Below are 72,089 nucleotides of genomic sequence, written 5' to 3'. Positions count from 1 at the left end.
GCACCTGTAGTCCCAGCTACTGGGGAGGCTGAGGCAGGAGAATGGCGTAAACCCGGGAGGCAGAGCTTGCAGTGAGCTGAGATCCGGCCACTGCACTCCAGCCTGGGCGACAGAGCTAGACTCTGTCTCAAAAAAAAAAAAAAAAAAAAAGTAGTAATAACCAATACTAACTTACAGCTTTTCCGTTTTATATATTAATAGTATTTCTCTTGAAATGCTAATCCCTGTGGATATCTTGTTAAAAGCTGGGAATAGAATTATATACACAGTGCCAATTTATTTCTTATTCTATTTCATAGCGTCTCATGTGAAAATGAAATCATGCTCAAATCAAAGAACTAATTTGATTGCATGCAGACCGAATAGAACAGCCCAGACACATTTTGCTTTAATTTTAACTTCCAAAAAGTGAAAGAGAAGGAAGAATTTCACTGAAACGATTATTCCAAAGCCTCTTTCACATTCGTTCATAAATCAAAGAATATCAGGTAGGTACAGTTTTGCTAATGTGGGGTAATCTGATGAATTTTTGAATCCGTATGAAATGGGACACATCCTTCCAAAAAGTATGTTTGTTAAGACATTGTGTCCTGCTTTTGAGAGCTTGTTTCTCAAAATTATTTTACAAATGAAAGATATTATTTACTTCGTAAAGATCTTAAAAGTTGCATTTTGTTATTTTATCAACATTCACCTTTCATCTGTGTTACCATTGCACTGAATTCAAATTCATAAAGTATATTTGTAAAATAAAATATGCTGGATTAGATAACAAGAAGATCAGTGCATGCATATTTCCTTTTCCTTTTCAATTAATCATTTTAATGCTTCTTAGCATTTATCAAAAGTTAATATGAGTCATTTTAATGGTTTCACATTTTATGCACATTGACCAATACTCAGCTGAGATAGGTGATTAGCTTACCTGAGAAATATGAATAACAATACACTGTGAAACTAGAAAAGGTGAACAAAAAGTGTATCTCTTATAAATAAGTGACTAAGTTATGTATTATTTATGTTACACAAATTTTAACAATGTATAATACATGAGGAGAAATTTACTATATTTGGAGCAAAAATAACTGAACAGTCTCTCAGGACCTTTATTAATATTTCAACATCAGTATTATTCTGCTGTATAATTAATTTTTGAAGAATATTTTGCATATGTTTTCTGAAATCTAATGACTGAAACTCAAAAATGTTAGAGTATGCATAAGCTTGATATCACTTGTTTTGGGACAAGCTTCAAATTTGAGGCCATGCTGAAAGCTATTGCCAACCTGGCAGGCATTTTTACAGCTTTGAGAATCATCACTTTTCAGAGAATCTCTCCACAGGTTTATACCCTTCACCTCATGCTCACAACCAAATTCATGAATACTAAGAAAGATCATAGCCTATTACTATTCCCTGTATTCCAAACTTCATGCTTTTTTTATTTTCCTTATTTCTTTCCTTCTTTCCTTCTTTTCTCTGTTTTTTCTTTCTGCCTTTCATTTTTCTTTTATTCTTTCTGTATTTCTGTCTTTTGATTAATTATTTGACAGCAAAAAGTGAAACAGATTTCAAATGACGTAGCTTTGACTAACAATCTAGAGCACTGAATTTATAAATAATCCATAGAGACTTTTCTCCTCTTAAACCTGGATTATGATATCCCTTTTGAACTATCAAAAAGCAGGTTCCCAATGTTTGCAAAGTTAAGGTAAAATGCTTTTCTGTAAAAAGGAGCTTAATAAATATGTGTGAAAAAATATCTAAGAAAAAGAAATTACTTAACTTCTACTCAATGAGAGAGAGACATTGTGTTAGGTTTTTTTTTGTTGTTGTTTGAGTATGTTAATCTTTTTTTTATTATTATTATACTTTAAGTTCTAGGGTACATGTGCACAACGTGCAGGTTTGTTACATATGTATCCATGTGCCATGTTGGTGTGCTGCACCCATTAACTCGTCATTTACATTAGGTATATCTCCTAATACTATTCCTCCTCCCTACCCCCTCCTCACAATAGGCCCTGGTGTGTGATGTTTCTCTTCCTGTGTCCAAGTGATCTCATTGTTCAATTTCCACCTGTGAGTGAGAACATGCGGGGTATGGTTCTGTGTTCTTGCCATAGTTTGCTGAGAATGATGGTTTCCAGCTGCATCCATGTCCCTACAAAGGACACGAACTCATCCTTTTTTATGGCTGCATAGTATTCCAAGGGGTATATGTGCCACATTTTCTTAATCTAGTCTGTCACTGATGGACATTTGGGTTGATTCCAAGTCTTTACTATTGTGAATAGTGCTGCAATAAACATATGTGTGCATGTATCTTTATAGCAGCATGATTTATAATCCTTTGGGTGTATACCCAGTAATGGGATGGCTGGGTCAAATGGTATTTCTAGTTCTAGATCCTTGAGGAATCGCCACACTGTTTTCAATAATGGTTGAACTAGTTTACAGTCCCACCAACCATGTAAAAGTGTTCCTATTTCTCCACATCCTCTCCAGCACCTGCTGTTTCCTGATTTTTTAATGATTGCCATTCTAACTGGTGCGAGATGATATCTCATTGTGGTTTTGATTTGCATTTCTCTGATGGTGAGTGATGATGAGCATTTCTTCATGTGTCTGTTGGCTGCATAAATGTGTTCTTTTGAGAAGTGTCTGTCCATATCCTTTGCCCACTTTTTGATGGGGTTGTTTGTTTTAACAGACATTAAATAAAACAATTATTTGCAAGTCTTTATAATAAGACTGAGTGATAAAAGCATTAGCTAGCTCTTATTGAGCACTCATACAGCCAGACATTCTTTGTTCTGGCTTATCTCTATGAACCCTCAGAACACTTCTGTAAGATACACATTTATGTTAGTAGTAGTAGTAGTAGGTGTCTTTTATAGAGAGATGATAAGTATTAGACATAAGCTAAGTAATACATCTAAGATCTCATAATATCTAAACCTGTGTACTTGAGATTTGAACATGGGTAGTTTTGTTCTAGAAGCTATTTGTTTATCTACTGTCTTTTACTCCTTCTCATATCATAGAATAGTTATTATCTTTCCACAGATAAGGTAACATTTGAAAATTTCAGATTCTAGTTCAACATAACAAGATCATGAATAAATAGGTCAGGATTTGGAACCCAATTCTATCCTATTCCACAGAAAAATACTTTACTTCATTGGCATAAATGGAAAGACACTGAAGATAAGAAAAAAAAAAAAAAACTCTTCTAATGTATGCTCAGGTTTTAAATATTAAAGTTCTGAATCATAAATCTAATTATGAAAATTCAGACATGGTTACATCTGTCTAAAGGAATGTTTTTTTCAGAGAAAGTTGTTACGGTTTCTAAAATTACACTGTTCAAATTTGTGTCTCCTCTATATATTTATAAGTTTATGCCTGAAAAGAGTTGCTTGTGCTAGGATATTTTCAAACTAGGAGTCAAAATTAACTTACAAAACAACTTGAGATGAAGACCTAAGAGTAGCAAATAGCTTTATCTTAATTTTGTAATGGGTTTTGGAGAATACCTGTTTATAGTCTGGAAAATTCTAGCAAGATAGTACTTCCTATCTTGCTTCCTTTCAGCATTATTTATTTTGCCGTCATTTATTTATTAATATATTTATTCAATAAATACTTACTGAGTATATATTCTAGGCTAAGCCTTTTTTCAAGCGTTGGGAATTCAGGCACTAACCACAAAGAAATTTTATTTCCACTAGAAATACAAACAAATGAATCTCTTTATGTGTGAGAATAGAGCCAGGATAAGGTCAAGTTCAGAAGCACAGTGTGTTATGGGAACACAGATAAAAAGCTCACAGCCTAGATACGGGGACAGGACTAGATACAGGGACAAAAAAAAAAAAAAAAAAAAAAAAAAAAAAAAAAAACCTTCCAACAGCAGAAGTAGAAAATATTAAAAAAAAAAAAGAAAAGAAAGAAAAACCCTGAAGTTTCTAAAAGCATAAAATATTTTTAAAATGAAATGGAAGTACATGTGGCTTGAGAAAAGTTAATTTGAATATGGAAGTAAGTGAAGTTTGAGAGATGTAAAGAGAACAGACACTGTTGGTTTTTGAGATGAGCAGTGAGCTTAGCCCTGCATCTTTGAAAGCTCCTTCTGACAGTCATGTGGAACACTGGAAAGCACTAATGAGGTTAGAAGAAACTGCTTAAGAACAGGGAATGATGAAGAGTAGCATGAGCCAGCCAACAACATGTGACCCAAGGATGCCTTAGGAGCGCATATAAATGAAGAATCATGAAAATTAGACTGGTAAGCCTGGTAGATAGACTGTTCTTTGGAAAACAGTTTCAAAATGTTGGCTGTATATTTCCACAGCATGAGATACACCCTTGTGCCAAAATGACTATATATATATATATCCTCTAGAGTAATATGAACATTGTTTTGTACATTATCCAACTATGTAAGTCAATACTTTATTTGTGATTTCAAAACAACATTTTTCATAGAATAGTTAATATATCTATTTAAAAAATTTATCCTTTTGATATTAACTAGCCCTATGAGAGGATAAATACATTTTCTAGTATAGATAGAGATTTGGGGTGGAGATATGACTTTTCTGTCCTTTATTTTTCTGTTATCATAAAAGATAGTTGATCATATGTCGATAACAAGATAACCTAGATAACAAGAGTACTAATCTCATTTCTTTTTAAGTAAAATATAGAAGAAGAGAACCGAATAAATATTCCTGCTTCAGCAAAACATAGTAGTCACTGTAAGCCCCTGGCTTGAAGCCAGTGCTGATGTGCACCACATATGCACTTGTGGGTGCTGCTCTGTTTATTTAGAGTTGGTAAGCACTCCAAATGATAAGCATCTATCACAATCAGATTGTTAAATAGTTTCCATATCATCTCTATCTTTCAATTCAGAACTGCTTTTCCTTAACGTACTTGAAAACATCAGTTTTAACCTTACTCCTCTTCCCTTTTTGAAACATTTCAAAGTTCTTTATTCTAAATCTATTTTGCATGTAGAATAAGAAGCTGTGGTAGGGATATGTTTAGTGTGCCAGAGACAATAAATGCATGGCAATTTATGAATGACACTTTAAGAAAATACAAACTAATTACAAAAACATGTCCAGGCATTTCTAATAAACAGTTACTTTTTTTATAAGAAAATTAACACAGTCAATAGTTTATTTTGCTGTCTATGGGCCCTGGATGAAACCTGAAAGAAGAATAAAGTAATACCATATTTACAAATCAGAAACAGCATCTCCTGAAATCTCACATTCAAGCACTGAGAGGAATTGAGCCTACTCAGCTACTAAGACTTGGCAAGATCACAGCTCAAGATCCTAGGCCTTTAGAAAAATGATACTTTCTGACTATCCTTAGCACAAACGTCTCAGTAAAGTTCTCCAAATTTCCATTTCTCTCACTGAAGCTTCTTCATCCTCCATATGATTTTAAAGAATGAATTGTATAGATAGGCAGCCCAAGAAGTCAAAATCCTCCCTAAAAGCTACATTTTTTAGTATGCCATTCTTAACAGTTTATACTCCTGGTGTTTAATTTTTTTTTTCTGAAGACTGCTAGTTGAAATTTAAAGTATCAATAAGGGAGAAAATATGCATAAATAATATTATTTACAGACATAACCATTTGCAGAGATATTCTTAGATCCTTGCCTGAGTTTCTGTAATAGATTCCATTTCTAAAGACTCTTCAAGCTGAAGCTAGCACTAAAATACTTTAGCATGGAGGTAAATCTGCTTTATCCAGTATACTTTAGATGATTATGAGCAATTTTGAAAGGCCAAATAAAAACATGTTCTCTAGTCCTAAAGCACTGTATATAATTCAAAATATATTCCATTTTGAGTATGAACTTTGGATGATTACTATTAAACACAGTGAAAATGAATATTTGGAGATTATTTTAACATAATGTTGGAGAGATACAGTTTTAAATCCAAATTGAGGAAATGTTATATTATTTCAACACTTTTGGAATTAGTGGTGTTTCACAATTAGGAACTGTTCTCTGATTTCAGTAATCTCCAATATCATAGATAGCAACATCTCTGTGGGTTTCCTCTTTTCTCTCCAAATGGGGTCCTATTGGATCAGGAATCAGAGTAGAGAGTGGAGGCTAGCATGGTCTCCAGATCTATTGTTATATACTGGGCAAAGTCCCTTAATCCATGGTTAAATGAGGCCCTTTTAGACCAGATATTCATATTGAGTCCATCAGACTATGATTAATTACAGACTCATCTATTTGTGAAGATTTCATTCAGTTTTCTTATAAGCAAAGTTTTGACATAAGCAAGTACTTTAAATAGGAATGCAAGTATAACAGAAAAATATCTGAACATCTGACCATTTAAATTTACATGAAGAGGGAGTGATAGATCTATTGTTTTTTCCTGCCCTTCTGCTGAATCGAGAAATTTGCTTAGAATATCTATATTCTTATAAAACTTTCTGGATTCAGAAAAGTACTGGAATTAGCTTACATATAGGTTGTAAGTCCAGAATTCTTGGAAACTTTGAATGAAGAGGAGTATTAAAACACATTACCACAGTTTCTCTGCATTGGATAAAAACATAGAATGCCTGAGATTAGGTTAACTCTGGTCAGCATCATCTGTCCTAAATACTTAATTCCGGCCGGGCGCGATGGCTCAAGCCTGTAATCCCAGCACTTTGGGAGGCCGAGACGGGCGGATCACGAGGTCAGGAGATCGAGACCATCCTGGCTAACACGGTGAAACTCCGTCTCTGCTAAAAAAAAATACAAAAATCTAGTCGGGCGAGGTGGCGGGCGCCTGTAGTCCCAGCTACTGCGGAGGCTGAGGCAGGAGAATGGCGTAAACCCGGGAGGCGGAGCTTGCAATGAGCTGAGATCCGGCCACTGCACTCCAGCCCAGGCGACAGAGCTAGACTCCGTCTCAAAAAAAAAAAAAAAAACTTAATTCCTAGCTACTACCAAGTATGCCCATTTTTCAAATATATGAGATCATTGTGAATAGTTCTTTTCCCTTTTTTGAGTGACCCTTAATAATAAATAAACAAACGAAAGATAAATTACCATCTCTGCCTTCATGGTTTTGAAGGAAAATGGGCCACAGGCAGCCTACTATGATTTTATATGTATGAACGAAGTCTATAAGCAGCAGTCAAGGAATGTACCACAAAAAGCTAATTACAGAATAGAGGAGAAATAATATGTTGTTGTTTTGCTCATTCTATTTCATAAGTGTCTGAAACCCCAACAAAACCTAAAAGTTTTTGTGGGCAGCAATTTTTCCAGATTTACAATAATGCTAAACAACAACACAAGAATGTCACTAATATTGTGTTCATTGTTCGCTCTGGAACATAGGCTCATTATAGCTTTCAACTAGCAATAAGGAATAAGGAAGCATGAGTAATGGGCTTCTAATTTTTTTTGTTAGTTTGTTTTTATTAAACCATTACGTTGGCCTGTATTGTCTTCTAATGGATTAAAAAAGACAACTAAAGTAGAAGTCATTTTGTAATGACTAAAGAGAGAAAAAATTAGATGTTACTATTATTTGCTTTTATTCTCTTGGTGTCTCATAAATAGCGAATGCATGTGTGTTATAGAGGGAAGGTCAGTCTGAAATGTGAAAGTGTCTAGGGGCATAAAATGGGAGTAGTGATTTGATTTGGTTACTGAAGCTGCAGATGAGTATTTGTGGTGGTCAGAAAGAAATTAAAGGGTGGGATGGATGAAGGCTATGAAGACAGGTCAAAGATGTCTAGGGCTTAATATTTAGTAGCCAGTTTAAATCATTGTTACACCATACAAAACTAATTCAGGAAACTTTGGTGCAAAAACCATAAGAGTCATGTATACTAAAATCTCACACATCATTTTTACAAATGAATATATTACATGCCTTTTGTATCTTCATTAAGGTAATATTATTTTTCTTTAAGCATCCTTTCCTAACCAGTTGCTAATGATTCTGTATGAATAAGTAACTATTAAAAAAGTATATATACATACATACATACATACATACTCCTTGAACTGTCTTCAGGCTTCAAAACAATTGTGTATGCTTTAAAACACTGAGTAAAGAGGGTAAACCAGTATACTTGATGGTGAAACTAAAGAATTGACTGAAACTTCTAATCGCTCCTTTCTCTCATATTCTCCTCCTTTAGCTCAACATAATTAATGGCTCCATCTGAGTAGTGATTGTGCACTAGATTTCTGCTTTCTTGATTGCACAAAGCTTGAGCAAGTTTGGATTTTAGAGCACCACAAGGAATGAACATCTGATATGGTCATCACTGCTTCCTGCAGGTAGGTAGGAAACTCCCTTTCTGTTTCCCTCCTACTCTAGCTCCTATTCTTCAGAGAGCCAGCTGATCTTATCAAGTTTATTTGTTAAGTGCTCTATTACATTCTTTCAAAAACAGGCAGTAAACAAATATAGGTGGGTTTGTAAATATTTTTTTTCAAGGCCTTTAATTATTCTGATGTATATTGTGGATATCCCAAAAGGAGAAAAATCTTAGGTATTATCTCCCAAAGTATTTTCTTCTGCCACCCCAAGATTTGTATTTTAAAAATAAATCCTCCAAACATCTTTAAGGCTAATGATCCATGAAATATATTTTAGAAAACCATTGCACTGATAAATATTAGACTCTATGGCATGCCGTCTCTCTCTTATTTCTTAGTCCCTTTCCTCTCTCTTTCTCTGATATCATAGCCAACAATGTGATAATTTGAATCAGTGTAATGATCAAGATTATAACAAAATGGACATAAACTTACAACTAGAAAGAATTCAGTCACTAATTTTAACCCAGTTTCCAGAGAGGATATTGCAAAAGGTCATCATTTAGTCCTATTGCTTTGGGAAGAACCCCCAGGCAGCATTTAAAAATTTTGTAGAAACTCTGTGTGTCATCCAACTTTCCAGTATGCTTTAGTCAACTGTTTGAAATGTATGATTTATTACCAAAACTAATGTAGACATCATGCAGTAGGTTCTTGGAAATTCTTTAGAGAAGTTTAAGCATATGCACGATCCATAAATCATAGCGTTAAGACGAGAGAAAGAAGATTCTGTCATGTAGTCACTGACTCTCAAATACCATCAGATGCTTTCACTTTGTTAAAAATAAAATATTGCTTTTATTGTCTTTAAAGATGCCTTTCGACAAGCAGTATAACATAGAAATATTAAGACAGATAGGGTTCTTTTCCCCACTGATCAATAGCTCAAAAAGTTTGCACAGAAAAATTCAGAAGTATGTGAGGAAACAATTTTGTTTCTAAATGGAATTTGCTGTGATCAAGAACATGCTTTAAGAATTGCAAGAGAAAGGTAGAAAGTCAGGAGAGTGATGACCAGTGGTTTTCGATTCAACATGATTTGAGCATCAGCAGCAGCTAGCCACAAGTGTTGCATGCCCTATATGAACACTTTTTGTCAAAGTCACTTTAAACCTATTTCAACCAAGAGATGAAGTTTATTTTTCCACTCCGTATATGTGTACTTGACCATATTGCTTCCTTTGACCCATGGCATGTTACAAAATGTGACACAAGCAGAGATTTGAAAATACCTCAGAGCTCACTCTCTGTGTGCTTGAAAATCTGAGATTGCCGTGTAAACAAAGCTGACATAGCTTACTGGAAAATGAGAGACCACAGATAGCTGAGATGAGCTATCCCACCTGAGGATCCACCAGTCTGCCAGTAGCCAGTCACAAGAGTGGGGTCATGTGATATTACCCAGCACCTAGATGAGCTGCCAGCTAACCATAGATAAGTGAGAGGGCAAGACCATCAAAACTGGCCCACTGGCCAAGCGCGGTGGTTCACGCCTGTAATCCCAGCGTTTTGGGAGGCCAAGACGGGCAGATCACCTGAATCTGGGAGTTCAACACTAACTTGGCCAACATAATAAAACCCTATTGCTACTAAAAATACAAAAATTAGTTGGGTGTGGTGACGCATGCCTGTAATCCCAGCTACTTGGAAGACTGAGACAGGAGAATCTCTTGAACCCAGGAGGCGGAGGTTGTAATGAGCCACTGCACTCCAGCTTGGGCATCAGAGCAAGACTCTGTCAAAAATAAATAGATAAATAAATAAATAAACAAACCTTGCCCAAAGTGACAGAGCAGGAGCATCACCATCTTGGACAAGGACCATTATTCTAAAGTTCATCTTGATCAAAATATTCCTAAATCCAAAGGGCATCAACCTAATGGCCAAGGTCAGCATCACCATAAACCATAAATGACGTCTCCGACCAGAAACGTTCCAAACCCCTCCTTGACCAGTGACATGCCAGTCCCGAGATAACCTTCCCTCTGGCTGGAGAGATGATGTCAGCCCCAAGCTAACCTCCCATCCAACCAGAGACATTCCAACCCCACCATAAACTTCTTACCCCCAACAGAAACATTCTAAGCTTATGATAAGCTCTCTCACCCTGAAACCAATTGTCTTAGTCTGTAAGAGACAGCATTACTGACCAAAATCGGCCAGAAGCCCTTCTCAGGTTTATTCCCCAAAATAAATCAATTTTTAACTGTTAAACCACATTTTATGTTTCTTTTCTCTTTCTTTAACTTTTACACACACCACATGGAAAATCAAGATGACCTACAGAATTGAGCACTAATAAACCTCATGACTGTTTTAAGCCACTACATTAGGGATTGGTTTAATATATGGCAAAAGCTAACTGAAACACCTCCTTAGCATAATGGAGATGTCAACACATGTTTACCAAATATTATTTCCTTTTCCTTTTCCAGGATTCAGAGAGAGAGTAAATTCCCTACCCTCCTTTGTTGTTAGCTTGGTGCTGGCTAACATGTGGTGATTTCTAGCAAATGTCTTCCACCATTGCTCAAATTAATAGTTGCATTTTTTGGCCGGGCACAGTGGCTCATGCCTGTAATCCCAGCACTTTGGGAGGCCGAGGTGGGTGGATCACAAGCTCAGGAGATCGAGACCACGGTGAAACCCCATCTCTACTAAAAATACAAAAAAATTAGCCGGGCGAGGTGGCGGCGCCTGTAGTCCCAGCTACTCGGGAGGTTGAGGCAGGAGAATGGTGTGAACCCGGGAGGCAGAGCTTGCAGTGAGCCAAGACCCGGCCACTGCACTCCAGCCTGGGCGACAGAGTGAGACTCCATCTCTAAAAAAAAAAAAAAAAAAAAAAAAAAAAAAAAAGGTGCATTTTTGTGCTTATGTTTCTCAATAGTTACCTCTATTTGAAAGGAAAGTGAATTTAGGTAGCTTTCATGCTGTTGGATATACACCCTGGTATAATTTAGAGTCTATTTTAATGTGGTAATTGGCCCTTTTCACAAGTCAGTTTCTGCCAAAGGAGCACACAATTACTATCTAGGAATTCAGGCTCCAGGATCACCGGAAGGCCCAGGGATTTCTATTGACTGTGATAGTTCTTTACCCAAGGTAGATTTATTTGATCCAAATGGTTCAAAACTAATTTAGGACACTTTGCATATTCTGTTTACTTTTATGTGGAGTAAAAATACTTAACAACTTAAGGGGCAGAAGGCTTATTAAACCAATACAAGGAATCTCAAAGGATTTGGGTGGCATTTCAACATGGAAGGCTACTCCAGTGCATAGACATACTGTCCTTGGAGGGTGGAGTGACGGGGCTAAGGAAGAGTTTCAGTTTCCCTTAGGGATAATTTAGAACAGCTTCTTAACTAAAGAAATGCTAAACCTGCTCCCTGATAATTATCAAAACTTTCAATAAATTCCTTGCTAAAGTCCAAAAGAAGGGAAAAGGACTTGGATGTATAAAAAACATGAATTTAGAGAAATAATGGGGCTATAAAAATTGAAAAGTGGAATCCTTGGGGAAAAATAAAAATTGACTTTGCAAAAGATTTATTTTCGGTTCCCTCAATTCAGCCACAAAATGCACAGATCAGACACTGGTTGCAGTAAGAGTTTACAGAAAAAGATGGGGTTTTAATTGAAAATAAATACTGCTTTCCTCATCTCAGGATTTCATGTAGACAAGAAGAAAGACAGCAATTTGAGGATGGCCATGTACAAACAGCCCCTTTGTAGTCTCTTGTAGTCCTCCTTTATCAGATGATGTTGGTCTCCTCATCATTTCTTAAAGGACTAAGTTCTTAACTTCGTTTTCAATTTTTGAACTATTTCAGATCCATATTTCATTTTCTAAACAGATGTCCAGAGTTGAACATGTCCTGTGTTTTAATAAGTATTTGGAAGATCTGTAAAAAAAATTCACATAAGAAATAATAGCAATCATAAGTAACCCAAACTGCATAATAGCTTTTGCAGAAAATAATGTTTTTTTACAGTGTTTGGATCACAAAAGGCATACAGAGGGAGCTTGGAAACAATTTGAGATATATACTTTAAAATGTACATGTTTTTTATTTTAGGAATTTCCATTTTCATTATTTTTATAGATGATGTTTTGTAAGACATTAGGAGTGAATAAAAATAAAATGTATTTCACACATATATTCTGCAATTGGTAGTAGATTTATCATGGAATTAATCAAGCTTAAACTTCTGGGCCACTATTTTACATTGGCCATTTGCAAGAAAATGACCCACACTTTATATTTATTATTTTTTATTTATTTTCTCAAGGAAGATAACCAGAATTGTATGAGCCTCTGGTCTGCAAAGCCTTGATCTTCTCTGATTTATAAAGAATGACCAGTTATCAACACCTTTATCTGTTCTACCACTAATCCGCCTATTTGGATCTCTTGCCACTGCAAACTCTAGAACTCCTGTGAGTATTTTGGTGCTCTAAATATTTTGAGGTTCCAAGTCTGTAGACCGTCATCTTTTCTTTTATTTCCCCTCATAGCCACATGATACTCACCCTCATTCCCAGTCTATGATCCTGCCTCTGTCCCATTTTCCAAAAAACTAACTTTATAGCAGTTAAATACCATCCTCAAAAATGTTGTCTGCACAAGGAAAAGATTAGTTCACTAGTAGTCATAGATATATTTCTACTCAAATGCATGTTCAAATTTAGCTATTACTGAGAAACTACTCACCCTATGATATGTACTCAGTTACCTGGCTGTGGTGTTCACATAGTTAATCTGCACAACTCCTGCTGCTATTGTCATTGAGGGTATTTGATAATGTCAAAATAAGCTGCTTTGACCTCACCTTAGATATACACGCAGAGTCTAATTTCTCAATACATTGATCATGAACACCCCAATCTAAGGAACCATTACGTCTTTACAGGATTTTCACCCACTAGCACTCCTCCTTCTGCCCTGGACCATTTGTAGTCTCTTTATCCAGCAGGCAGAAATGATGAAGGTACAAACTGAATCAGATTCTGTTAGTCTTCCATTAGTAATCATGCAAAGGCTAACTAGGAGAATAGGGAAAAGGAGGAGAATGAGGAGGAGGAGGAAGAGGAGGAGGAAGAGGAGGAGGAGGAGAATGAGGATGGGGAGGAGGAGGGGAAGGAGCAGAAGGACAGGGAGGAGGAGAATGAGGAGGGGGAGGAGGAGGGAGAGGAAGAGGAGGGGAGAGAGGGAGGAGGAGGAGGGGTAGGGGGAGGTGGAGGAGGAGTGGGAGGAGGAGGAGGAGAATGAGAGAGAAAGATTAAGGGAGAAAAAGGAATATCTCCATCACTAAGAGGCAGGAAAAGAGATGTGAAAGGCAGGCTTGGACTTCGATTTAGAGTGTATGACTTCAAATCTGCTTCTGATCTTATGTTTGATTATAGTAAATCATTGAGCTTTCTATGCTTCAGTTCCCATGAAATAAAAATGGGGATAGTGTGAGTAACTGTTACATGTATTATGTATTTATTCATTCATTTATCATAATTAAAATCTTTAATACACAATGTGTCTGACATATGGTGATTACACAATAAGAGTTAGCTATTACTATCCTCAGGATGACAGTTTACAGAGCATAATAAAGAAGGGAGTCAAGCTCCTAAAAGTCAATTCAGATAAGCTTGTTCAATAGCAATGGATCAAAAACACCTCCCTCAATAACTCTTATGGATTTCCATGATAGAATTGTGTTAACAACTGTAGTAATATCTGATAATTTGTACACACACACACACAGAGTTATCTAATATGTACACATACTAATTTATTTAACCTTTATAAGAAATTTAGGAAATAATTACTAGTGTTTTCCCCAACTTTACCAATGAGAAAATTGAGCCATAAACTATTTAACTTGTCTAAGCCAGGATTCAAACCCAAATAGTGCAGTAGCATCATATGTCTACTAACTCCTTAATGACATTTAAGATTATCTGACTGGGACTGGATAGATAAAAACAGTGGATTGTCTTACAGACAATGATTGAAGATTGATTGTGTCTGTCCATGTGTAATACACCTATTCTTTCACAGATATAGTACATTCATCCAGTCTGCCCTTTTCTGTTGTCTACAACATTTCATTAGTAGAATTTTAAAAAGTCGTTGTTATCTGAATTCTGCAGAAAGACAGAAGTAGAAGTCCATTGCAAAACTGCATTTGGATAACTTCCACTTCAGATTTTACTTTCTCCTTTGTGTAGTTGTTCATATTAATTGGACCAATAATGATTCATTAGACACTCTAGTGACTACCTTATATTATAAACATATGCATATTTATTCAGAATCTTTGCACAATTGTTGCCTAAAGTTAGAATGCAATTCTGTCATCTTTTATTTCACAGTCTGGGAAAGTTTAACCTATGCATGTAGGCTTCACAAGATAGGCTACCATTATTCTTACTAGACTGGGTTGATTTGATACTCTTTTTCATCTCGTCACCTCACTGTTTCTCTTTGCTTCCTGTTGCTTAGGCTTACAAACTACAGAGTTGTGTGAATACTTGAGAAAAATTTTAATCTACATAATTTCACCAAGGCTATGTGTGTGATTCTAAAAATCTCAGACTTTATCTAAGTTCTAAGGAAACTATTTAACCCACACTACTATTTTCTGTATATATTTATTTGTATGGCAAAAGTGGAGGCATGTTTTCTCACTTTTGTGGTATTACAGAACCCCCATGTTCTACACCATGAATAATCTTAGGCAATGTATATAAAATAACTCTAATAAATAAAATAAAGTTATCAGTACCTGCATTTTTTAGTTTCAAGTATTAGCAAATTTTAGTTGTATTGACTAACTTATGTATTCTTCATATCATTATTGATGATTATTGAGTAATTATCGTGATTACTGGTTTTATGGAGCTTCCAGATGAGTTGTGGTTAAAGAAAAGCTGCTTTTAAATACAGCAGCCACCACTTATCTATGGTTTTGCCTTCTGCAGTTTCAGTTACCCATGGTCAATCAGGGTCTGATAACAAGTGAATACAGTACAATAAAATATTTTGACAGAAAGAAATAGAGAGATTATACTCAATAATTTTTGTTATAGTTTATTATTTTAATTGTTATGACTTGTTATTAGTTACTACTGTTAATCCCTGATTGTGCCTAATTTATAAATTAAACTATATCATAGGAATACATGTGTACAAAAAGCATAGCACATATAGGGTTTGGTACTATCTACGGTTTCAGGCATCCACTGAGAGTCTTGAACTGTTCCCCCACAGATAAGGGGGAACTACTATAATAGAAAATAAGATTGCTGTGAAATACACACACACACACACACACACACACACACACACACAAATTGCTCAGTTTTGTGAGATAATAAAATTTTCTGAGGGCTATAAGTTAAATAGAAATGAGCCAGACAAAGGTATATAGAAAGGTGAGGGAAGAAATTAAAATTGAGTGGGGCATGGAGGCATCTGTTTAGAAGAGAGAACAAATGCAGACAGCTGAGAAAGAGAATATCACAGTCAAGGATTAGAAGTTTATGAAATTCAAGAGTGTGAAGAAAATTCACTCACCCTACTGGTTCCTGAGACAATCCTGACAAAAGTGGAAAAAATATTAAAAGCCTAGTGCCTACATTTTGCTGCCCTAATTCTAGTTTTCAATGTGTCTAACCTGAGTATTTAGTATCCACATGACACCAAGCTGCACTTTCTTCCCCAAATACACTGTGTCCAACATTCATATTTGTCACTCAGTCATTCACATGTCTGCTCCTTTTATTCAACCATTTACTCACCTTTTTAGTAAATAAAGCAAATACTTCTTGAGTTTCTACTTTGGGCCAGGCAAGAGAGAGAAAATTTCTGCCTTCGTGTAATATTCTAGTACAGAGACTAACATAAGCATGTACACATAATATATGCATATGTGATTATATGATGCCTTTATAAATATGTATACATATATAAATGTACTCATATATTATTCTGGTCTTCCACTTCATATAGAGAACTGCCTTAAATCTCTGTCAATGAGTAGACCCATAACACCTTCTCTGCTCTTGCCATTTTCTGTTCCTAAGAGGATAGACTTTATTTTTACTGGAATAATCAGCTTCTTGAAATGAAGGGGTACCTTGAAACCATAACTGGCATTGAATAGATGGTTTTCGAGTTCGAACTTCCTTGGTTATTGACATGGGCCTGGTTCAGTTTATGATGAAGACCAAAGCTAAATATGCCCCTCTACCTTAAAATGTATCATTATAACCACCACCATCACATTTTCTTGTTGTTTTAACTACTCAGTCTTTGTGTTCCTCGAAGTCTAAACATGCTTAATATCCATATAGGATCAGGTTCATTTAGAATAATTTCTCTCTGTAATACTCAACAAAGATTTTTTTTTTTTTTTTCAGGAATAATGCTTCTGTTACTTAGGCAAAATTTGTTATGTTACAAAGCTAAGTTAACTCCTTAATTTCCATGACATAATTATCAGAATTTATTCTTCACTAAATCTACCTGTTAAATTCTGGTTAGTGAGGACTTTTCTTCACTATTGAATCAGGGATTCAGGATAACAGAGGCTTCGCCATCTTGTTACACCAGCGTCTTAACACACAAAAATATCCTCAGTAGGGAAAGAAAGAATTACATGTTGTGCCTGCTCTTAGCCAGAAATATGTGTCTTCAAAAAAGGTCTAAATTTAGGCACCCACAGTTTTATTTGAGACTCAACATCCTTGACCAATACATAATTATCAATTTGTTATATTTGCATAGTGTTTAGAAAGCATATTTCTACATTTTATTATATTTTTTCCTTACCAAAAACACTGTCACCAAATAATTATTATGCTTATTTTGAGAAGAGAAATTGCACTATCATAAGACTTAAGTTACAAATCTAAGATCACAAAGCCAGTAGGCAAGACATCTAAGTAGGCTTAAAACTCCAAACCAGGTCTTTTTCTTTTAAGTAAATATAATTCCTTCATTTATTATATCATTTATACCCTACCTGGAGTTTGGTTATTAAACATATGTAGCAACATAGATTTTATGAAACTCAATGAGACTTTTTAGATAATCTCATCCAATATATTTATTTTACAGATGAAAACATCATAGGTAAGAAAGGTTAAATGGTTCACCCAATGTATTCAGCTAACTTCAACTCATCTAACTTCAAAATCCTTGCTTTTTCTACTACTCTACAATACCAGTACGTTAAGTGTTATTAGGTACGAGACACTCAGTATATATGTAGTAAAAGGAGGTTTTAAAACTGATGTATTATGAAGCATTTTCACTAGCTTGGTTGGAGACCTTCATTCACTCCTTATGATATTTCCATCATCACTTTTGTGCAAAGGTTATGGATCAAATTAGCGTGAAAAACCTACTGTTCTTCTCTTTTTCTATCCTTAGGTACCTTAGAAACCTCTTCCCTACTGATAGCAGCTTGCCTGTACATTTCTGTTTTAAATTGCCTTCTCAGTAAGTAGTGACTTATTAATGATTGCATTCCTAGTATTTCAACTTGCCAAGATATAAGCAGTCGAGTCTTTTAGTAAGAATATTTCCAAAAGAGTCTATACCACCAGAGACAAATGAGTGTTTACAAAAGTCACATTGTAAAAAAAGTCGAACTGTCCACTCTATAGCTAGTACCAAATTGTTTTCTTCATAATTTCAGAATTACTCCGAACTCATGGTTCCTGGTACAAACAAAGGTGGAAAGATATTTGAAATCCTCTACCTAAAAATTAAAATGCTCAAATTCCAAGGTTTTCCAAATGTAACTTTGTTTCAGTCAAGGATGCTAAGGGTGACAGCTCCAGAATGTAGGTTCATTTTTTTACTTTCCTTGTTTTCTCTTTTTTTCTGTAGTTAACTCTTTTTCACTTGGAATGACTATAGAGTTCCCTTCGAGTAAGGAAGGAAACTTGGTCTGTAACTCACTGTTTTTCTCATAATGTTGTTTATCTATGACAAACTGTATTGAAGTATTTATGGTATTTATAGTATTAAGGATTTATAGTATAGGAAAATAACATGAAATTTCTACAATAATATTATTTTAAGGCGTTATTATTATTATTATTTTTTTTGAGGCAGAGTCTCGCTCTGTCACCCAGGCTGGAGTACAGTGGCCGGATCTTGGCTCACTGCAAGCTCTGCCTCCTGGGTTTACACCATTCTCCTGCCTCAGCCTCCCCAGTAGCTGGGACTACAGGCGCCCGCCACCTCGCGGGCTTCACCCGGGTTTCACCGGGTTAGCCAGGATGGTCTTGATCTCCTGACGTCGTGATCTGCCCGTCTTGGCCTCCCAAAGTGCTGGGATTACAGGCTTGAGCCACCGCGCCCGGCCTTGTATTATTATTTAAAAGGCATGCCATATGCCATTTTTTTCGAAGCAAACAGAAAAACGAACATGATAAAAAGATATATTTGAAAGCAATTGATGGTATTTATTGGGATTTTTATTTTTGTTTTTTTGAGACAGGGTCTCACTCTCTCGTCCAGGATGGAGTGCAGTGGTGCAATCTCAGTTCACTACAGTCTCCAACTCTGAGGCATAAGCAACCCTTCCTCCTCAGTCTTCTGAGTAGCTGGAATCACAGGCATGCCACCATGCCCAGTTAATTTTTGTATTTTTTTGGTAGAGACAGGGTTTTGCCCCATTGCCTGGGCTGGTCTTGAACTTTTGGACTCAAGCCATATGCCTTTCTCAGCCTCCCAAACTGCTAGGATTACAGGTGTGAGCCACCTCACCAGGCCTTATTGGGAATTTAATACTTTAAATATTCTTTGCAGGTAAAATTTGATGACTAGTCTTAAAAGAATCTTTTGAAGTTGGGTTACTCTAACTCATATATATTGGACATTATTATATAGAAACAATATATTATTGTTCCTAATGATAGCTTTTACTAGATTTTATATGTTCTCCAACATATATACAAGTTATTTTCATGAAGTAAATATGAATGTTGGAAAGTTCCTGTCTGTGTCTTCTTTAGAGACCAAATTGTAGATCTAATTATAAAGGCTGCATTAATTTAAATAGTGTACAGGACAATGTTCACTAAAATCTGGCTAGGTATGTAATTAGTTGTTACCCATCTGGCTTCACTGTAGATTGGATCTCACTATGTATTAAGTATTACATAAATAAGTGCTTATGAATAATTGTTAATTGATTTAGCTTTCATTAAAAAAAACTGTAACAACAATACTGTAGTTGTCAGTGTAGGTAAGATAATAGAATGTGTTGAGGATTCAGTGAGAGTGGAAGCCATTTCTACTCCTACACCTGAAGGAAAGTTGAGGGGAAGATAAACAAAGACTTACAGCTGTATAAGAGAGTTAATGGGTAACTTTTTAAGGTCCAACAAAGCAAGTTAGGGCAATAAATGTCTGAATCTTGCTGTCTTCCTACCTATGTTCTCCCATAATTGTCTCCTATTAGCTGAAGCCAACCAAATGCCAGAGGACAAAAGAGGTTGACTGAATTGGTCCACAGAGCTCAGCTTCCTGGAGACTGGAGGATGGAAAATGTTGAAAACAAATTAGCAATATGATCCCTATTAGCTAGAGAGGTAAAGTGAAACTATCTAGTCATTAAATTTATGATTTTAGGATATCCCGATTTGTTGTGCTTATAATAAAAAACTTTATTAACTTTAGTCAAAAGGCAAACAAAATCATTTTCTAAAAACTTTACTGAAAATTCTAGCTGTGAAATTTGAGGAAAAAAGGTGTGTTTGTGTGTACATGTGTTTATGCGTTATTTTATATTTGATAGTGGATCTATTCTCTTATTTCCTTCTTCAAATTACTTTATTATTTATGCTTGACAAATTACACATGGGAAAATCTAAACAGGGTATAGATGTTTATTTTTTTTACATAGTTACTCTCTTCTTTTTTATTATACAATTTATAGTTTATATATAAAACACTTTACTCAACTGTAGAACAGACATAATTTTCAACTACCTATGGAAGTTATAAAGATGTGTCACATAGTTTGGGTAAATATACGGACTGGTTTGCTCAGGAAAGACCTTGTTTGTACCTATTGTCCTTAGGAGGCGTCTGGTGAGCAGGTGTTTTATAAAACTCAAAAGTGTGACAGTTAAAATAATAAATAATTTTGTCATCTTACATATACTGGAATATATAATAAGTCACACAAAAAAAATCAAAGACAGAGCATGTTCTATAACCACAGCACAGTAGAAATCAATAACAAAAAGCTAATGAGAAAATCTGGGAGAGGGCAAAGCAAGATGGCTGAATAGGAACAGCTCCAGTCTCCAACTCCCAGCGCGAGTGACACAGGAGACCCGTGATTTGTGCATTTTCAATTGAGGTACTGGGGTCATCTCACTAGGGAGTGCTGGACAATCGGTGCTGGTCAGCTGCTGCAGCCCGACCAGCGAGAACTAAAGCAGGGCGAGGCATCGCCTCACCTGGGAAGTGCAAGGGGGAAGGGAATCCCTTTTCCTAGCCAGGGGAACTGAGACACACAACACCTGGAAAATCGGGTAACTCCCACCCCAATACGGCACTTTAAGCAAACGGGCACACAAGGAGACTATATACCACACCTGGCCGGGAGGTCCCACGGCCACGGAGCCTCCCTCATTGCTAGCACAGCAGTCTGCGATCTAACCGCAAGGCAGCAGCGAGGCAGGGGGAGGGGCGCCCGCCATTGCTGAGGCTTAAGTAGGTAAACAAAGCCGCTGGGAAGCTCGAACTGGGTGGAGCTCACAGCAGCTCAAGGAAACCTGCCTCTCTCTGTAGACTCCACCTCTGGGGACAGGGCACAGCTAAACAACAACAACAAAAAAAGCAGCAGGAACCTGTGCAGACGCAAACGACTCTGTCTGACAGCTTTGGAGAGAGCAGTGGATCTCCCCACATGGAGGTTGAGATCTGAGAAGGGACAGACTGCCTGCTCAAGTGGGTCCCTGACCCCTGAGTAGCCTAACTGGGAGACATCCCCCACAAAGGCCAGTCTGACACCCCACACCTCACAGGGTGGAGTACACTCCTGAGAGGAAGCTTCCAAAGTAAGAATCAGACAGGTACACTCGCTGTTCAGCAATATTCTATCTTCTGCAACCACTGCTGCTGATACCCAGGCAAACTGGGTCTGGAGAGAACCTCAAGCAATCTCCAACAGACCTACAGCTGAGGGTCCTGACGATTAGAAGGAAAACTATCAAACAGGAAGAACACCTATACCAAAACCCCATCAGTATGTCACCATCATCAAAGACCAGAGGCAGATAAAACCACAAAGATGGGGAAAAAGCAGGGCAGAAAAGCTGGAAATTCAAAAAATAAGAGCGCATCTCCCCCTGCAAAGGAGTGCAGCTCATCGCCAGCAATGGATGAAAACTGGTCAGAGAATGACTTTGACGAGATGAGAGAAGAAGGCTTCAGTCCATCAAACTTCTCAGAGCTAAAGGAGGAATTACGTACCCAGTGCAAAGAAACTAAAAATCTTGAAAAAAAGATTGGAAGAATTGATCGCTAGAATAATTAATGCAGAGAAGGTCACAAACGAAATGACAGAGATGAAAACCATGACGTGAGAAATATGTGACAAATCCACAAGCTTCAGTAACCGACTCGATCAACTGGAAGAAAGAGTATCAGCGATTGAGGATCAAATGAATGAAATGAAGCGAGAAGAGAAACCAAAAGAAAAAAGAAGAAAAAGAAATGAACAAAGCCTGCAAGAAGTATGGGATTATGTAAAAAGACCAAATCTACGTCTGACTGGGGTGCCTGAGAGTGAGGGGGAAAATGGAACCAAGTTGGAAAACACTCTTCAGGATATCATCCAGGAGAACTTCCCCAACCTAGTAGGGCAGGCCAACATTCAAATTCAGGAAATACAGAGAACACCACAAAGATACTCCTCCAGAAGAGCAACTCCAAGACACATAATTGCCAGATTCACCAAAGTTGAAATGAAAGAAAAAATCTTAAGGGCAGCCAGAGAGAAAGGATGGGTCACCCACAAAGGGAAGCCCATCAGACTAACAGCAGACCTCTCGGCAGAAACTCTACAAGCCAGAAGAGAGTGGGGGCCAATATTCAACATTCTTAAAGAAAATAATTTTAAACCAGAATTTCATATGCAGCCAAACTAAGTTTCATCAGTGAAGGAGAAATAAAATCCTTTACAGATAAGCAAATGCTTAGAGATTTTGTCACTACCAGGCCTGCCTTACAAGAGACCCTGAAGGAAGCCCTAAACATGGAAAGGAACAACCGGTACCAGCCATTGCAAAAAACATGCCAAAATGTAAAGACCATCGAGGCTAGGAAGAAACTGCATCAACTAACGAGCAAAATAACCAGTTAATATCATAATGGCAGGATCAAGTTCACACATAACAATATTAACCTTAAATGTAAATGGACTAAATGCTCCAATTAAAAGACACAGACTGGCAAACTGGATAAAGAGTCAAGACCCATCAGTCTGCTGTATTCAGGAGACCCATCTCACATGCGGAGACATACATAGGCTCAAAATAAAGGGATGGAGGAAGATCTACCAAGCAAATGGAGAACAAAAACAAAGCAGGGGTTGCAATCCTAGTCTCTGATAAAATAGACTTTAAACCATCAAAGATCAAAAGAGACAAAGAAGGCCATTACATAATGGTAAAGGGATCAATTCAACAGGAAGAGCTAACTATCCTAAATATATATGTACCCAATACAGGAGCACCCAGATTCATAAAGCAAGTCCTTAGAGACTTACAAAGAGACTTAGACTCCCCAACAATAATAATGGGAGACTTCAGCACTCCACTGTCAACATTAGACAGATCAACGAGACAGAAAGTTAACAAGGATATCCAGGAATTGAACTCATCTCTGCACCAAGTGGACCTAATAGACATCTATAGAACTCTCCACCCCAAATCAACAGAATATACATTCTTCTCAGCACCACATCACACTTATTCCAAAATTGACCACATAATTGGAAGTAAAGCACTCCTTAGCAAATGTAAAAGAACAGAAATTATCACAAACTGTCTCTCAGACCACAGTGCAATCAAACTAGAACTCAGGACTAGGAAACTCAATCAAAACCGCTCAACTACATGGAAACTGAACAACCTGCTCCTGAATGACTACTGGGTACAGAATGAAATGAAGGCAGAAATAAAGATGTTCTTTGAAACCAATGAGAGCAAAGATACAACATACTGGAATCTCTGGGACACATTTAAAGCAGTGTGTAGAGGGAAATTTATAGCACTAAATGCCCACAAGAGAAAGCTGGAAAGATCTAAAATGGACACTCTAACATCACAATTAAAAGAACTGGAGAAGCAAGAGCAAACACATTCAAAAGCTAGCAGAAGGCAAGAAATAACTAAGATCAGAGCAGAACTGAAGGAGATAGAGACACAAAAAACCCTCCAAAAAATCAATGAATCTAGGAGTTGGTTTTTTGAAAAGATCAACAAAATTGACAGACCGCTAGCAAGATTAACAAAGAAGAAAAGAGAGAAGAATCAAATAGATGCAATAAAAAATGATAAAGGAGATATCACCACCGACCCCACAGAAGTACAATCTACCATCAGAGAATACTATAAACACCTCTACGCAAATAAACTAGAAAACCTAGAAGAAATGGATAATTTCCTGAACACTTACACTCTCCCATGACTAAACCAGGAAGAAGTTGAATCCCTGAATAGACCAATAGCAGGCTCTGAAATTGAGGCAATAATTAATAGCCTACCAACCAAAAAAATCCAGGACCAGATGCATTCACAGCTGAATTCTACCAGAAGTACAAGAAGGAGCTACTACCATTCCTTCGGAAACTATTCCAATCAATAGAAAAAGAAGGAATCCTCCCTAACTCATTTTATGAGGCCAACATCATCCTGATACCAAAGCCTGGCAGAGACACAACAAAAAAAGAGAATTTTAGACCAATATCCCTGATGAACATCGATGCAAAAATCCTCAACAAAATACTGGCAAACCGGATTCAGCAGCACATCAAAAAGCTTATCCACCATGATCAAGTGGGCTTCATCCCTGGGATGCAAGGCTGGTTCAACATTCACAAATCAATAAATGTAATCCAGCATATAAACAGAACCAAAGACAAGAACCACATGATTATCTCAATAGATGCAGAAAAGGCTTTTGACAAAATTCAACAGCCCTTCATGCTAAAAACGCTCAATAAATTCGGTATTGATGGAACGTACCTCAAAATAATAAGAGCTATTTATGACAAACCCACAGCCAATATCATACTGAATGGGCAAAAACTGGAAGCATTCCTTTAGAAAACTGGCACAACACAGGGATGCCCTGTCTCTCCGCTCCTATTCAACATAGTGTTGTAAGTTCTGTCTAGGGCAATCAGGCAAGAGAAAGAAATCAAGGGTATCCAGTTAGGAAAAGAAGAATTCAAATTGTCCCTGTTTGCAGATGACATGATTGTATATTTAGAAAACCCCATTGTCTCAGCCCAAAATCTCCTTAAGCTGATAAGCAACTTCAGCAAAGTCTCAGGATACAAAATTAATGTGCAATAATCACAAGCATTCTTATACACCAGCAACACACAAACAGAGAGCCAAATCATGAATGAACTTCCATTCACAATTGCTTCAAAGAGAATAAAATACCTAGGAATCCAACTTACAAGGGATGTCAAGGACCTCTTCAAGGAGAACTACAAACCACTGCTCAGTGAAATCAAAGAGGACACAAACAAATGGAAGAACATACCATGCTCATGGATAGGAAGAATCAATATCGTGAAAATGGCCATACTGCCCAAGGTTATTTATAGATTCAATGCCATCCCCATCAAGCTACCAATGACTTTCTTCACAGAATTGGAAAAAACTGCTTTAAAGTTCATATGGAACCAAAAAAGAGCCCGCATTGCCAAGACAATCCTAAATCAAAAGAACAAAGCTGGAGGCATCATGCTACCTGATTTCAAACTATACTACAAGGCTACAGTAACCAAAACAGCATGGTACTGGTACCAAAACAGAGATATAGACCAATGGAACAGAACAGAGTCCTCAGAAATAATACCACACATCTACCGCCATCTGATCTTTGACAAACCTGAGAGAAACAAGAAATGGGGAAAGGATTCCCTATTTAACAAATGGTGCTGGGAAAATTGGCTAGCCATAAGTAGAAAGATGAAACTGGATCCTTTCCTTACTCCTTATACAAATTTAATTCAAGATGGATTAGAGACTTAAATGTTAGACCTAATACCATAAAAACCCTAGAAGAAAACCTAGGTAGTACCATTCAGGACATAGGCATGGGCAATGACTTCATGTCTAAAACACCAAAAGCATCGGCAGCAAAAGCCAAAATTGACAAATGGGATCTAATTAAACTAAAGAGCTTCTGCACAGCAAAAGAAACTACCATCAGAGTGAACAGGCAACCTACAGAATGGGAGAAAATTTTTGCAATCTACTCATCTGACAAAGGGCTGATATCTAGAACCTACAAAGAACTCAAACAAATTTACAAGAAAAAAAAAAAACCCCATCAAAAAGTGGGCAAAGGATATGAACAGACATTTCTCAAAAGAAGACATTTATACAGCCAACAGACACATGAAAAAATGCTCATCATCACTGGCCATCAGAGAAATGCAAATCAGAACCCCAATGAGATACCATCTCACACCAGTTAGAATGGCAATCATTAAAAAGTCAGGAAACAACAGGTGCTGGAGAGGATGTGGAGAAATAGGAACACTTTTACACTGTTGGTGGGATTGTAAACTAGTTCAACCATTGTGGAAAACAGTATGGCAATTCCTCAAGGATCTAGAACTAGATGTGCCATACGATCCAGCCATCCCACTACTGGGTATATACCCACAGGATTTTAAATCATGCTGCTATAAAGACACATGCACACGTATATTTATTGTGGCACTATTCACAATAGCAAAGACTTGGAATCAACCCAAATGTCCATCTGTGACAGACTGGATTAAGAAAATGTGGCACATATACACCATGGAATACTATGCAGCCATAAAAAAGGATGAGTTTGCATCCTTTGTAGGGACATGGATGCAGCTGGAAACCATCATTCTTAGCAAACTATCACAAGAACAGAAAACCAAAGACCGCATGTTCTCACTCATAGGTGGGAACTGAACAATGACATCACTTGGACTCGGGAAGGGGAACATCACACACCGGGGCCTATAATTGGGTGGGGGGTGAGGGGGGAGGGATTGCACTGGGAGTTATACCTGATATAAATGACGAATTGATGGGTGCTGACGAGTTGATGGGTACAGCACATCAACATGGCACAAGTATACATATGTAACAAACCTGCACGTTATGCACATGTACCCTAGAACTTAAAGTATAATAAAAAGAAAAAAGAAAAAAAAAAAGAAAATCTGCATTTCTGAAACTGAATATTAACTCTTCTAATACATTAGTTTGGGGGAAAAAATCACAATAAAACTTAACAAATGATAATAATACATGATTATTAATTGATTTAGCACAGATTTGAATGTTATGGTCTAGAGATAAGATAGAAGTAAAGGAAAACTGAGTCCTGAAGCTTACATTAGAAAGCTTAAAATCAATGTGCTAAACGTTCATTCAAGAGGGTGAAGAAGGCTAAAAGACTATAAAATCAATGTACTAAACATTCATTCAAGAAGGTGAAGAAGACTATTACCAAAAAGATAGTAGAAGAAAAAAAATAAAGAATACAAAGCAAATAATGGAAAAAAGAATTGGACAAAATGTAGTTAAAAAAACGAAAAAGAAAAAAAAATCAGAAATCTCAAACATTAAAAATGTTTAAAAACTAAAAGATTATAAAAAGATAAACACTTTGAATATTTAAATGAAATACACAAATTACAAAAGCCAACTGACTCAATAAACAGAAAACCTAAAATGTATACATTTATCAAAAATTAAATTAGAACATATACATCTTTTCCCAAAATTACATCTGGCTGAGAGATCTTCACCACCAAGTTTACCCAAACTTTCAAGAAAAAATTTTAAAAAGAAAACCTGAAGGGACATTTTTCAACTCATTTTAAGATAGTACAAGTTGATATCAAAACTTGAAAAAGACAAAGAAAGAAAGAAAAGTTTTACTCCTATCTTAATCATAAATCATGATGCAAAAAAGCCAAAATAATGTAGTAATAAGCCAAATCCAGCAATGTATATAAGGTTAATACATCGTAATTAACTGTATGTTATCTGTGGTGTGAAAAGTTAATTAATCATTAGAAAATTAATGAAAGTTTAACCACTTGAAACATTAATGAATAAAGAAAGAACGGGTTCTTTGAATAAATGCAACAAAAGCATTCATTAAAGTAAACAGCTATTCATGTTTTTCTAAAAGGCAGAAATCTGAGTGACCTTTCCAAATGATAGACAATATCTTTAAAATTTATAGCAAACATAGCTTAATTATAAAATATGCAAATAAAGCTTCCCTTTTATATTCAGTTTATAACCAAATTGTCTGCTATTATCATTTCATTTCAACATGTTACTTTAGAACATAGCCTACGTGATAAAGCAAGTAATTAAGAAAATTGTTATAAAAATTTGAGAAAAAGAAATACAACAATGTTCACAAATGATACAGCTTTGCACATAAAAGTTCCAAAGCAATTAACAGATAAATTTAGTAAAAATTCATGAATACATTGCTGAAAAAAAACAAAGAAACTTACAAATGAATGCTACCTTCTACCAATTAAAAGTTTAGAAAATAAATTTTTATGACACCATTATAAACATTGCAAAAATGTCAAGTAGTGATGAATAAACTTATATTAAAAATATAAGACTTTTATTAAGAAAATTATAAAACATTTTAGAGAAATTCAAAACCAAAATAATTTTTGTATGAATTAAAGAAATGCTAAACTCATTATTGGAAAAAAATTCTGTCCTAATGCATGTGTAATTTCAATACAATATAAAGTTAAACTATTATTTCATGAAAATTAGTATGCTGATTTTACACTTATTTGGAGAACAAGGGGGCAAGAATAACCAAAACACACTTTAAAAAGATAAAGTGGAAAGACTTGACATTACAGGACAAGAATAACCAAGACACGTCATACATTGAGTGCTGAAATTTCTGAGATAGAGCTATAAACTTTTTAGATGTTAATATTTCATAGGAGAATATTTTCATAACTTTACCTTGTGACTAATTTTTTTCTTTTTCTTTTGTTCTTTTGTTTCGTGTGTGTGTGTGTGTGTGTGTGTGTGTGTATGTGTGTGTATGTGTATATATATATATATTTGAGGCTTTTGCCCAAGCTGGAGTGCAGTGGCATGAACAAGGCTCATCGTAGCCTCTATCTCTTGGGCTCAAGCAATCCTCCCACTTCAGCCTCCTGAGTAGGTGAGACTACAGGCATGTGCCAGCATGCTTGGCTAGCTTTTTAATTTTTTGTCTCTACAAGACCCTCTACGTGGTCTTGCTCTGTTTCACAGGCTGATCTCAAACTCTTGGGCTTTAGTGATCCTCCTGCCTTGATCTCCTGAAGTGTTGGGATTATAGGTGTAAATCATCATGCCCAGCCCATAACTTCACTGTGAAAAAGAACTTCTTGAGTAAGACCAAAAAGTACTAACCATATATTAACAAATATATTTGATTACTTTAAAGATTAGAACTCCTTTCATAAGTATTATAAAGAATGTAAAAAGATATGCTACTTGGTAAAAATATACATGGGAAACAAAAGACACATAACAAAATATACAAAATGACTTCCAAGCAAGAGAAATAGACAATCCTTTAAAAATCAAAACCAAAAAAAGTGACTGAAAACTTACCTGGACACTTCACATAAGGGGAAGCTTCAAATAATGAATGAACACATAAAAATATGCCCAGCCTCCTTGGCAATCAGGTAAATTTGGTAATATTGCAGACACAATAAAACATCATTACACATCATTTAAGAAATGTGAAAATAGCAAATATTGAAGAGAATACAGACCTATGACAAAACACTGGCCCTAATTACGTGTCCCTCCCTATTTCCGCACCCTTTGTTACATAGTCAGGTAATATCTCCCACTAAAGGTAAAATACATTTGCTAACTTCTGACTTTGGGATTATCCACGTGGTTTGCTTTAGCCAGTAGGATGTTAGAAGATACAATGTTAGCAGAAGCTTCAAAAGCATGTGTGCCATTTGTCTTGCTCTCTGCTCTCTCTACTATTACCATAGGAAGAACATGTCTCTGTCATATGGTTTGGCTGTGTCCCCAGCTAAATGTCATTTTGAATTATGGTTCCCATAATCCCCATGTGTTGTGGGAGGGACCTGGTGGGAGGTGATTGAATCATGGGGGCGGTTACTCCCCATGCTGCTGTTCTCATGATAGTGAGTGAGTTCTCACAAGATGTGATGCTTTTAAAAGGGGCTTCCCTCATTGCTTGGTTCTCATTCATCTCTTTCCTGCCACCACGTGAAGAAGGACATGTTTGCTTCACTTTCCACCATGAGTGTAAGTTCCCAGAGGCCCTCCCAGCAATGCCGAACTGTGAGTCAATTAACCTTCTTTTCTTTATAAATTACTGAGTCTCAGGTACGTCCTTATAGCAGCATGAGAAACTCTGCTACTCTCCTGTTCTAAGTGGAATGAGGGACTCACCTCGTAGACTCAGACCTACATACCTGCAGCGTGAAGCAGTGACAATCCAGAGATTGATGGGAATAAACAATTGCTGTGCTAATCCACTGAATTTGGATGGTTTGTTGAGCAACATTATGATAATAATTTACCAATCCAGGTGTAATGAGAATTCTTACACACTGGTGGTGGAAGTACAAATTGGTACAAACTTTTTGAAAAATAGTTGTTCCTTACTTATAAATATCTATACAGTTCCCTACAAACCATAAATTCCACCAGTAAGTAAATAACCTGGAAGAAATCAGGATAAATATAAAATAATATGCATAAAATGGTGTGTAATAATAAAAACTGAAAAAAATCCTACAGAGAATAAATATTTAGTAATATATTCATAAAGTGGAATAAGTGTCTATACACAGTTATATTTTCATAAAATGGAATAGAGTATCACTTTGGAAATAAACCTATTTTACTACAAAGACCAGTATGTGTCTCACAAGCAGAATGCTGAACAAAAGAAGAATGTTCTCCAAAAAACACACTTTTTTTCCAGTTTATGACATTTGAAAACAGAAAATAATACTTCCATGTTCAGGAATGCATACAAAAACACATATATAAGAGATATTTGTCATAATCTTGGTTTCCATCTACTTAGAAGGAAATCCTGGTTTCCTTCTATTTAGAGAATTTTCCTCCATGAGAATCTGATATATAGAACTCTCAGATGAGAAGCTGAATTCTTCTGCCACCATTCTAATATCAGTGTCATGAGTATATAAACTAGGCTCTGTTAATTAACATATCCTTCCTGGAACTTCCAATCTTAAGTACAAGTAGAATAGTGAAGAATTTGTGTTGCAGCAAAGCACATTATTCTGTGTGACAACACTCCCTTCCTTTGGTAAAGGTTTGGCTATCACTCTAGTAGTAGCTTCCTTTGGGTTTTGATGCAATTTTTTATGTTCATTTTGTTTCATTTTTTAACCCTAGTTCACCAATTTCCTGTTACTTCTCTGTGTAAACCATTTTTTTTTTAGTAAACTCTTGTTAATGAACCAGTGGTGATTTCTGGGGCTTGCTGCTAAGAAAACTAGGAGACAAACTAACAAGATCTTAAGATGGTCAATGACTGTCAGGACCTTTCAAGTCTCGGGCCAGAAGGGACTTAGAAAAGAATATGTCCAGCTAAACATATGCATATCTTACTACCAGGTGTCTGAGGCCCTAGGTAAATCAGGGTCAGTGATTCCATTTTTCACAAGTAGACACTATTCTCTCAGTTATTTTGAAACTGTAATCTCCAGTGAGCAAAGTGGCTGTTGTTTTCTGTGTAGAAGGTGCCAGGAAGTTTGCTCTGTGCTGTCCTGTCTCTCCACGGGAAATTGCCTCATTAACTTTTGTGACATTATAAGAGCTGCTGTATTACCTCATAATGTTGGAAAGTGTGTCCAATTGCCATTCTGTTTCTTTACTTTAGCATCCTCTGTGACTTCTAAAAGGGAATTTGTCCCTTTGAAACTGTTATATCTTTTTATTTTTGATGTTTAGTAATACAAAACCTTTTGAGAAACCTAGAAGGGTTTATAAACCATGATAATTTTTAACAAAGAAAAACATGAAAGAAAAATGCCATGCAGAACAGAGTAAATTCACATGAGATGCTGGTTATACATCCATTCTGACTCTGGCAGCAAAATAAGAGCACCAGAGAATCAGCAAAGGGAAAATAAAAAGTAGAAAAAAACCCAAAAAGCTGACAAAGAATTCTGAACATGAAATAAAGGCAGAAACACAGAGAAAAGTAAACTCAAAGAAGGAAAAAGAAATCTAAAATAAATAAAGGTAACCCATCATGAAAATAATTGACAAAGACAAAAAATAAATAAGCTAATACCAAGGAGAAAGAAAAATGAAAGGAAGAAAAATTCCAAATTCATGTTTAATTTTCTCAAGTAAGCAAAAATACACTAAAACAACAAAGGAAAACAGATCCTAGAAAAATGGAAAGAACAATATACAGTATGCAAGTTCTACCTCATAAATCTTAAGATGTTGGAGAGACTTGAGATGTACTCATTCTTTATTAAACACATATAGAGAAATATTTTGCTGCTTTCAAAACTACATTCACTCACTGCCCCTGTTCCATCTTTACTGCCTCAGGAAGTAAAGGGCTCCAAAGCTGAAAGCATTTCAGGTTTAGTTATCAAGGTTAATCTTCCATAAGTGATTTTGTATAGACATGAAACAGGTTAGAGAAGACATGAAACAGGTTAGAGAAGAGAGGCATGGGCACACATTTGAAAATCAGTATTCACTTCAGTCTACACATCTTTTCAACAATTTATTCAGCAACATATTTACCAGACATTTTCCTTCACACTCATTGGGCTACTCTAGTCATAGTAATTTCCAAGAGGTAGAATAATATTACATTTTAAGTAGATATTTGCAGTGCATGAGGCTTTTCAAAGGAATTTTATAGATGCTAAAATTCCCTGTTATGATAGGTTCCTATATTGTTTTTGCATAGCTTATAGGAATAGGGAAGAGGTGTGTAAGTTAAATATTGAGGCATTTTCTGGCCCTTCTCAACTGGGGTTTGTGAGAGAATAAGCCCCATTGAAATTATTTGTAAGACTATTGTCAAAAGTACCATTCCAGATGAAAAGAAGTCAATTGATTATACACAAGAGATGACTAAGGGCAATTGTTCTCAAATGGCCTCAGCATTATGTAAACAATTGTCAGAAATGTAAATGTTTGGTCCCCATCTTAGATCTACAAAATCAGATATTATATTCACAAGGAGAGACCAGGCATTCTATGTTTTAATGAAATCTACACACGATTCTGATCCAGTCTGAAATTTGAGAATCACCACCTTAGTGCATTCAAGCCTAAATCCCTTTGGGAGCGAGGTTAAGACAGTCGTATCAGACTGTTCTTTCATTGCTGTAAAGAATACCTGGGGCTGGTCAATTTGTAAAGAAAAAAGGTTTAATTGGCTGATGATTCTGCACGATTTACAGGAAGCATGGTGCTGACAGCTGCTCAGTTTCTAGGGAATCATCAGGAAGCTTACAATAATGGCAGAAGGTGAAGGGAAAATGGGGGATCCGCCTCATGACCCAAGCACCTCCCAACCAGGCCCCTCTTCCAGGACTGGATTTTGCAATTCTTCATGAGATTTTGGAGGCTACAAATATTCAAACTATATCAACAGCCTGTCAGCCTCTTGAGGACAGAGATTTGGAATGTTTTTCAAATAGTCACAATGTAAAATGATAAAACTAGAACAGTAGAAATGTTAATGCTATTCTCTTACATAGATGGATAGCCTTAGGAAAAAGCCTGCTGTGGTTTTATCAAAAATTATCCTGATAATAACAAAATTGTAAATATCAAATTTCAATGGCAAGGTGGAGTATTTGAAAATCTACTATTCTGAGTTCTTCATCATGTAAGCAAACTTGCTACAACAACTACTACCACAAAGAGGTACATAATGAGAATTACTACTACTAATAATAGACTTATGGCAACTGATGGTCAAAAATCCAATAAATACTTATAATTCTATGGAGAAAATATAAATGGAAGGGAAAAATCTTTATATGTGTTTGTCAAAAATCCAAAAAATACTTACAATTCTATGGAGGAAATATAAATGGAAGGGAAAAATCTTTCTATGTGTTTGCATGTGTATGTGTGTGGGGGGGGTGTTTGTGTTAGTAGGGGAAACTGGCAGTTCTATAGAATGTCATTTGGTTTGTTTTTAATGAAATCAAAGAAACATGCCCCTGAACTGCATACAAATAGATACTTTAGTATTTACTTTGTTTTACACACACACACACACATACATGCGCACACATGCACTGCTGCAACTTTCTTTTTGTTCTCCATTTTATGCTATAATAGTCCATTTTTCTTCTTCTAGTGATGAACAATATAGATATAGCAGGAGAGAGTTTCTGCAGAAAAAGGCAATGCATCATCAAAATACAAGAATATTAAAAGTAAATTCCAAATCAGGAAAACATTTGAGCTTTATGCACCAACTTGATTTGGGGACTAAAATGTATTTCAGATTTAGTATTCTTTCTTCTACTTTTCTTTAGTTTTCTTCCTTTTTGCTTTTCTTTTCATTCTATATTTCTTTTGCTATTCTCCTTCTTTGTTAATAAACTTCTGCTTCTTCCACCCAAATGAGTGAGATATAGCCAATTGGGTCTTCATTTTCACTTTACATGTTGAAGTACAGCAATCCTCTTCAAATGGTTTGATCCTCTTCTCTCAATATCAAGGACAAATTATTGAAGATCCATACTGATGCCAAGAGACATGGTCTTCTAGTTACTGCAACCATATAGAGAAGAGGGCAATAATATTTGAATGGAAAGTGAAGTCACAAATAATTGATATCCACTACAAAAACACACACACACACACACACACAAACCATCATTTCTATCACAATATTATTACTTATTGATTCACCAATTCTGAAAGCAAAAAGTACTGCTGAAATAAAATAGTTCCTAAGCAAAGTATTTTATCTGTAGTCACAAATTAAAAATATTCTATTACATTTAACTGTTATTTGATAAATGTCTGTTCAGTACACATGTGAAAGACAATATGGTGGATAACATATGCATTATTTCTTAGCTTGCCTATATGTAGGTATTAGTTGGTGGACTTGTTAATATGCATATTTCTGACCTCCATTCAAAGAAATTGCACCTCATTGTTATGGGGAAAGGGCTCAATAATTTATTTTTAACAAGCTCCAAATGCGATTTTCATGTTTTAGGACAAACACTTGAAAATGCCCTGAGAACAGAAAATTGGAACAATGTCACTTTCCTCAAAATTCCTAAATTCTGAAACATTTGAAATCATAATCATCTTTTGATGTTGGTGGACACATATAGTGCCTTCAAGTACAAAATAAAATATGTTATATTTTGTAAAGCCTAGGCTCAACTTCAAGGTTCAGGTTCAACATGTAAAATGCTTATAAGTAATCTCTCCTGTCTTTACAATAACAAAAAGCTAAAGACACTGAAAGTCAATAACTTTTCTTGGACCCATCAGACAACTGAGGTCACAGGGTAAATAGCAAGCCTAAAATCTGGAGAGAAAGGGAACTCCAGATAGTCATAGCTGAGATCTGCTTACCTACAGCAGAAGCTGAGGAGCCATAAACTGGTAGGCAAACTTAAATAGTAATTTTAACAAACTGCCCAAAACAGAATGTAGACTAGCTTGAGTTTGAGAAATTCCTAGGGCTGAATTCTAAAAATGTCCTTCACACTTTTATGGGTTCTACTTCCAGAAGCTCACCAGATTCTTATTAGCAGAGGGCCATGAAAGAGCCTCTCAAGGATATGGCAAGGTTGGGGAGGTATAATCATTATAATATACACCTAGAGAGTTCTCCATTAAAACAAAAAGCAAAATAAACAAACAACAAGCAACAATACCTATCTCCGTTGGAAAAAAACTTTACCAGAGCCTTGTCCTGTGTGGGCAAAGAGTATTTCTTCAACTTCAGCCCCCTTTAGATTTCTTGTTTCAACTTAGTGGGGGAAGGATGAAAGCTGAGAAACACCAGTGAAGTGTACAGCCTTGTGACATAGGCCAGCTGAAAGAGTGATATTTAACCACACAATTATAGAATATTTTGCTTTCCTCACAGCCTACCACCTTATCAACAGGACTTCAATATAATAACACTGGATACCAATAGAAAGTTGCAAAATATAGACTCTATTTTAAAAGGAATTCTTAGGTAAGCACAAACACAACAAGTGAGAAAATAAATGAAGAAAATAAAGGAATTTGAAGCTTCTGGAACTTACAACTTTAACAAATGTTCAAAACACTCCATCTCCTAGCCTAATTTAAAAGCTCATAGTAAAGGCCTATTTAGTTCAGTTCTTATTATCTGATGCAACATAGATGGATTTCACAAAAAACTTATAAACCATGCTAAAATGCAAGTAAAACATAATCTAAGGAGACCTAGCAAGCATTAGAACCAGGCAGAGTTATTACACTGATTTGAGAATTATCAAACAGGAAATTTAAAATTACCATTTTAATATATACATGTTTAAGAAGAGATAGACAATAGAAGTAGGAGGAAGGGAACATTCAGAAGAGTTCAAAGGGAAATTCTAGAAATAAAAAATACTGCAACAGAAATGAAGAATGTTTTTTGATAGGTTCATCAGTAGATTAGACATGGATAAAGAAACAATTAATGAGCGTTAAGAGAAATCAATACAAACTTCTCAAACTGAGAGGCAAACAGAAAACAGAATTAAAAATAAATGAAAAAAATAACAAAACCAAACAAACAAAGCACAGAACATGCAAGAACTACAGGACAATGTCAAAAGGTCTAACACGTGCCTATTGGAATATCAGGGAAAGAAGAAATCAGAAATCCCTCGCTACCTTTCACAAAGTCTTCTGGACCGCATAGGCAATATTTCTGTCTTTCCCTCTTTGACAAAAATTTAGTCACATGATGCCAAAAGAAGGTTGAGAAATGCAGTCTTTTAATTGTGCACGCTGATCAGTGTTCTGTTACTTAGGGAAAATTGGAGAATGGTAAAACAGCCTCTATTGTACTCAGTTGGAAGTAATAAGGCTGGGAATAAAACAGTTTGATTATGAAAATATATTTGTCATTCTAATATGGAAGGGCTTTATTCTTTAGTGTTCTGAAAGGCACACGGTAATTTACTCTGACAAGGTCTATATGAACTATATTGGATTTGAGCATATCTTGCCTTAGAGATATTGTTGCTCATTCCTAAAATAACTTTTTAGCTAATCAGTGGAAACATGTCATATTGCTGAGCAAATGCAAAAAAATGAGTTGAATCTGGGGCTAATCCCAGAAGTCCTAGATGTAACCATTCATAGCAGTATTTGTCTTCAGGCCTGTTGAAGTATGAAGAAAGAAAAATAATTTAATTTGGATGGAATGCCAAGTTCATTAATTAAAAAGTAAAAAGAAAAGAAAGAAAGGATGATGTTGCACAACTAGAGAGGATAAAACATTTGAAGACTATGAGTAAACTTTCCTGTTATATCAAATTATTTGATTTTATATTTTCTGAAAAATGAATGGGAAACCATGAAATTTTAGAATAGGTTGAAAATTCTGAGATGCATTTAAGGAAACAAATTAGAAACATTGTCACTTGCTTTAAAATAAGAAAAATGACTATACAAAAATCTGGTAGGTGAGTAATGCATTTACAGTAAAGGCAGGAGATTGATTGAAAAATAAATACATCTGAATTATATTGAAAGCAACATTTGCCTACTTCCCTAATTTAACTATAAACAACTTTGCAAATATCCAGTCCTCCCAAATCTAGACCTCACTAATAGTTGTCCAAAGTTTACTATTTAACAACAGTTTGAAGAACGCATTCTGGAATTTTAGAGGTACTGCAAACTTTAAGTTTAGGTTACGAATGTTTCCCTCATTTGGAGCGAGGCAATTTTTTATTTTACTCTATCTTTTTTTTTTTTTTTCCCCCAGGAGTGGAAAATATCATGCAATCTGACTGAAATTCGATTATCTTCAAACAGTTATGCTGAGACTACAAGGTATACTGGGAAGAGAGAGCTCACTGTCTGATCACTTACTCACCAGAAATTTAACATGTTGGTGAACATCTTGTATTATGTGGAATCTATCCATCATTAAACATAAATGAGGAGACTGTGTTACACAAATGTGGTAATACCAAATGGATACATGTATTAAAGACACTGTAACCATCTGGACTCAATATGGGACGCAGAATGTTCCCATTTATCAAATTATAATTCCCATATGATATTTTACATCTGTAATTCAATGTTGATGAAAACATAATTGTTTTCCATTTGTCAGAGTGATTTTCAGCAGTAATGGATTAAGTTAACACATTTATCAGAGAAGGAAAAGATTGGTGGCCAATAGAGAATCTTACTAAATTCTCTGGTTTTAAAGAAAGAGGAAGAATAGAGACAAATAACAGTCACCATCAGAGGATTATTCAAAAATTTTAAGAATGAACGCATTTTATAATTATTCTTGTCTCCATCTGTTTGAATTAATTTCCTTTCTTAAAAGTGCTCTCCCTTTTTACTGTTTAACCTAGATGCTAAACAGGTTTCAAGATCCATCTTTTCCATAAAAAATTTTATTACTACCATCCACTCCATTATATACTGAACCGTCCCTTCTGTAACACAGGAGACATTACTACCTCCAACAAATAACTTTTATCACGGGCTTTTTAATGATCTCCACGCAAAATTGAGGTCTGTCTTCTTTCCTGTCTTTCTTCTTTTTTCTATTAATTTATTTTTTTCTTTCTTTTTTCCTTCCTTCTTTTTTTTCCCCTGAGGAAAAAAAAGCTTTATCATGAAAAATTGTGTAACAAACACTAATAAATAAAACTAAGAAAAATGCAGATATTATTTTTCAAGACATAGAAGTCCCCATACTTTGTCTACCAGGACTGTGTTATAGCTGGAACATCTCTATTGGAAACTCAGGATATGTTGATAGACCATTAGCACAGCCTGTAAAAAATATTACCCTCAATAGTCCTTTGATGAATACTATTAGCACCCCTTTTAGTTCCGGCTATTGCTACTTAGGATAACGGGTATCATATTCTTTCCCCTTGTTCTGAAATAAATGCTGTCAGAACACTTTCACTTCCAGTCCATCTAGACTCTAGCTCTTCTAAGAGTTAGTCCAGGAAGGAATCTATGATGGTCAGATTGAAGGTATTAATGCAAGAACTAAAAGTAAAAACTAATAGGGAGTAATAAATGCCCTGAGAGCTCCTTCCTTCCTCCAGTCTAGACTCTGTTTTCTCCCAAATGTTATTGGGCATCCTGAGTCTTTTTCAGTCACCTCCTGTACCTCTCACTTAGTCACATTTTGCTTCTTAGCACTTAGTCCTTGAATCCTACAGTCAAATTTTCATGATTTTCTAAGTATTTTTGCTCTCCAAAGTGTATAATCCTTATTCCGTTATTCTCCTCAGTCATGGCACCTCTGTTCTTCCAGCGAATGAGGTCAAAAATCTTGGAGATATCCTTGCAGTTTCTCAGTCTTCAAAATACCCCTGAAATCTAACCTTTTTTTTTTTTTTTTTTTTAGCAATACCACCGTAGCGCAAGCCAACAACATACCTAAATATGTCCATTGCAATGCCCTCTGAGAGTCTTCCATTTTCCAATATTATCAGCCTTCATACACATATACCTCTATCTTTTCCAAATGACGATTTTGACATAGGAATCTGTTCATGACATTCCTACAATCCGAGTTCTCCAGTGGTTTCCCATTAAGCCTGGAAAAATACTCACATTTTCTCCTTGGCTTATAAATTCTAACAGGAACTTGTTCCTGACTGCCTTCCCTACTCACATCCCATTCTCCAGCCACACATTTTAACATTTTAAAAACTCATCTGCCTTGGGACTATTGCACTTTGCTCCACCCATCCTATTACTCTAGATAGCCTTATGACAACTTCTTATTTTGTACAAATGCCAAGTCAAATTTATTACTTTCAGAAGTTAATTTCCTAAGTGTCTTAATTAAATAGAAGTCCTCCATAAATTGAAAACTTATTTTAAAATGATTTTATACTTATCACTATGTGGCAGCATATAAATAAGATGTGTATATACATGTATAATGTCTGATAACAATTAATGTATTTAAAATTTTCCCAACTAATAGACTGTAAACACCACGAAGGCAAGGATATTATTTATACAAATAATAGTGCCTGATACATAGGAAATATATAATAAATATTCTGAATAAATAAATAATCTAAAGGAATTATACAATTTATATATTTTAAAAGGGAATATAAGCATAATTTAAAACAAAATATTGAGGAGGAAAAATATGTTTTAACATATATATCAGAAAAAGTAAAATTCCAAAAACTTAACCCTGAAATTCTTCATGAAACTTGGTCTAACAAGACCTTCCCCATTACAATTGATGGCAATTTCCTCTTTCCGCTTGCCAATACAAATCCTTGAAGACTTCCTTGACACCCTTCTTTCTCCTGGAGTCTCATGTAGTCTATTATTTTAGTTACCCATAACTTCAAAATATATGCATACTCTGAGGGTCTCTCAGCACATTCTATTAGCCCTTTGTCCCATGGTCATCTCTATGCCTAAGTTATTGCCATATCCTCGTAAGTTGTGTCTTGGCCTACAGTACAGACTTTTCATATAACAGCAGCTGGAGTGATCTCTTTCTACTGAAGGATTGAGTACTGGCATATGATGGGAACTTTTTCCTGCTTGCACAGCTTTCCAATTATTTTGTAAGTTAGCAGAGGTTCTTTGAAGCTCTGGAAAATCCTGTTTTCTGAAGCTGTCATCATCACCAATAAATATTCATGACAGTGGTGTTTATTGTATGAATTGTGATGATTCTTTCTGGAGTTACATGAATTTGTGTTTGAAACAGAAGCCTACATAAGCTTTGGATTTTTAACCCAATATTCTTGAATCTCTACCTGTATTGTTATGACTGTGATGAATGTCATGTAGACAATCAAAATTCCAAAGGGGTGCAGCATCAAAGTAGTTTCTCTCGTCAGACCAGAGAAATTCAAAATAGTCTTCAAAATGGAAAAAAAAAAATAATTAAAAAAAAAAAAAACTTGACTAACAGTAGGCTATTGGTAAGAAAACTTCATTACTACCTAACATTACATCTAAAAATAAGAAAAATTTTGGGCATGTTCTTGTGGGTTTTTTTTAATCAACTACAATTTCTATTTCAGGGATTCAATGTCCTGTTTTAACTTTAGAAAGGAGAAACTAAAATTTAATTTTAAAAGTTTTTATTCCAACATGTATTTTATGCTATTCTTCTGCTTTATAGGCATGGATAAATCTTAAAGGCATACAATAATTGGAGATATATATATATATATCAGAGTATGTTAACATATATCAGATTATGTTATTTCTTTGCTCAAAATTCTGCATTTTAATAATATTAAATTCAAATTTTTCCACAATGGTCTCCTAGGTACAACGTGATTTGTGTCCAGCCTATGACACTCCATTACCCCTACTTTGCCTTCAGCTGGTTCTTGCCTTTCTTTTCCTCACTTGTTACTGCATAGTGGCCTTCCAGCTGTTGTTGAAACTGACAAGCACATTCTATCCTAGGGCATTTGCTTTGGCTGATCTTTGTGCTGGGAGCACTCTTCTCCCAGATTTGCAATTGGCTTCCTGCCTTACCTTTGCTCAGATATCACCTTCTTTTTTTTTTTTTTTTTTTTTTTTGAGACGGAGTCTCGCTCTGTCGCCCAGGCTGGAGTGCAGTGGCCGGATCTCAGCTCACTGCAAGCTCCGCCTCCCGGGTTTACACCATTCTCTCGCCTCAGCCTCCCGAGTAGCTGGGACCACAGGTGCCCGCCATCTCGCCCGGCTAATTTTTTGTATTTTTTTAGTAGAGACAGGGTTTCACAGTGTTAGCCAGGATGGTCTCGATCTCCTGACCTCGTGATCCGCCCGTCTCGGCCTCCCAAAGTGCTGGGATTACAGGCTTGAGCCACCGCGCCCGGCCAATATCACCTTCTTAATGAAGCTCACCCTCACAAATCTATTTAAAATGTCCAGTCGGGAAATCCTTATTCCCCTAATTATGTTCTATTTTATTTTGCTTTGTACAGTACATATCATCTTCCAGCACAAGTTTTAAGTTAGTTATTTATTATGTCTGTAGTATATCATCTTTTTTTCTGCAAGAATGTCAGCTGCATGAGCACAACTTATCTTATTCTTGTAGTCAAACTAAATAACAGAGAGAGGCTCTCTAAAAGAAAAAAGATATTTATTCAGGAGTAAGGTATTTCAGTGGGAATACAAGTGCCACAGTAAACTATGTGTGTATTCAGGGAGGTCAAGGAAGACAAAGTTTTTTAAAGGAAAAAATGAAGAGGATTACAAAATTGTTGTCAGGTAATTATCCTTGACTATAAGGATCAATAACAAGGGTGACGACAATCTGAGAAGAGTTTCTGGGAAGATATTTTGCAGAAGTATTTTTGTGTAAGGTTGCAATAGCTTCTGTACAAGGTTGTGGTTTTTGCAATGCTTTGTGGTAGTTTTGTTCTCAGACATACAAACATGAGAATCTTCTCCTCAGGGTCTTTTCTGGCTCTCTTTGTCTTTATCTTTTTTTGAAACACTAGTGACTCCCTTCTGATTCTGATAATTTTCGCACTGTATGTGAAGCACTACTATTATGTGTATACATGGTAAAAGCTTGGAGGGCAAGCTTTAAATTATATTTGTTACATGAATATTTTAAGAGCTCTTACAAATAAAGATAAAAAACTAAACCTGACAATTGAAGAAATAAAAGTAGAAGCAAGACTATGAAAAAGAAAAATTCAGCTTAAGACCAAAAGCAAATTAAAAGCAAAACTCCATTTTAGGCAATTAATTTAGAAGTAGCTTTTCCTTTAATTCCTGATAAACATGTTTTTAAAAAGGCAGTATAAATAATAGAATCTAATAGAGAGATTCAGTCATGGTTGCTGCCCTATCTCACATGATTCCTTCTTAAAAGAAACGTACAATAACCTTCGTGTTCACATTCCAGGGCAAATATTTAGCCATGATTATGATTCCATATGCTTACTGTGTAGCATAAATATCATGCCTGTGGATAGAACCCTCTAATGTTGTGATCTCTATTTAACCTGTTCTTCAGAAAAGGTCATGTGACCCATGCCTTCTGGGGCAGTCTTGATAACTCTCACTCTCTTTCTCCATGTGCAGCCAAATATGTCAAGGACAACATACTACTTTCATGTGAAAAGAGACTTCTTTCCTGACTTTTGTGCTTTTTTTTTTTTTTGATCTTCTAGTTTTTCCACAACAGATCTGTATTAAACATCAAATTTAGTTTAGAGAATTGGGGATGATTAAATAGCCCAGCACTCTTATGTATAATTAACTGAAAGTTAAGTATGGCCGTAAATATGAACGTAGTCCATTCCAGCTCACCAGGGAAACTCTGCTTTAGAATTCCAAGAACAGACCTGGAAAGTATAAAATACTGTTTTCTTCAATGTTGTCATTTTTTCTTATTTATTTATCTTAGTTGTTTAATTATGGAGTCTGAAGGCTGGGATCTAAAGTAGAATTCTGGTACCGTATTTTAAGTTTCCTCAAGCTCCATATAATAGAATTAAAAAATCCTACATTAAACCTGAAGAGAGAGAGAGAGAGAGTGTGTGTGTGTGTGTGTGTGTGTGTGTGTGTGTATTTGTTCTCTATATGTGTATTGGAGTTCATCTGTTTTTAAACCTAGGATAAAAAAATAAGATAGGGAAACAGAAGATATTTGGTTTATTTGTTGATTGGAAAGATGATAGTTACAGTGAAAGAGGTGTATTAGATCTACAACTAAGAAGTGAACACTGAGCAAGAAAGAAACACTGCAAAGATAAACAGACAAAAAATTCTATCTGGTAATATCATGGGTATTGTAGAAAAAAGAGTATCTTTTTTCCCCATCTTAAATTTGTGGCTGAGTTCTCTATAACAAAAGACAGATTAACAACACAAAAGCATACAAATTTATTTAATATGTCTTATGTGACACAGGAGTCTTCTGAAATGAAAACATTTCAGTCAATAATCAACTGCATATGTTACAGTGGTCTCATAAGATTATAATACTGTATATTTATTGTACTTTTATATGTTTAGATATGTCTAGATATACAAAACCTTACCATTGTGTTATAATTGCCTACAATATTTATACAGTAAGATGCAGTACAAATTGGCATCTCAGGAGTAATAAACCATACCATATAGCCTAGGTGTGTAGCAGGCTATTTCATGTATGTGTGTATAAGTATGGCCTAGGACATTTGTGTCACAAAATTGGCTAATAACTCATTTTTTAGAACGTATTCCCATTGTTAAGTGATTCATGACTGTACTTAAAAATTTGGAAACTGGAGTGGCAAATCACAGGTGCAGAACTCACCATCTTGGCATAGTCAAATAACAACACAGAGACTTAGGCACTATGACAAAAGTGATCAAAAGAGTCTAAATTGCCCATGCAAAATATTGCATATTGTAAAGATCATGCCAGTTACTGTTTTCATTTATGCATATGTTGAAAAGAGTGTTTATCTCAAGTTCCTTATCATTGTAAATCGGAGGGAAAAAATGGATAGAGGTGAAGCAGAGGAGGAGGCCTAATACCAGAAACAAGAAGTTGTAGTTGGAAATCTCACAAAAGAGAGATATAAAACAACATATTAAAAACTGGTCATGAGCTATTTTAAAACAACCTATCTACTGTTTTTTTTTTTAATTCAAATATATTCAGCACATCAGTCATATATCAGTTATATATTTTTTTCTTGTTTCAGTTCTAAAAATGCAACAGACCAGTTTTAGTAATCTCACCAGATAGAAAGAAGAATAACTTAAAAAATTTATATAATTTGAGATTATTTCACCATAACCATATTGCAATGAAAAATGATGCTTTATTTTTAATAAAAATAATTTTGTCAACAAAAACTTGCTTACAGTGTGATTTCAAAAGTGATAAAGTAATGCATTTAGAATTAACAATTAACTTTTTTTTTTTCTGTTTTCTGAATTCCTGATGCTGTGGCATCTGGCCCTTGCTGACCTGAGACAGATTTTCCCACCCAGGATTAGTTTATTCTCAGAGATAGTAAAGGACTTGCTTGAGAGCATGCCTTTGGTATGCAAACCAGCCAATCCCAAATCTATGTCCCCTTCTCCTTCTGTTATGTTTACACTATGGAACGCTTTCCTCCAGGCCTAAGCACCCCAGAACAAGGTCACTGACAACTAGGGACTACTCCTGCACCCCACAGTCCACCAAATTAATCAAAATATCTCATTTTAAACCTACTTGGCTTGTGTGCTTTGCATCATCCATTCCTCCCTACAAAGGTCCAGTCAGGCTTTGCCGGTAGCTTTCCTCTCTGTCTGCTCATCTCATGCAGATGCTTCCCAGGCATGGTGTGCTGTGCCTCCTATTTTTAGGAGACTGTGAGAATAATACAAATGCCTTTATTAATCACGATCACGTTTGTGCCTGTGTGTCTTATCAAACTTAAAACAAATCCTGGGTACCATAAAACAAATCTGTATGAAAACATTAAAAAGTATGAAACCATTAAGATATAAAGAGTTAATCATCAATTATCCAGAAAGTTTGCTTCACTAGAAAACTCATTGCCAGATAATGTCACATAAAGGAGGTACTACAGTTTCCTGAGCTCTTGTCAAAAATGGAACATAAAACCTAAAAAAGAAATTAAAGATAATCAGACCTAAGAGCTTAAAAACACAGTAGATTGCTCACTGGCCTACACTGTAAAACTAGAAAATCTGGAGAACTCATTTAAAATAATGACCAGCCTCACAGGGACTTTACTTGTAATGAAGAGTTAATGTATCTGAACCATTTTAAAACTTTATGGATGAGAGACATGAATGAAGTGCTTTGCTAAATCACTCTCCTGTCTCTGGCCTCAGGAGGTTAACTGCGATGCTAGCTTTCCTATGAAGACCACAAGAAGGGGAGAGACCAGAATTTTTTGAGCAAAGGTCATATAGAACCATTGCTCCAGGGATCATTGCTTTTCTACATGGATTGTAGTCATAACAAACAAATGAGCTATTTTAATACACATCAAAGTGGTCCTGGCTATCAGGAAGGTAAATCAAACTAAAGCCACACAGAGACCACATACACACAATATGTATACCAATCCCTGAAGAATAGAATGGTGGAATATGTCTTTTTTTTTTTTTTTTTTTTTTTTTGAGGCGGAGTCTCACTCTGTCGCCGGGGCTGGAGTGCAGTGGCCGGATCTCAGCTCACTGCAAGCTCCGCCTCCCGGGTTCACGCCATTCTCCTGTCTCAGCCTCCCGAGTAGCTGGGACTACAGGCCCCGGCCACCTCGCCCGGCTAGTTTTTTGTATTTTTTAGTAGAGACGGGGTTTCACCATGTTAGCCAGGATGGTCTCGATCTCCTGACCTCGTGATCCGCCCGTCTCGGCCTCCCAAAGTGCTGGGATTACAGGCTTGAGCCACTGCGCCCGGCCCGGAATATGTCTTTATCACACAGAAATAATACGACAGTTACGACTTTCTGTGAAGTGATGGTTACTGGAACATAGAAAAATAAACAAACTCACTTTGAAGGAGACTGGAGATAGGGCCTACTTACAAGATGAAGGTGAATCATTCTATGACTAATATTGTTCAAAATGTTATTGGAAACTTTTTTTAAAAAGTTGAACATTATTGGGCTATATTGGTATAGCATTTGCAAATATGTTCTGTATATAAAATCATATGAAAAAATGGAAGTTCAGAGCGACTCAGTAACTTCTCATGGGTTCTTTTTGATGGTGAAGAGCTTGGATACAATTTCCGATCTGAGTTCAAAATGCTAGCTAATGAGTTTTGAAACATTAATATGTTTTATTCATATAAAACATTATCTTGAGTTTTCTGTAAAGAATGTGATGTCTTTCTAACATTGTAAAATTATTTACATTTTTAAAACCATTTTTCTATATTACAATGAATGATAGTGAAAATTGGATGGATTTTAATATTAGAGACCTAGATTTAAATAAGAGCTTAACCATTTGATATTTGTGAATCGTAGAAAAGTTACCTAATCTCTCAAAGCTTAAGTTTTTGAATGTGTGAGCACAGCCAAGATGTGCTCACAGAGAATGGTTTGCATAATAAGGGTGATATGTTTAAGAAGTACTGTTAAATTAGAAGTTACAAAATATAGTTCCTTTTTTTTTCTTTTTTTTTTTTTGAGACGGAGTCTGGCTCTGTCACCCACGCTGGAGTGCAGTGGCGTGATATCGGCTCAATGCAAGCTCCGCCTCCCAGGTTCACGCCATTCTCCTGCCTCAGCCTCCCAAATAGCTGGGACTACAGGCATCCGCCACCATGCCCAGTTAAATTTTTTATATTTTTAGTAGAGACGGGGTTTCACCGTGTTAGCCAGGGTGGTCTCGATCTCCTGAGCTCGTGATCCACCCACCTCAGCCTCCCAAAGTGCTGGGATTACAGGCGTGAGCCACCATGCCCGGCCAAAATATATTTTCTACTGTAGCACATAACAAGAAAAGAAATTACTTGGGGAAAAAAATCCCGTAAAATGCCTGCTTTGAATTAAAAAAAAAAAAAAAAAAAAGTGGAAAATTTATTCTGCTTTAAAAATAAAAATGACACTCCAAATTCAAAAGAACTGCTTTTCTAAATGATGTTGCTAAAGTAGAGTTGTATATTAAAGCATTTTTTATAAAAAGAAAGTTGCTGATGTTTTTTCAATGTATTGTGCCGTTCACGCCCCCAGTCATCTAGCAATCCTTCTTAGCTATGTATCTAACTCATACTCCATATTTTAAAGACTCTCCCCTGCTCTTGTGATTTACCTAAAAATTCCAAATTTCAAAATTGTGTTTCCCTAGTATACTGTTGAAAGACTTTTTGAGAAAATCTTCTTCAAAACTAGTTTTTAAAAATTTGAATTAGCATCAAGCCATTGAAATTAGACCTGCTAGCCTCTTTAGAAATGATGTGCTGAGACCTGGAAATGCTCTGTCTCTTTGCAGAGGATGTTTTTGGATAATTCTCCTTATTACAAGCAGATAGCTCTGAGTGTGTTAGAGCCAAGCACTGAGGATCTTTACATTATTCTACTTTTGTTGTTGTTGTTGTTGTTGCCTATTCTGAACAACACTGGTGACTAGAACCTATGACTTCCTCAAGGGTAGCATCCTGAAAAATTGCTATCCCAATTCAGAGTATTTATACTTTTTAACAACAGGTAGATCACAGATGCAGATAACCAAATCAGACCTTGTCTCTGTAAACAACTGATATAGCCAAACGCATGCATACCAGGTGACTATCATCCCTGGTCAAGATTTGTTATCAAAAGCTAAGGTCCTTGAGTTTTCACAAGGTGTGATCCTTGAGGTGTCTTCTAGGTGTGATTGTGGAAAGCTTTCAGTACTTACTTCTAGCTTTAACTTTCCCGCATTTCTAAAGGATGGTTTTCAAACCTTGACATATCCTTCTATCTCCTACTGTCTTTGGTGTTGAGATAACTTGTCTTTGTTCCCCCTAGGAACACATTGAATCCCTTCGCTAAGTACATGTGAAAAACAGGAAAGAATGACAGCTTCACGGACTCCTCATTTTTCTCTTTCGTTTTTTATAACACTTTACAATGAATGAGATTGTAGTCAAAAGCCCTCCAAACTCTTAATCTTCCCACTTGTTCACTTGAAAAACGTCATGCTATAAGTGAAAGAAGGCAGTCACAAAAGATCTTATGTTTATTCCACTTAAATCAAATGTCCACAATAGGCAAATCTATAGAGATGAAAAGCAAATTAGTGGTTGCTTGGGAATGAAGGAAACAAGAGAGTGATAGGTAAAGGGTCCAGGGTTTGTTTTTGAGGTCATAAGAATTATTTTGAAATGTTTTGTAGTGATGTTTATACATATCTATGAATTTACTGAAAACAGTTCCATATTTGTGAATTACATCTCAATAAAATGGCTAAATACCATATTAACAACTATAGTCCAGAGAGACAGGTACTAAAATACAGATTTCCAAGTAGTTGCCAATTGATCAAATAGTGGCTGTTTCTCTTTGATTATCATTTACTTAAATGCATTGTCAAAACTTAAAAATGTAGGGATCTCACATAAAAATCCAGAAGAAAGGGAAAGAAGAAAGGAAGGAAAGAGAGAAGGAAGGAAGGAAGGAAGGAAGGAAGGAAGGAAGGAAGGACAAAAGAAGAAAGAGAGAAGCATTATACCTTGTCTGTTGGATTTTCATAAGAGTTATTATCTCTGGATAATTATCTCTGAATAATAATAGTTTGAGCCCCCTAGGAACACATAGAATCCCTTCGCTAAGCACATGTAAAAGACAGGAAAGAATGACATCATCATGGACTCCTCAATTTTCTCTTTCCTTTTTTATAACACTTTACAGTGAATGAGATTGTAGTCAAAACTGGGGACAAGGACGGTATTTTTCTCTTGCAATGAAGGAAAAAAAACCTCAGTGTCAATCACTGACAACATTTAAAGAGTATCTTCTACTGACTGACAACTTTTAAGCCAATACTATATTGCCCAAGGAATGACTGAGATATCAGACTTCATAGTTAAGGATGCTATTTATGAACTCCAGGGGGTTGTGATGTTCTTACTGTTTAACAAGTGTAAGTAAGAGATCCCACAATGCTGCTGTACAAAATGCCTTTGTCATTTCACTTAATTCCCTTTACCATTTCCTCTCCTGAACCTTAGCTTCGTGGCCACTTTAGTTCTTTGAAGTTTGTTTTTCTGCCCCCCATCTGTGTGAATCACTGCAGGCCAAATTCTGTTTTTGTGATAGTCAAGGGGAGCTGCCAGCCTGTATCTAAAGGCTGAATTTTAGCACCGGGGTGGTGGCTGATCTCTAACAAGTGTAAACAAACCTATCAGAAAATGTGGCTAAGCTAGACAAGTGTTAGGGAGGGATGTTAGAAGAGTGGTCAGATAATGACTTTTATATGGTTCTACAGAACTGACTTTGTTTTTCTTTCTTTCTTTCTTTTCTGTAATTCCAGTTAAATTGTGATCTTATATAATACCTACAGTTTGCATAATGATTGTAGGGTTATTGAAAATATTGCATTTTATACCAGTAATATTTCTTTTTTATATTTGAAGGCACTTTCAAATTCCTTTTTTTTTTTTTTGCAACATAGTTAGGATGGATTATCATATTAGATAAAGGTTGATAAATTTAATGTATGATGACAAAAGTATTGGTTTCTAAGTACTTGTCAATGAGAAACCTAATTCAATGATTATAAATCAACATCTTTATATTCATTTATTATTTACAGATATGTAAGGATTACTTGTAATAGTCTAGTAGGTTTCTCAATTTGCCAATACAATTTCACTCAATTTCCCCTTGTTAGAATACAGGAGTTAAGGAATGTACTACATGTATGACTTTTGTAGAGTTGTCAGTCTACAGATCGTATTATAATAGTTTCAATAACTCTAGTACTACATATAAGTTGCTGAAGAAAGAGATTTAAGTAAAATTTTTAAGGCAAGTAAAAAAAAATCAACTTAATTGTATCCATTTTGGAAAGCATATTAATCAACTTTTCACTACAAAAAATGCTAATTCAGTAAGCTATCTAATGCTTAATCTAAAAGAGGTTGCATTGTATTATAAATTGAGAAAAACTGCATTACAATTTAACATTATTTGTTCTCATCTCTGAGGAGGTTCTGAGCTTCTAGGTTCAATTTACTGGTCGGGCTAAGATTTCTGCAGCTGCTCAGTTACAGTTAAAACTGAATAGAAACTGTCAAGATATGTCCCAGTTGATCATCAAAGTGCCAAACATATTCATTCCTGCTCTGATATTTGCCAACAACCTTCTCATGTATAATGATCATGTTCAATTATTACTCTACTATGAGTACTCTATTAGGATAATCTTCTAGCACAAGGAGCCAAAGAGTTCATGAGGCAGCTGTGGTTATGTAAGTTTAGTGAATCTCTTACTTTGTGCTCAGGAGGAAACATCTCTTCTGTGAGAACTAGGACTTTGGAACTATAGAATTTAAAGTTGCAAGTTTAAGAAACACAAAATTCCTAAGAGGCTCAGTAGGATAGTAGAGCCATCCTGATTTCCATCCCTCAGATTCTGAGTCCATGTAGTCTACTAATTTAAGACAGGAGCATAATCTCTTTCTTAGTGAATATTCTCTAGTAGCTATTAGTGTACAAATTAAAGATCTCCACACTTGTGTCTATTCATATTGCTTCACCCATATGCATCTTCCCCAAAGTTCCTTGTACCCATATTTCAATATTGTTTGTTACAAGCCTATGGCCAAACAGATAACCCATTTGCTACTGTCCATGAATATTATATACAATAAATTTGGAGCTGGATGTGGTGGCACATGCCTGTAATCCCAGCATTATGTGAGACTAAAGTGTAATGATCACTTGAGCCCAGAAGTTCAAGGCTGCAGTGAGTTATGATCATGCCACTGCACTCCATCCTGGATGACAGAGTGAGAACCTGTTTGTAAAATGAAATAAATAATTAAAATGGTAATATTGGTTTAATTCTTATATTAGTCTGTTCTCACACTGCTAATAAAGACATACTTGAGACTGGGTAATTTATAAAGGAAAGAAGTTTAATTGACTCACAGTTCCACATGACTGGGGAGGCCTCACAATCATAGCTGAAGGAGAATGTGGATCAAAGTCATGTTTCTCATCGTGGCAGGCAAGAGAGCTTGTGTAGGGGAATGCACCTTCATGAAGCCATAAGATTTTATGAGACTTATTCACTATCATGAAAATGGCATGGGAAAGACCCGTCCTCATGATTCAATTACCTCCCACAGACAGGGCTCCTCCCATGACATGTGGGAAATATGGGAGCTACAATTCAAGAGGGGATTTGGGAGGGGACACAGCCAAATCATATCATTCTGCCCCAGCTTATCCCAAATCTCATGTCCTCACATTTCAAAACCAATCATGCCTTCCCAACAGTCCCCCAAAGTCTTAACTCATTTCAGCATTAACTCAAAGTCCGGAGTCCAAAATCTCATCCAAGACAAGGCAAGTCCCTTCTGCCTATGAGCCTGTAAAATCAAAAGCAAGTTAATTACTTCCTAGATACAATGGGGGTACAGGTTTTGGGTAAATACAGCCATTCCAAATGGGAGAAATTGACCAAAACAGAGGATCTACAGGCCTCATGCAAGTCCAAAATCCAGCAGGGCAGCCAAATCTCAAAGTTCTGAAATGATCTCCTTTGACTACATGTCTCACATTCAGGTCACACTGATGCGAGAGGTGGTTCCCATGTCTTGGGCAGCTCTGCCCTTGTGGCATTGCAGGGCACATCCTTTCCCCCTGCTGCTTTCATGGGTTGGCATTGAGTGTCTGTGGCTTTTCCAGGTGCACGGTGCAAGCTGTGGGTAGATCTACCATTCTGGAGTCTGAAGGATGGTAGCCCTCTTCTCATAGCTCCACTAGGCAGTGCCTCAGTGGGGCCTCTGTGTAGGGGGCTCTGACCCCACATTTCTCTTCCACACTGCCTTAACAGAGGTTCTCCATGAGATCTCTGTCCCTGCAGCAAACTTCTGCCTGGAAATCCATGCATTTCCATACATCCTCTAAAATCTAGGAGGAGGTTCCCATACCTCAATGCTTGTCTTCTTTTCACCCACAGGCCCAATACCATGTGGAAGTTGTCAAGGCATGGGGCTTGTACTTTCTGCAGTAATGCCCTGAGCTGTACCTTGGCTCCTTTTAGCCAGGGCTGGAGCTGAAGCACCTGGGATGCAAGGCACCATCTCCCAAGGCTGCACAGAGCAGGGGGCCCTGGACCTGGTCCATAAAACCATTTTTCCCTCCTAGGCCTCCAGGACTGTGATGGAAAGGACTGCTGTGAAGACCTCTGACATGCCGTGGAGATGTTTTGCCTGTTTTCTTAGTGACTAACATTTAGTTGCTCGTTACTTATGCAAATTTCTACATTGGACTCGAATTTCCTCAGAAAATGTATTTTTTCTTTTCTATAGTATCATCAGGCTTCAAATTTTCTGAATTTTATGCTCTGCTTCCCGTTTAAACATAAATTCCAATTCCAAACCATATCTTGGTGAAAACATAAAGCTGAACACTTTTAACAGCACCCAAGTTACCTCTTGAACACTTTACTGCTTAGATATTTCTTCTGCCAGATTCCATAAATCATTTTTCTCAAGTTCAAAGTTCCACAAATCTCTAAGGCAGGGGAAAAATGTCACCAGTCTCTTTACTAAAACATAGCAAGAGTCACCTTTATTCCAGTTCCCAACAAGTTCCTCATCTCAGATGGAGATGTTCAAAGAGCATTTGTTCAAAACCAGTCAACAAGTCTCTAGGAAGTTCCAAACTTCCCCAGATCTTCCTGTCTTCTTTTGAGCCTTCCGAACTGTTCCAACATCTACCTATTACCCAGTTCCTAAGTTGCTTTCACATTTTTGGATACCTTAACAGCAGCACCCCACTACCTGGTACCAATTAACTATATTAATCTGTTCTCATGCTGCCAATAAAGACATATCTGAGACTGGGTAATTTATAAAGAAAAAGAGGTTTAATAGACTCACAGTTTCACATGGCTTGAGAGGCCTCACAATGATGGCAGAAAACAAAGGAACAGCAAAAAAACATTCTACATGGTGGCATGCAAGAGTAGAAATGCAGGGGAACTGCCCTTTATAAAACCATTAGATTTCATGAGACTTATTCACTATCACGCGAACAGCATGGGAGAGACCCACCCCCTGATTCAATTACCTCCCACCAGGTCACTCCCGTGACATATGAGAATTATGGGAGCTACAATTCAAGATGAGATTTGGGTGGGAACACAGCCAAACCATATCGATTCTCTTTTGTCATAAAATGGACAACAAAATGTATGTGCCAAACCTATATCTATTGAAAAGATTCCTTCTCACCATTATGTCTCATAGCTATCACTAGAGACCAACATGGCCAACCTGGCGAAAGCCATCTCTACTAAAAATACAAAAATCAGCTGGGCATGGTGACAGGTGCTTATAATCCCAGTTACTCAGGAGGCTGAGGCAGGAGAATCACTCAGACCCAGGAGGCAAAGGTTGTAGTGAGCCTAGATTGCGCCATTGCACTCCAGCCTGGGCGACAGACTGAGACTCTGACTCAAAAAAAAAGAAAAAAAAAGTCGTACTACGAAAGTCCATTTTTGGCTCATACAAACATACTGAGGTGACCTACTCATGAAGTAAGTTCTGTACTATTCTTCCTCTGCCAACCATTAAAAAAAAGATCCAGCTTGCGAAAACAGATGTAAGTATAAAAGAAGGTACTGTTCCAAAAGTGGTGGGTGGCATCTGATACTTTGACACTCATTTATATATCTTATTTTTACCCATGAAACTTGAGATTGATCCTAGATATACTACTTCCATCTTACCATCGATTCTAGCTAGGTCCCACTGACTATATGACTTTTGAAGTCTTCTCACACCAGATCTTGATAAGTAGTACTCATTCCATGGTTTCTTGATATGCCATGGTTAGATATTCCATCTTTACCAGTGTCCAATAGCATACTTAGCATTGTTTTTCAAATATGCTTGCATCTCTGCTGCAAATGTCATGATCTTTCTGACTTCTTAAGCCTTGGAGTTTGAACTACACTTTTCATCTGAATCTGTACATTAGACACCACTTAAAACCTTTTCCCTAAATCAGATAACTTTAGTTCTATGAGATCTTCTAGTTGCATGGCTCAAACAACATCTTGGATCTGTTTCAGAGCCTTTTCTAGTTCTAAGTCCCACTCAAAGCCATTCATGTTACCTAACAAATGGGTCAGAATAGCATTACATGTAATAGCATTATTGTGCAATAAATGTGTCAGAATACCACTCCCAAGTATAGTATGCTGCACGTGACTCCCAAAGAGGCTTATGAATGATGTAGCTAATTTATTAATATATTGACCTGCTCTGGATTCAAAAAAATTTTGAGAAATATGATAGGCACGTGAATAATTTTAAGGATTATCTTTACCCTCTACAGCAAGGTATTCAGACTACTAGCCATTTTTTGTTCATCAGATCAATCAAGATGATGTCCTTAATACAGTGGATCAACTTTATATCCTGTGGTTTGTTTAGATGGTACTAGAGCCTACTGGTATATTGTGTCAGCAAGCTAGAGAAATAAACTTATTCAAGAGAAAGACCCACAATGTTTGTTGTCAGACATCCATTGTGAATGTGACTGTTTCTTATTCTCTTTCTCAGTGGGTATGTAAAAGAAGGCACTCGCTTTATCAATAGCTAATAGTATATATCAGAGACCCTTGTAAATGTACTACATCTGGCATGACAGCTGCAATTAAGTTTACGGTGGTCCTGCTTCATAAGCCGGACCAACTATATTTTAAGGGATCGTGTTGTGAACTAAATGGTGATATCATAAGCCGGACCAACTATATTTTAGGGGATCGTGTTGTGAACTAAATGGTGATATCATGGGGATCACAATCCCTGCATCTTTTAAGTTTTTGTGAGTAGCAATAATCACCCTGTGATATAATTTTGTTCAGGATTTACTTTATTTTATGGAAGGGATCAGTTTCAGAGTCTTCTTGGCATTTCCTAATGCAGTTGTTCTTACTCCACAGAAACCAATGTGTGGGTTCTGTCAACCACTAAAGATTTTCATTCAAATTATAGATTGTGAAAATACGGCTTGTGGATGTAGTGGATCTTCTGTGAGTCAGATCCGGGCCAAGACTCCCTTTATGACTGGAGTGCACGTGCTTATGGTCTACCATAGCAGAGAGAATGAGAATTTAGGTATCTAGTATCTGTGTCCATAGCATTTTTTTTCTAACTAGCCATTGAAATATGAGACCTTCCTTTACCTCTGTGTAAAATTACCCAAGTAAATTGCCATACAAATGTGTTTAGTAAAGGAAGGTGAAAAATCACTACTGTGTACACTTGCTGTGCTATCAAAGGTCTTTCTTCATGGGGTGCTGCTCCCCGCACAACCAGTTGTTTCTTGGGCTAAAAAGTGTATAAGCTACGAAAAGTGGGGAAAGGGCTGTGAAAGCTCACTGAGGTAACTGACTTCAACCTTTTGCTCATTCAGTCTTGATATATTTTAATCATAGATGTTAAGAAATATACTTTTCTGTGTTTTTTTCATCGTGGCCTGTGCATCTCCATGTTTTATTAACATTCTTTACCTCAACCTTGCTGCCCATTATGGTATCGTCTCTCTTGCCTCTACCTTTTGTCATCTGGTATTTAAGAATCTTATTATCCCGAATGCTATTAGGGAGCCCAGTTTTATAACAGACTCTCCTGTCATTCTCAGCTTATCTTGAACGGTCAATACTGAACACATCAGCAATACTGGAACATTTTTCACTTGCATATTTATTACTAACTTGTTAAATAAAGTGTCTCTAGGACAGTGATTCCCAGCTTGTGGCAATAGTCTCCACTGCACCACAGGGTACAACTGATAATGTCTGGATACATGTTGGTTGTCACAACTGGAAAAGGCTATTGAGGTCTAGTGTGGAAGGGATACTGTCCAATATTGCACAAGGCACAAGACATCCCATCACTTCCACAGTAAAGAAATTTCAATTCTCAAATATCCATAATGCCAAGGTTGAGAAATTCTCACCTACATTGTCCAAAAAATCATAGTCAAACATTTTTAATTCCCAAGAGCTATATAATAGATTAATTTAGGAAGACTCGTTTCTCTTAAGTTCTCTGATATTTTCCTCCAAATCTTACTATAGTAGATCTGGTATCCTATACTGCATTTAATATGAACCGTTACTTTTTTCAAAGTTCCAAGAGTCATCTCAATGGTATATTAAAAATTTGTTCCAGGGATGCTCACTGAGATGTCACATCCTAAGGCATGAGGTATTACGTTTATCGACAAAATCTCCTTTATCTGGCTTTCCTTTCATTCTGCCTTTTATTGGGCACCCTAAAGATTCTCTTTCAGTCTTACTCAGGAACACCCTGGCAGTATATGTTAGCTGTGTCCTGCAGCTTATTTAGTACAAAATTACTCTACTACCTTAACAGGTTCAGCACTTTCCCAGTCAAATAATGCTGAAATGTAATGCTAGTTACTGCTTTTATGCCATGGGAAGAGATGGGAGCATATCCTTAAGAAAGCAAACTTTGCAAAGTACTTGCCTCATTTGAAACTTCCCCATAGTCTTTAGGCAAAGGGAGTGAAGAAATCTTTCTTTTCAAACAAAGTAGAGTGAATTACTTCTGCAATCCCAGAGGATTCAGGAAAATCTTTAGTTTTAAGTTTCTCAAGCGACTGTCCCCAGATATATCCATTCTAATCTCATTTCACTTCTTCCCTCTGAAGACCCTGATTTTGGTATGGACGAGTTGACTAGTCTAAGAAATTCAACCTTTTCCGAATTTGTTTCAATTTTACAATAAGGAACATTATTTTTTAGCTTCATATGTTTTAATAAAGAGTCTGAATCTAGGTTTGGAAGTTTGACTACTGACATCTTTTATGCCTAACTCTTTCCTCTCCCTTTTATACCCCACATCTGAGATTGCTGGTAAGAAAGCTTGGGTGCTCCCTGAGATTGTACAGATGGGAAGTTTAAATCACATGCCGTCACTCTAAGCCTGGCTCCACCTCTAATTACCATAAAAATCCCAAGCCAGTCTTTTTTTTCTTTACTCTCTCAAGATATTTTAGACTTGGCTGGGCGCGGTGGCTCAAGCCTGTAATCCCAGCACTTTGGGAGGCCGAGACGGGCGGATCACAAGGTCAGGAGATCGAGACCATCCTGGCTAACACGGTGAAACCCCGTCTCTACTAAAAAATACAAAAAACTAGCCGGGTGAGGTGGTGGGCGCCTGTAGTCCCAGCTACTCGGGAGGCTGAGGCAGGAGAATGGCGTGAACCCGGGAGGCGGAGCTTGCAGTGAGCTGAGATCCGGCCACTGCACTCCAGCCCGGGTGACAGAGCGAGACTCCGTCTCAAAAAAAAAAAAAAAAAAAAGATATTTTAGACTTGCTGGAGAGTTACACTCTCTCTTCAGTTAGCCCTGTTGTGTGAGTAATAAACCTTCTTATACTCTGTGGGTAAATGTGTGGCATCACCAGTTTTAACTGGCAAACCAAATGTTGGATAGAGGTACATTCTATTTCTGTAGAGTGCCTGCACCATCAGCTTCAACCTGGAGAAAATTAAAACTTGCTTTAAAGGTTTCCAATGAGGCCCACTGACTTAAATATTTGTGTATAATAGATAACAACACATCTATGACTGTGGCAGTATCTACTCTATTCCATAGTCCTTGTGGTTATCTCCTTCAGACCTCTCAAATATCAGAAACACTGCATAAACTAATGTGTCTCTTCTATTTGTAGTTTGTCCTTCTTTCCAAAAAGGGACAGCTTCAGCAGTCATCCTGTTAGAACTCACCAAGGACAATCCAAATTCCACCTAACACTTATCAAGGGGATCATTGCCATCCAGGCAACATGTTGTGTAACTCTCAACTTTCACCCTTAACATCCATTTCTTTGCATTGAATCTTGTACCAACTATCTTAAGTGCATCCTATTCTTTAAACAGTGCTTCAGATGATAATTTTTGTGCAAGAAGTTTTCTTTGAAGATGTGATTTAAAAGAAAGATGAAAGGAAGGAGGAAATCGCAATAAGCCAAGATAGGAAGCCAGGAAAAGTGTGCATCCTCAGACTGATTACACACAAAGCTCTGGAGCATGAATGGTATCACAGAGTGTTACCTCTTTGAGACACGGGGGCTAGTGTTTTACACTCTTGTATCAATCAGTCATCAGGTATGGGCTATCCTTCCACAGAAAGTATAATTGGGTAAGATGATTTCCATTGCCGAGGATAACTCTCCAGGGTTAACAGACAAAACCCCACAGTAAATGTGTATGGGTGCAACATTCTGATAACGAGGGTCTGTGTGAGATTTTAAAAACATGTACATCAATTAGACAAATGCAAATGAGAAGACTACTCCAGTAGATATTGCAAAGGTACGCACTTAGCATATTCCAGGAACAGAAAGAACAGTTCAGCTGTAATCTGGTGGGTTAGAAGAGTGATTTGAGATGAAGTGTAAGAGGTAGGTAGGGGCTAGGTCAGATAAGCTTTTGAAGACCAGGATAAAGAGTTTAAGTTCTATCTTAAATGGGAGTGGAGAGTTTTTAAAATAATTTAAAACAGAGAGTGGAATAATCTGATATTATCCTTTTAAATTTTATCTTTTTAAGAGAGTTAATAAACTTCTGTTATTGATGTCTCAGTCTTACACTAAGTATCAAAAAGAAGTTTCAAAGTGGACAGATGAGTGTGAAAAGGGGTGCCAAACTCTTTCCTAAACTCTGTTAACGTATCTGTTTTAAGATAAAAGTGAAGGTAAGGAAAGAATACAAAATTGTTTTTTTTAAACCTCAAATGAACTTCACACTCATGTTAGTCAGGAGAAATTAGAAAAATTATTTGATTTGAAATGGCATATTTAAAACATCTTACTTTTTTGCACATGGTAAGTGGTAGAGCAATTCACATTTATTATACATGAGAAAGATATGTTTAAGATATGTGCCACTCGGCCTGGCGCGGTGGCTCAAGCCTGTAATCCCCAGCACTTTGGGAAGCCGAGACGGGCGGATCACGAGGTCAGGAGATCGAGACCATCCTGGCTAACACGGTGAAACCCCATCTCTACTAAAAATACAAAAAATTAGCCGGGCGAGGTGGCGGCGCCTGTAGTCCCAGCTACTTGGGAGGCTGAGGCAGGAGAATGGCGTGAACCCGGGAGGCGGAGCTTACAGTGAGCTGAGATCTGGCCACTGCACTCCAGCCTGGGTGACAGAGCGAGACTCCGTCTCAAAAAAAAAAATAAAAATAAAAATAAAATAAAATAAAATATGTGCCACTCTTGGAAGCAGCATATGTTGTTTCATATAAAACATTAAGAGAAGTTTTGGGCAATGTCTTGTGACATAAAATGATGTATTTTACCAAGAACAGTGTCTTGCACACAATCAAGTGTCAATATATATGTAAAATTTGTAGATGGACTTTTATTTCACAGGTGACAGAGGAAAATCATATCCTGAAGTTTTTCTATTATTTCACTTCATGACTCTCATTACCATACAATTTCTTTTTAAACTGAATACTATATTGACTAAACATATTTTTAGGAAGACTATCATATAAGTGAGAAGTTTTAAATTATATGTCCACTTGAATAAATAGAACATAATCATTTTAAGTATTTTTTAATTTTGTCCTAATCATTTGGAATACATCATTAATCTTACTTTTTGAAAAAAACCTCAATATTCTATTAGACAGGATAATAAACTGTTGAAGTAATTATTGATGGTGTATTAAGTGTTAGCCACTAAATAAAAACTAAAACAGTTAAATTTGGGGGAATTTTATCTGAATGATTACATTTGTCCTTTTAGAAACATTCAATAAGCAATCAATTTCATGTTTAATGATAGAATTATAGTAGAAAACAAAATGAATATATGAAAAGTACACCATGCTCTATTTAAATTTTAAAGATGCAATTCATTTTTTACAACCTTTGTATAGTAGCATTCATATGTCTTACTCATACATCCAAGATCGTTACAATGACTACAATAAGTTTTTGATTTAATTTCAACCATTATATTTTTAATTACTACTATTTCTCATTATTACATTCCAGTCTATTAAAATAGATAATAAAAATAAAAAAGAAATAAAGAGCCTTTTTTCATCCAGAATATTGGTCTTCTGAACTTAACGATTCTAAAGGAATATAGGATCACAGGTTGCAAGCAGGTCGATGATCATGAATCTGAAATCTAAGCTATAGGACTTTGAACTGAACTGTGAAATAGGTAAAGTTTCACAGATAATGAAAAGAAAAAAAGTGTATTTTGGAACTACATTTTTTTCTGCAGTTCCTCATTATCAACCATGCACTGATTTTCCAACATTATGCAATTGCTTTAGGAATGAATTGAAATTTCACTACCTAGAGAAATGGCTGAGATTTTCAGTTCAACTGAAATTTAATGTAACTTAGCATTATAGAAAAAGAAAACATCTTTCTAAGTTGATTTTTCATAACATATATTATAGACAACAAACTTGTCAGCCAGCTTTCCACCTCTTATGGTTTAATTATACAATTTGAATGTATTTTGTGGAACATAAAAATGAATAAAATACTATTTGACTCATGTTAGCAGAGTTTGCAAAAGGTTTCAAAGAAATACTAAGAGTTATGGGTTGCCTTTTGTATCCCCCACAAAAAAGTTCTAACTTCCAGTACCTCAGAAAGTGACCTTACTTGGAAAAGGTTTGTAACAGAAGTAATCAAGTTAAAATGATAAGGTAACTAATCGGATAGGACTGAGGTTTTCATAAAGAGAAGAAATGTGAATGCAGAAACACACAGAGGGGGAAGATGATGTGAAGAGACACAGGGAGGATACCATGGGAGGACAGAGAGAGACTGGAGTTACGCTGCCACAAGCCAAGGAACACTGGAGGCTACTACCAGCTGGAAGAAGAAAAGAAGGCATCTTACCTTACAGACTTCAGAGGGCTAAAGACCTACTGATACCTAGATTTCTGAATTCTAACCTTCAAACATGTGAGACAATAAAACTTTCTGTCTTAAGTCACCCAGTTTGTGGAATTTCGTAATGGTAACTATGGGAAGCTAATACATATGAGTCTGAGAATTAGATGAGGTTCTAGCATAATACAAAAAATTAACCAAAACTATTACATTATCATTTGGTTTTACTTAAAACTCTGAATAAGTTAGTTGAGATATTATCTATGTTTTCAAAGTAAGCAATGCCCAAGAAATTATCTTGGGCATGCCAATAAACCCTTATCCATATTCTTATAATATAAAAAAGGAAATGTTGTCTGAACATTAACATTAGCTAGTCTTTCACTTACATTTGTATATACATGCTGTTGGAAAAACTCACAAAAATTGTTCAACATTGAACCTGAAAAGTTTAGCCAGATCTCCTACTTCCCGAGCCTGTGACTTATTTATTTTAAACACATAGTATCAGTACGTGCTGAATAAGCACTCAGATATCTGGTGATGAAAATATCCCTGTGTGTAATCTTTAATACACACTTCACATGACAGACTTAGATAATCTATTCCTAGAAGTCTAGCTGTCATTTAAAGATAAATACATAGATCAATAGATAGACGAATAGATTAAAAGAAAACTTGCTTCTAAAGAAATTCCGTCTAGTGAATTACTTTGGAGAAAAATAAAAAATCAGAGACATTTGGCATTTTTTGGAAAGGAGATGGGTAAAGCTTTTCAGAATGACTTGATGGATTTGACATAAATGCAAAAAGAAATGTATTATAGGATTTCTGACTAAACATATCTTTATCAAATAAAATTATTCTCAGAATATTAATTTTTATCATTTAAACAAATGTAATTGAAAAAATACAATATGAAATATTTCTCCATTTTAGAAGCAGAAAACATGCTGAGTTGTTAACCTCTGAATATAAAAGTTTGCTTTTATAATTTAAACCAATATATTTATTCTCAATGCATAATTCAGTTTTACTTCACAAATGTCAGTTGAATCAATAGAGATAATTATTGTCATCTGCAGTAATATTTGGGATTTCCAAAAATGTTTATATGACATCATGGAGGCCTTTCCAGTCAATCAGGTAAGGAGCTTGGGAGTCTCCAGTTTGTTCTTAAAACAGGTACAAAGTGAAACAAACTGAACAATAAAAGAACTCTTCTTAGATTCATTAAAAGAAGTGAGATCACAGGGTAAACCGATGCCTCCCAAATCAGAGAGACAGGAAGATATAAAAAAAATTATTACTTCCCAGAGCAGAAATCTATAAACCGAAACCTCCTGGGATCTAGTACCGTGGTAGGAAAATCGAAACTGTAATTGAAAATCTTCCAGAGATTCAGTGTGGAAAAGTTTGTGAGTAAACTAGGGAGGCCTAGCCATAGGGGGATCCCCGACACGTTGTGAGTTTTACCTCCAGATGCCCTAGCAGGTCACACAGTGACCGTCAGAGAAAAATCCCCTGATGATTCAGGCAGGGGGAGAAGAAAAATCACCATTTGAAAAACAAAGCCGAGCCTCAAGAAAAACTATTTTATTAGCCTAATTAATTGAGGTTTTATGACAGACTAGCCAACCTTAGAAAAGGAAAATTTACAGAGCAATGAAATGTCACCACATATCTATTAGAATGACCAAAATCCAGAACACAGAAAACACCAAATGCTCATAAGGATGTGGAGCAAAAGAAACTCTAATTCATTGCTGGTGGGAATTCAAAATTGTACAATTTAGTGGTTCCTTACAAAACTGAACATTTTCTTACAATACGGATTTTTCCCAAACAAGTTGAAAACTTACGTTCACACAAAAACCTGTACATGATTGTTTACCGCATCTTTACTCATTAATAAACTTGGAAGCAACTGAAATATCTTTCAGTAGGTGAATGGATAAATAAACTGTGGTGTATTCAGATAATGGAATTGAGAGGTGAAGCCAGCTGGACTTCCTGGGTGGAGTGGGGACTTGGAGAACTTTTCTGTCTTGCAAGGGGATTGTAAAGTGCACCAATCAGCCCTCTGTAGCTAGCAAGAGGTTTGTAAAATGGACCAATCAGTGCTCTGTAAAATGGACCAACCAGCAGGATTCTAAAAGTAACCAATTGTGGGGAGGATTGAGAAAAGGGCATTCTGATAGGACAGAAACAGGACATAGGAGGGGACAAATAAGGGAATGAAAGCTGGCCACCCCAGCCAGCAGCAGCAACCTGCTCCGGTCCACTTCCATGCTGTGGAAGCTTTGCTTTTTCGCTGTTCACAGTAGATCTTGCTGCTTCTCATTCTTTGGGTCCGTGCCACCTTTAAGAGCTGTAACACTCACTGCAAAGGTCCATAGCTTCATTCTTAAAGTCAGAGAGACCACGAACCCATCAGAAGGAACAAACTCTGGACACAGAACGTTCTTCAACTCTAAAACAAATGAGCTATAAAGCCATGAAAAGAGATGGAGAAACTTTAAATGCATATTACTAAGTCAAAGAAGCCAATTTGAACAGGCGACATACTGTATGAGTCCAACTTTATGACATTTTGGTAAAGGCAAAACTCTAGAGGTAGTAAAAATATCAGCTCACACTTCTGATCCCAGCCATTTGGTAGGGAGAGGTGGGAGGATTGCTTGGGGCTAGAAGTTTGAGACCAACCTGAGCAACAGGGTGACACACCAAACTCTAAAAAAAAAAGAAAAAATAAATAAATTTAGCCAGGCATGATGGCAAATGCCTGTGATCCCAGCTGCTCAGCTCAGAAGACTGAGGTGGGAGAATCAGTTGAGCCCAGGAGTAAGTTTAGACTGCAGTGGACCATGATCAGCACCCCCTGCACTCCAGCCTGTGCAACAGAGTGAGATTCTGTCTTCAAGTGTGTGCCATATATATATATCTTCCATATATACTTATCTGCAGTTGGGGGGAAAGAGAAATGAATAGCCATGATCAGCCCCTACCACACTCCACGATGGGCAAGAGAGAAACTCTGTCTCAAAAAAAAATAATAATAATTGTGTGTGTATATATAAAGAAAGATGAATAGGCACGGCACAGAAGAATTTTAAGGCAAGGAGACAATTGCATATGACACTAATGGTGGATATATGTCATTACATATATATCCAAACCTGTGTAATGCACAACACCAAGAATGAACCCTTATGTAAACTCTGGACTCTACATAACAATAATGTGTCAATGTAGACTCACTGATAATAACAAATACACCACTCTCGTGGGGGATATTGAGAGTAGAGAGGCTGTGCATGTTGTGGGGCTGGTAGAGGTTTGTAGAGAACCTCTGTACTTTCTACTCAATATTGCTGTGAACCTAAAACTTCTCTAAAGAATAAAGTCTATTAAAAAATGAGACTCGTGGACATGTCATCATTGTTTACATTATCTGAGTTAGAGTTTGGGTTTCTGAGACTTTTACATTGTTGAGTAAATTAAAAACAGAAGCTAAATGACAATCTGATGATTGAAAACTGTAAACAAAACAATTATATTAATGGAAAATAATATATTATTTTAAGGAGTAAAGAAAGAGATGTGATGAAGATTTAAAAAGGAAAATGCTTTTTCTTTTAGTTATACCATTGGTGGAAGTAACACAATTCTGAGCAAAAATCTCTTTTTAAAATTTAATTCTGAATTGAAGGCAAATGTAGTACCTTTCCATTTTTAGCTTTTCCGTGATTTGCTAATCTGTAAGGCAAAGGTGAAATTCTGTATACTTTAACTATGAAACATCAACCATAGCTTCAGACCATTTCAGAACTGGTAAAAATTTCATTCAAACATAGGTTTCTAAAAGGATGTTTTAAAACTGGATTTAAAAACTGTATCCGTAGTTTTTATGGAAACTTTAACAGTTCCAGTTGGTTTGAGTCTCATTCATAAGTATAGAAGGATTCATTAAATATGCGTGTAAATAGAAATAAATATACTGGAATCATTTAGACAAGGGTAGAATTGTGGCCACTTTTGACTTTTTAAAAATGTTCAGAGACCCATTTGTTCAAAAGAAGTCTGAATCCATGGTTAGTTTTTATTTCTTTAGATAAATGGCATTGTCTTGAAAAATGCCATGAAAAACAAAAGAAAAAATAAAATATCAAATGGAAAATTCTGGAAATAAATATTTCATAAATTTCATATTGCACTCTGTTCTGATCATTGTGATAAAATCTTGTGCCTTTCTGCTATGTCCTGCTTGGGAACATGAATCATCCCTTTGTCCAGCATATCCATGCTGTCTAAACTCCCCTTCCCTGAGTCACTTAATAGCCTTTTTGATAATCAAATTAACTGTCACTGTATCACAGTGCTTGTGTTCAAGTAATGCTTATTTTACTTAATAATGGCCCCAAAGCACAAGCCTACTGATGCTAATGTACTGTTATAATTGTTTTATTTTGTTATTATTGTCCATCTCTTTCTGTACATAATTTATGAATTAAACTTTATCATAGGTATATATTTATAGGAAAAAAATAGTGTATATAAGATTTGGTGTTATTCACGGTTTCAGGCAGCTACTGAGGTTCTTGAAATGTATATCTCAAGTGTATGGAGGGCATTACCATATTTCAAACTCACACCCTTTTTGCCTAATAGTCTATTCGTTTTTTGTTCTCCTGGATAACTATATTTTATTTGCTATTATACTATAAGCTATATGTGAATTTTTTTCTGTAAATTACCATAATCCTTTTTTTGTGATTATGAAATTACTTTATTAATGGCGGAATTTGTCTATTTTCTCACATGTGAAATGCTATTAATGTAATATTTGCTGCGTTAGAGGTAGAGAAAGAACCATGAAACACTGAAAAGCGTCTCCACATAGACCTAGACGAGTCTTCGAAAATAAGTGTGGTTGATCATACATTACTATATAGTAAGAATGAGCAATAAGAATGTCATCCCATGAACCGAAGTCAAACATCAAAAATTCTCCCCTTGTTTTCTCTTGCACAGAATCCCCAGTGTAAATTATGGTATGCAAGTTGTAAAGGTAATAAAAGAATACCAAACAAAGAAGATGGGTTGAAATGCTGCTTGCTTCTCTAGGCTAGACATAAGCATTGCATTTTCTACTCTCTTGCAACCACCTGACATCACTGCCCCAGATAAATGTGCTATGAAATTATAAGACACACAGTGTGATTTCGAACGGCAAGTTACTGCAATAGTAGCAGCAAAGATTCTGAAGAAATTAAAATTATTCATACACTTTGATGGAGGCAAGCTGGTGGAGGATAGTTGGCTAATTTTTTTTTTTTTTTTTTTTTTTGAGGCGGAGACTCGCTCTGTCGCCCGGACTGGAGTGCAGTGGCCAGATCTCAGCTCACTGCAAGCTCCGCCTCCCGGGTTCCCGCCATTCTCCTGCCTCAGCCTCCCGAGTAGCTGGGACTACAGGCGCCGCCACCTCGCCCGGCTAGTTTTTTGTATTTTTAGTAGAGACGGGGTTTCACCGTGTAAAAAAGGTCCAGATTACACTCGAGAAAGAAAACAAATAATGGGGTAAAATATTCACAAGAGGTAAGGCGCTGTAAGATATTCTAGGATTTAGGAGTGAGTAGAAGAGGAGGGAGAAAGGGAAAAGTTTCTTATGATACATTTCGGTTTTGGCCAAATGTTATTAGCAGTCTCTTATTAGGCTGTGGTCATTATTGTTTATATATTACATAATTAACAATCTGTATGTATAAAATATATGTCATATAACATAAACATGTGTTAAATACTTCATTTATCCATATATATTATTGTACCTCTGGATTGCGTTTTTGCAGTTGTATAGTTTATATTATATATTACTTGTAATCATTTTACTTATATCTTCTATTTCATATGTTTTATTTTTTTACTGTTTACCGTTAAATAACCAGAGCAATCTTCCAAGAAAAATCTTTTTTTTTTAATGTTTTTGTTTGCATTGTAATGACACAGTCCTTATGTGGGTGTGAAATACCATTCAATGTATTCAAACTGCTTTTTCTCTAGATTGCTGGGACATTTTGTTTCACTGTATGAATGTGAAAAAATATATATAATAAGCTTACTTGACTAAGAGTCTTTCATGGATAATATGAAGGTGTTATATATTTTGATATAATCATCATTGTGAACATTTTGGGAATTAAAATTATTTATGCCATGCTTTGTATTCTTTTCAACTCTTAGTAACGACAGTGCAATGTTTAATACCACAAACTATCTCAAAATGCAGAATTTATTATCTTATTTTTAAGAGGAAAAACACTGAGACCTTTCCAAGTTCACATAGTAAACATATGGATCAGAATTAAAAACTTACAGCATAAATTTTATAAGGTGCCATGTAGTATATAGCACAGTACCAAGGGATACAGACACTTTGCTCCAATACATCAGAGTCCAAATCCTGTGTTTTTCCTAACCAGATGTGTCCATAATCAAAGTTTTTAATCTACCTAAGTTTCAATTCTTTCACCTTTATAAGTGAACATTTACAGAACAAATCTTTGTTCTTTACTTCTTTCCTAAATAAGTTAGAATTCAGTTTATTGTTTGCCCAGGAATCTAAGAGAATTTACTGAGCTGCAGAATAAATAACAAATTCTCTTTAATTTTCACCATGTGAGTGAATCGTATTGACTTCAGGGCAATATAGTTTTAAATGCATGAGGTTTTTTTCTTATTTAAATTATTTTTAAATTACTAGAATATGGATTTTTTCCAGTTTATAGTTAGGGTAATAATGCCAAGTCCATTGTTTGTCATTTTAATGGCTTTTAATTGTCCTTTGGTCAACACAAGCATATGTTAAATGTGACTTACTTGCAGTTTGTCCACATGTAGCATTGTAATTGGAACCTTAAAATATGCAGAGAAAGCTGAATAGCAAAATCATAACTAACTGCTTTCTGTCGACGCTGTTACTATTGTTTAAATGTCACACATAAAATAAGTCACAGAATTCTAGAAATAAGTGGTCTCATAGAAACCACCAAATCTATTGTCTTCATTGTATAGAAAACAAGTAAATATATTAAATTTAGAAATTATATTTACTGACAGAATTAGGAGAAAAATACAGAATTATGCATTTGTGGATCTGTAAAAACTTCCAGTACTTCTTTTATTACACATATCAGATTTCAACAATTTACCCACAAGTCTACCATAAAGGGTTTTGGGGAATTTACGTTAACATATTACTTTGATATTTCCCTACTAAAAGGAAATATAGTTAAAATAATGTAACATATATGTATGTGTACACATATGTGTACATATGTATGTATATATATGAATGTATAAGCATGTGTGTGTATGCATGTGTGTGTATATATATGTATATATATAACTTTTGCTAAAATATTTGTTTAGCTGCAGATATTCACCCTGTATTGCCCAATAAGTAGGTCATTCTTCCACATAACCACAAAATAATTAACCCCTTACAATATACTACCACTCTTCATATGCAGTCTATACTCAATGATCTCTATTTTTTATTAAAGATGATCTTACTTAAAGGAAAATACTTCATCTTAGTTGCAAAGTCTATTGAGTTATTTTAATCTACAGTGCTTCACCAAGAAAAAATTGTTTTTATTTTTATTTATGTATACTTTCATTTTTTGTCTTTCATGACTCTGGCTTAAAAAAATAAATAAATAAATAAAAAATAAAAAATCCTAGGCCAGTTGAATTGCAGCCTCCATGGATTCTTCATCATTATTCAGGCTTCATCTAATAGGGCATGCATAGGATTTTTTCACACACAGACTTCATTTATCTGGATTTGTAAACCCTTTATAGTTAATTTATAATGGTTCTGTCTTCATTTTTCAGCTTTATTAAGGTTTAAATGAGAAATAAATGTGTATATAGTTATGAAGTATAACATGAAGTTTTGATATATGTATACCTTGTAGATTGATTAAATCAAGCTAATTCACATTTCTATTACATACTTATCATTTTTGTAGTAAGAACATTTCACATCTATTCTATTAGCAATTTTTATGTAAAACATACATTATGATTAACTGTATTGTAGAGCATGATCACCATGCTCTACAATGAATTTCCATGACTTACTCTTCCTGTCTGACTGCAAATGTGTGCCCTTAAACCAACACCGCAATACTCCTACCTCCCAGCCGCTAGTACCCACCATTCTCTGTTTCTGTGAGTTTGGCATTTTTAAATTCCACATATAAGTGAGATCAAGCAGGATTTGTGTTTCTGTGCCTAGCTTACTTCATTGCGCATAATATTCTCCAAGTTCACCCATGTTGTCACAAGTGACAGCATTTTTTTTTAAGGTTGAGTGGTATTTCACTGTATATACATTTTCTTTATCCATTTATCCATTACTAGACACAGGTCGATTCCATATCTTGACTATTTTGAATAACGCTGCAATGAACACGGGAATGGAAACATCTCTTCTACATATTAATTTCTTTTTGTTTGGATATATCACAAGTAGTTTTCTCTTATCTTCACAGTATTTGTTCCAGTGTTTTCAGTTTATGGTAATTGCTTAGAGCTTCATTTTAAATAATGTGAAAACAAAAGTAAACAGAAAAATAAAAGTAGGCACAACACGCATGAAATTAAAGAAACTATCTGTAATAGATAAAGGTTACATACATTTCTATAGCACTTTGGAAACCTCAGACTTTGTATTTACATTATCACTGTTTGCATAATATTGTTTATTGTTAGCATGTTTTCTCCCCTAGTCTCTGTTAAGGCATATTCTTCCACATTTCATCTACTTTTTCATTCAGATTGCACTTGTTTGCATTTTGATCATGCAAATCCTAGTCAAAAGACTAGGCAGAGAGCCCTGGTCCAGAATTTTATGATTGAACTTTGCAGTATAACCTGGGACTTTCAAGACGACATAATAAATTAAATGTGGAGGTCTTCGAGTACACCTGGTTTATACCCATGTCCTTTTGGAAGACACTCCAATTTTAATTGGTATTTTGTTAAAATAAACTTAGCCCATCCATTCAAGATCAGAAGGCTCATCTATCATTTTAGAACTTTTTTCAAGGGATGAATTTAGCGCTAATGCTATCACAAGTGACATACTTATGTATAATATCTCGCCAATGCAGCTGACTCTTCCTTTTACCGGACCGTGACGAAACACGTATTTGGCATTGAAGAATGGAATCAATATACCAGACATTTACCTCAGGTACGGGCAGTATTACAGATTTTTATATAGAACTATCTGAAAATAATATACAGTTAAGCATCAATCCCTGTTAAAATTTTCTTACTGGTGAAAGGAAAATGTTTTTATGAAATGGATAAGTAGACGGGATGAGAAGTTCTTGCAGATCATCATATTTAATCTTTGCCTTTCAAGACCACCCTGGGGTTTAATTTTAACGGATAGGCTCCTGCTATCTTCAGAATGCTGGCTTTCATGTAAGGTTTGTTGCATTGCTGCTATTTTTAGTCATGTCTCTCTTGTGTTGCCTAGCCCCAAACTTTTCTAAAAAATGTGATAATCAAATGAATGAACTTTCTAAAGATCTAGAAAGTGTAGAGTTCTAATAAGTCAGTCTAGAGACATTTGAAACATAAAATAATCATAAGAAGCTTACATTGATATCTTGTTTTACAATTTTAAAAGTCCTTTAACAAATTTTGTGTCATTTGATTCTTGAGTTAAAGCTGAGAAATGAACAATGTATTTCTCATCACCTCAAAGAAAAAAGTCACATCAGTGACTTTTTCAGTCCTAAAATATACACAGGATTTGTTTGACTAATTTATTCCAAATCCTCCGTTTTTTTTTTTTGGCCATGCTGCCTTAATGCTAATTCTTTTTACCTCTGTACCTAAAATTAAACTATTTTTATGGACTTTTAAGCTTAAAATAATTATGAAAAATATAATTTAATAATTTAATTTAGGAATAACCACTTTTGCCATTTATTTAGTTTTTGACAAGTTCTTGTAAGTGTTCATCTACATTATTTTATTTTATAAATACAACATCCCCTTGAAGTTATAATTTTAATGAGAAAACTGGAATTTGAATATACTAAATGCATTAGCTAAGTAAATAGTAAATTGTAGAGTTAGAATTAGAACATTAGGTTCTATAATTCCAGAGTCAGAGCTATCAACCACTCAATGAGGTGGTCATAGCATTTAGGTTCATGAAGATCCAAATTATAGTTTTCCTGAATAAAATATTATTTATAACTTATTATGTGTATAGTTGTATATGTGCAGGAGGCACCATGGGTAATTAATAATTATTAATTAATAAAGGTAATAAATTATTATTTATTAAACACTATCCACAAATAAAGTATGGCTAGCTATCTAATTTTTTAAATAATTTTTCTCCACTTTTCCCAGGAAAATTTACAGAATACAAAATCTTTTTATTTAACATAAATTTTTAAATATTTACAAGAAGCAGGAGAAAACTCAATAGAAAGTTAAATTAATCTTAAATAAATACATTCTATTAGGCTTGACCCTGTGTTTTACAA

General features: G+C 35.8%; 1 long non-coding RNA gene across 1 annotated transcript; it reads right to left on the bottom strand.

Annotated features, from left to right (window-relative positions):
- Positions 1-34,086: 34,086 nt before the first annotated feature.
- Positions 34,087-54,671, bottom strand: LOC117086312. Its single transcript, XR_004438276.1, has 3 exons — positions 54,321-54,671; positions 45,124-45,261; positions 34,087-34,481 (listed from the first exon to the last, which is right to left on the bottom strand). It is a non-coding gene; the product is annotated as an uncharacterized LOC117086312 (long non-coding RNA).
- Positions 54,672-72,089: the final 17,418 nt, after the last annotated feature.

This window comes from Trachypithecus francoisi, unplaced genomic scaffold, assembly GCF_009764315.1.
Source record: "Trachypithecus francoisi isolate TF-2019V2 unplaced genomic scaffold, Tfra_2.0 Lachesis_group1, whole genome shotgun sequence".
Taxonomy (NCBI): Eukaryota; Metazoa; Chordata; class Mammalia; order Primates; family Cercopithecidae; genus Trachypithecus; species Trachypithecus francoisi.
The sequence above is the reverse complement of the archived record's forward strand: the minus strand, read 5'-3'. Positions and strand labels throughout refer to the sequence as shown.